At 35.4% G+C, this 72,089-nt stretch overlaps 1 protein-coding gene across 2 annotated transcripts; it reads left to right on the plus strand.

Moving 5' to 3' along the window:
- Positions 1-23,039: 23,039 nt before the first annotated feature.
- On the plus strand, positions 23,040-58,066 carry CHIC1 (cysteine rich hydrophobic domain 1; the record flags this gene model as incomplete). Of its 2 annotated transcripts, XM_079727113.1 has the most annotated exons (6): positions 23,040-23,332; positions 34,121-34,175; positions 39,982-40,137; positions 56,106-56,162; positions 56,418-56,477; positions 58,016-58,066. In XM_079727113.1, the coding sequence occupies 6 exons, from the start codon at positions 23,040-23,042 to the stop codon at positions 58,064-58,066; spliced, it is 672 nt and encodes a 223-aa protein (XP_079583239.1). The 2 variants fall into 2 exon arrangements, with proteins under 2 accessions (XP_079583239.1, XP_079583240.1); XM_079727114.1 differs by lacking the exon at positions 56,418-56,477.
- Positions 58,067-72,089: the final 14,023 nt, after the last annotated feature.

A 72,089-nucleotide genomic window follows, 5' to 3' on the forward strand; every position in this document is an offset into this window, starting at 1 on the left:
GAATTTTTGTATTTGACCCCAGAAAAACAGGCAACAAAAGTGAAAATAGACAAGTGAGATTGCATCAAACTAAAAACTTCTACACAACACTGGAAATAATCAACAGAGTAAAGTAAAATGTATAAGGAACTCAACTCCATAACAAAATAACAACAACAACAATAATAATAACCCAATTTTAAAATGGGTAAAGGACCTGAATAGACATTTGCCAATTGCCAATGTTCCTCCAGTTATTGATTTCTGGTTTCAGATCATTATAGTTGGAAAAGATACCTGATATGATTTCAATCTTCTTAAGTTTGTTGACTTGTTTTGTGGTCTAACATATGATCTACTGCAAAATGTGCACATTTTAGAAGAGTGTATATTATACCGATATTGGGCAGAATGTTCTATCCAAGAAGCTCAGAGAATACCAAGCAGGACAAATGCCAAGCAAACAAACAAAAACATCCATAGAAACATATCATATTCAAACTAGTGAAGACAAAGCAAGAGAAAATCTTGAAGGCAGCCAGACCAAAAAAACAAAAACAGACCAAAAAAAAAAAACCTATAGAACATAAGAATTCCAGCAGAATTCTCATCAGAAATCCTGCAAACAAGAAGAAAATGGAGTGGCATCTTTAAATTACTGAAAGAAAGAAACTGTCAATGCAGAATTCTTTATAAAGTTTTTAAAAATCTTTCAAAAGTGAAAAGAAACACTTCTTAGACAAATAAAAACTGAATAAATTTATTGCCAACATACCTACACTACAAAAATATATTTTTTTAAGTTTTTCAAGCAGAAGGAATATGATATGTCAAAATTTTCCACCTATGAAAAGAAGTGGAAGCACAGGAAATAGAATAAATGAAGGTAAAATACTTTATTACTTTTAATTACTCTAAGTATAACTGACTATAATGCAAAAATATTAACGATGTATTAGATACTTATAGCTTATGTAAAGTGAAATATATGACAACAATCGTACAAGGGAGAGAAGGAGGAACTGGAAATATATTCTTAAAATGTCTTCACACTACACATGAAGCAGTGCAATATTATTCAAAGGTGCACTTAGATTATTTCAAATGCATATTGTAAACCCAAGGTAGAACACTAAAACATTTTTACAAAGAGATATAAATAATAAATAAAAGAGATAAAATGGAAAAATAAAAATGCTCAATTAAAGTAGAGAAAGCAGATAAAGAGGGGGAAATGGATAAGAAATGCATTAAACAGGCTGTGACAACAGCATGGTGGCAGAGTGAGATGCTCTCTTTGTCTCCACCTTCCAATATGCAACCAGTAAAACATCCACAACTCAACAAAGGTGCCTCTGTCCACCAACACAACAGGATGCCAAAGAGTTCCACACATCTGTATGTCTAAAGGTGGATGGACTAGAATACATAGAGGAGACAGAAATGAAGGAACAGTAGAGGTGGTGCCTGAGATCCTGGCCCTCAGCCATGGCAGCCCAGAGCCCAGAGAACCCCATAGAAGCAGGGGAGGCAGAGCACATGACTCCAGTACTCACATCCACAAGTAACTAGGCAGCAGTAGCAGCAGGCCCTGTAACTCCATCTCTTCAGGCAGGGAGGTGACCATGATTCTGGCCCTCTGCCCTTCACAGGTGGCACCTGTGAATCCAACAACACCCAACATGGTTAGAGGCACCTGTGACCCTGGTTGCCCCATGCAATGGTGGAGTCTGTGACTCAGGAGATCCTGAAAGCAGTGGAACTGCCTGTCATCCCATGGCCTCAGGGAACGACACCAGCAATGCCAGCAACAGCGAGGCACCAATAACCCTGGAGGCACGAGTAGCAATAACAAGGATACTTGGCAACACCTCTGACAGGGTAGAAAATGCCCACTATTAAATATAATCAGAGGCAGCGCAGGTTAAGAGAAACCAAAAACTTGTACTATATTGCCACCTACTGGAAAATAAAAGAAAGGTCTTTAATTTTTAACCTGATAAATTATTAGAATCAAGTTTTAACATAAATAAATAAAAGCTTTACATAATGAAGAAAGGTGTTTGATACTTCAAATGTCAGGCTAAGGAACAACTAACTCATCAGCACCATGAAGAACCACAGTAAGAATTATCACAAAAAGAAAATGACAATTCTCCAGAAACAAAAGATAAAGTCATGGAATACTGTAATCTAACTGATAGAGAATTTAAAATAGCTGTCATGAAGAGACTCAACAAGATATATGAAAATTCAGAAAGGCAATTTGATGATCTCAGGAATAAAATTAATGAACAGAATTAATGTCCTACCAAAGAGATTGAAATGTTGAAATAGAAACACACAGATATTCTGGAACTGAGTAACACAATAATCGAGAAGAAGAATGCATTAGAAAGCATTGGAAATAGAGCATACCATAAAGAAGAGAGCATTAGTCAGCTCGAAGTTACAAATCTTGAAATGATAACAGGTAGAAGAGGAAAGAGAATTAAGACCTTTTTGAAAAATGAAATCCTATGAGAACTACCTTTTGAGGAAGGGTAACATTATGGTAATGGGTATCCCAGAATAAGAAGAGAAGAAGGGAGCAGAGAGTTTAGTTAAAGAAATAATAGCTGAGAACTTCCCAAAGCTGGGGAAGGAAATGAATATACAAGTCCAAGAAGCTAAGAAAACACCTAATTGACTCAACACATAAAGATATTCTTGAAGACACATTATATTAAAACTGTCAAAATCCACAACAAAGAAAGAATTTTAAAAGCAGCCAGAGAAAAAAGAGATGGGAACCTACAAAGGAACCCCTGTTGGGCTATCAGCAGATTTCTGACCAGAAATGTTACAGGCCAGGAGGGAGTGGAAGGACATTCTCAAAATACTGAAAGATAAAACGTGTCAGCCAAGAATACTCTATTCGGAAAAGTCATCATTGAGATATGAAGGAGAAATAAAGGCATTCCCAGAACAACAAAAGCTGAGCGAGTTCATCCACACTAGACCTGCCTTACAAGAAATGTTGAAAGGAGCTATTCTACCAGAGACAAAAAGGCAAAAGTACATAAAACTTGTAGTAAGGTGATAAGTATACAGACAGAGTCAGGAAATTGCAACTCTACATCAGAATAGGTTTTTAGACCGGGGAGATCAAGATGGTGGAGTAAGAGGACATGGAGCTCACATTCCCCCATGAACACATCAAAAATATGTATACATGTGGAACAACACTCATGGAAAACTAACTGGAAACTGGCAGAAGGACTCTTGTGCAACCAAGGTTGTAAGAAAGATACACACATAATCAGGTAGGAAGAAAAGAAGAGCGATTGGGTTGGGACCTGTGCCCCAGGTAGGGGACTAAGAGGAAAAGGGATATCACAAGGGTGGACACTTTCCCTGGGGAGTGAGCAGATCAAGCCACAGTCTGGGCATCCCAGTTCTGGGGTCTTACACATAAGAGACAAGCCCCTTAGCTACTTGGAGAACCACTGAAATGGATAGAAGGGATGGAGAAGCCTACACTGAACTCATGAGGAATGAGAGAGTATTGGCTTACGCCCAGGCAGGGCAGAGAGAGGTCTGACTCACTGGCTGCCACCTAGACATGCAGCCCAACCTGAACTGAGCAAACGCCCCAGCACTGCTCACCCCATGCCACAACTTGGCACTGGATCTAGGGCATCCAGAACCTGGGAGAGGTTTATCTACCAAATAAAGAATTCAAAACATTGGTAATAAAAATGCTAAATAAAATAGGGAAAATAATTGATCTAAACACAGATCAATTTTATAAGGAACTAGAAAATATAAAGAAGACTCAATCAAAAATAGATAATTCAATATCTGAGATTTAAAAAAACACTCTAAAAGCAATAAATAGCAGACTAAATGACACAGAAGAACGCATAAGTGATCTGGAAGATAGAAAAATGGAAATCACCCAATCCGAACAACAGACAGAAAGACAAATGGAAAAAAAGGAAAGTAACATAAAGATCTATGGGATAACATTAAACATGTCAACGGTCACATTACAGGGGTTACAGAGGGAGAAGAAAGAGAGAAGGGGATTGAAAATGCATTTGAAGAAATTATAGCAGAAAACATCCCAAACCTAAAGAAGTAAACAGATCTCCAGGTACAGGTAGAACAGAGGGTCCCAAGCAAGATGAACACAAACAGACCCACACACACCAAGACATATAATCAAAACGGCAAAAGTTAAAAATAAATGAATAGAAAATTCTAAAGGCAGAAAGAGAAAAACAAAGAGTCATATACAAGGGAGCCCCCATAATGCTATCAGTTGATTTCTCTGCACAAAGTTTGCAGGTCAGAAGACAGTGGAATGATGTATTCAAAGTGCTGAAAGGGGAAAATCAGCATTCAAGGATAATTTACCCAGCACGATTATCATTTAGAATAGGAAAGAGAAAGAAACTCTCAGACAAGCAAAACCTAAAAGAATTCATCAGTACTAAATCTACCCTAAAATATATGTTGAAGGGTCTTGTCTAAATGAAAAAGAAGTGAGAAACTACAGCAAAGAGAAAATCCCAATAGGAAACGCAAATATATAGTAAGAAATGAAAATCACTTAAATAAGACAGCACATAGATTAAAAGACAAAAAAAATTGTAAAGCAACTAAAACAATTGGGTTGGCCAAAAAGTTCATTTGGTTAGTAAATACATTGTTCAATAAAGTTCTTAGTGAAAATGAAAAATGTGTCTTTTATTTTTACTTAAAACCGAATGAACTTTTTGGCCAAACCAATACAATAAATAGTAAAATAATAAGCAGAAAGATATAAAATATGACATCAAAAACAAAAATGTGGGGGAAGGGAGTAAAAAATGTAGACCTTTTGGAGTGTGTTTGAACTTAAATGACTATCAGTTTAAATCAAGTAGATATAACTAAAATAATAGCAGGGGACTTTAACACCCCACTTACATCAATGGACAGATCATACTGACAGAAAATCAAGAAAGCAATCGTGGTCTTAAATGACACAATAGACCAGTTGGACAAATAGATATCTCCAAGAGATTATATCCAAAAATAGAAGAATACAAATTGTTTTCAACTACACATGGAACTTTCTCCAGGATAGATCCCATACTAGACCACAAAACAAGCCACAACAAATTTAAGAGGATAAAAATTATGTCAAGCATTTTTTCTGACCACAATGACATGAAACAGGAAATCAATTACAGAAAGAAAAATGGGAAAAGAACAAACACATGAAGACTAAACAACATACTATTGAAAAATCAATGGGGCAATCATGAAATCAAAGAGGAATTCAGAAAATACCTAGAGACAAATGAAAATAGAAACACAGCTTTCCAAAATCTATGGGATGCAGCAAAAGCATTTCTTAGAGGGACGTTCATAGTGATACAGGCCTACCTCAAGAAACAAGAAAAATCTCAAGTAAACAACCTAACTTACCACCTAAAAGAATCAGAAAAAGAACAAACAATGCCCAAACTAGCAGAAGGAAGGAAATAATAAAGATTGGAGAGGAAATAAATAAAATAGAGATTTAAAAAAACAATAGAAAAGATCAAGGAAACCAAGAGCTGTTTATTGAAAAGATAAACAAAATTGATAAACCGTTAGCTAGGCTCATGAAGAAGAAAAATGAGAGGATCCAAAATAAACAAAATAAGAAAAGAAAGAGGAGAAATACCAACTGGTATCACAAAGATACAAAATAAACATGAGAATACTGTATATGCATATACTGTATATGCAAGAATAAAGTTATATGCAAACAAATTGGACAACCTAAAAGAAATGGACAAACTTCTAGAAATATACAGCCTGCTCAGACTGAATCAAGAGGAAACAATTTCGGGCTTCCCTGGTGGCGCACTGGTTGAGAGTCCGCCTGTCGATGCAGGGGACACGGGTTCATGCCCTGGTCTGGGAAGATTGCACGTGCTGTGGAGCGGCTGGGTCCGTGAGCCATGGCCGCTGAGCCCACACATCCGGAGCCTGTGCTCTGCAACAGGAGAGGCCACAACAGTGAGAGGCCCGCATACTGCAAAAAAAAAAAAAGAGGAAACAATTTCAATAAACTGATCACTGGAAGTGAAACTGAATTTTTAATGAAAACACACCCAGCAAACAGAATTCCAAGACTGGATGGCATCACATGAAATTCTACTGAACATATAAAGAATACCTATCCTTCTCAAACTATCCCAAAACCTGAAGAGTAGGGAAAACTCCCAAATTCATTCTATTAGGGCACCACAACCCTAATACCAAAACCAGACAAAGACACTATAGAAAAAGAAAATTACAGGCCAGTATCTTTGATGAATATATATGGAAAAATCTTCAATAAAATATTAGCAAACTGAATCCAAAAATATATAAAAAGGATTATACACTATGATCAACTTGGATTTGTTCCAGTGTCACAGGATGGTGCAACATTCACAAATCAATCAATGTGATATACCACATTAACAAAAGAAAAGATAAAAATCACTTTATTATCTCAATAGATGCAGAAAAATCTTGTGACAAAATTCAACATCCATTCATGATAAAAACTCTCGTCAAAGTGGGTATAGAGGGGACATACCTCTACATAATAAACGCCATGTATGACAAACCCACAGTGAGCATCATACTCAATGGTGAAAAGCTGAAAGCCTGCCTGCCCAATTCAGTAACAAGACAAGGATGCCCACTTTTGTCACTTCAATTTAACATAGTATTGAAAATGCAAGTCACAGAAATGAGACAAGTAAAAGAAATAAAAGGTATCCAAATTGTTAGGGAAGTGGTAAAACTGTCACTATTTGCAGATGACATGATACTTTATATAGAGAACACTAAAGTCTCCACCCAAAACTATTAGACCTGTTAAATGAATTCAGCAAGTTTGCTGAATTAATATACAGAAATCTGTTGGATTTCTATACACTAATAATGAAATATCAGAAAAGGAAGTAAAAACATTCCCATTTAAAATCGCATCAAAAAAATAGATAGATAAAATACCTAGGAATAACCCAAGGAGGTGAAAGACCTATACCCTGAAAACTATAAAACACTGATGAATGAAATTGCAGATGACACAAAAAATTGAAAGATATCCCCTGCTCTCGTATTGAATTAATATTGTTAAAATGGTTATACTACCCAAAGCAATCTACATATATAATGCAATTACTATTAAAATGCCCATGACATTTTTCACAGAACTAGAACAAATAATTCTAAAGTTCATATGGAACTACAAAAGACCCTGAATTGCCAAAGCAATCTCGAGCAAAAAGAACAAAGCTGCATGTAAAACCCTCCCAAGACTTTAGATTATACTACAAAGCTACAGTAATCACAACAGCATGGTACTGGCACAAAAGTAGTCACATAGCCCTATGGAACAGAATAGAGAGCCCAGAAATAAATTCATGCACCTATGGTCAATTAATCTATAACAAAGGAGGTAAGAATATACAATGCAGAAAAGACAGCCCCTTCAACAAGTGATGCTGAGAAAGGGGGACAGCTACATGAAAAACAATGAGATTAGAAAATTCCCTCACACCATATAAAAACTCAAAATGGTTTAAAGACCTGAATATAAGAACGGAAACCATAAAACTCATAGAAGAGAACATAAGCAGAACACATGTTGACATATACCAATATTTTCTGGATAAGTTTCCTAAGGCAAAAGAAATAAAAGAGAAAATAAACAAATGGAACCCAATAAACTTTAAAGCTTTTGCACAGCAAAGGGAATCATCGATAAAAACAAAAGACAACCTATGGAATGGAGAAAATATTATAAATGATGTGACCGATGAGAGGTTAATATCCTAGATACACAAACAACACATACAACCCAATATCAAAAAAAAAAAAAATCAACACATGGGCAGAAGACCTCAATAGACATTTTTCCAAAGAAGACATACAGATGGCCAATGGGCACATGAAAAGATGCTCAACACCATTAATCATTAGAGAAATGCAAATTAAAACCACAATGAGATATCACCTCACACCTGTCAGAATGGCTATCATCAAAAAGAACACAGATAACAAATGTTGGTGAGGATGTAGAGAAAAGGGAACCCCCATACACTGTTGGTAAGAATGTAAATTGGTGCAGTCACTGTGGAAAACAGTATGGAGGTTTCTCAAAAGCCTAAAAATAGTACTGCCATATGACCCAGCAATTCCCCGCCTGGGTATATATATCTAAAAAAACAAAAACACTAATTCAAACACATACATGTTCCCCAATATTCACAGCAGCATTATTTACAATAGCAAAGATATGGAAGCAACATTAATGTCCATCAACAGATGAACAGATAAAGAAAATGTGATATATATATATATATATACACACACACACACAACGGACTACTGCTCAGCCATAAAAAAAGAATGAAATTTTGCCATTTGCAACAACATGGATGGACTTGAAGGGTATTATGCTAAGTGAAATAAGTCAGACAGAGAAAGACAAATACTGTATGATATCACTTATATGTGGAATCTAAAAAATAAAACAAACTAGTGAATATAATAAGAAAGAAACAGACTCACAGATATAAGGAACAATTAATGGTTACCAGTGGGGAAAGGGAAGGGGGGTACAAGATAAGGGTACTGGGTTAAGAGGTGCAAACTACTATGTATTAAATAAATAAGCTACAAGGATGTTTTGTACAGCATAGGGAATATAGTACATTTTATAATAACTATAAATGGAGTATAACCTTTAAATATTGTGAATCACCATGCTGCATAGTGGAAATTTATATAATATTGTACATCAGGTATACCTTAATAATTTTTTTAAATGAAAACGTAGGGAAGAATCTCTTCAACATTGGTGTTGTCAATGATTTTTTAGATTTGATACCAAAAGAACAAACAACAAAAGAAAATATCAACAAGTGTGAGTACATCAAACTTAAAAACTTCAGGACTCCCTTTCAATCCCACCATATACAGATTACCTTCTTTGGATGAAGACCAGACTTTAGTGTGGCTGTTGGTGGGTCATTTCACTTGCCCCACGATCTCTTTCATTCCACATTATTGTACAATATCCACTTTTCATTGCCCATCATGAATTTTTTAAAAATGGAATGTTTTCGTTACGTTTCAGTAGAGAATCGCATGTGGAAATATGGTCAAGAAGGGTTTTTTCATTTGACTTATGTGGAAACCAGACATCAAAGCAATGAACATAACCAAGGTGGTGCAAATGATTTTCAGTGCTTGATTTGGATATTTAGATTATGTTGGCTATCTCCCCCGTGGTATAATGTTGATTGTTTTCAGTTAATGTCTCGATTTGATCACTATCAACTTCAACTGGTCTATCTGACCATCATCCAGTGAGAAATCTCCAGCACGAAACTTTGCAAACCACTTTTTAAAAAATTAATTAATTAATTTTTGGCTGCGTTGGTTCTTCATTGCTGTGGGCAGGCTTTCTCTGTTTGTGTCGAGCAGGAGCTACTCTTCCTTGCGGTGCACGGGCTTCTCATTGCAGTGGCTTCTCTTGTTTTGGAGCACGGGCTCTAGGTGTGCGAGCTTCAGTAGTTGTGGCATGCGTGCTCAGTAGTTGTGGCTCATGGGCTCTAGCGCAGGCTTAGTAGTTGTGGTGCACGGGCTTAGTTGCTCCGCAGCATGTGGGATCCTCCCAGACCAGGGCTCGAACCCATGTTCCCTGCATTGGTAGGTGGATTCTTAACCACTGTGCCACCAGGGAAGTCTCCACAAACCACTTTTGATGTGTTTGACCAGTCACAGCACCTTCTCCATACACTGCACAAATCTCTTCTGTGTGTGTTTCAGTTTCATTTTTACCTTTCTTGAAATAATAAAGCATAATATGCTGAAAATAAACTTAAAAACTTTGCACCACATAAAAGAATCAACAAAATGAAAAACACGGAATAAGAAAAAAATATTTGCAAAGCATGTATTGAATAAGGGGTTAATATCCAAAATTTATAAAGAACTCATACAACTCAATCTAATTAAAAATGGACAGAGGAACTACATAGAAATTCTTCTAAAGAATCCAACAGGTATGTCTAACAGGCCAAGAAGTACATGAAAAGGTACTCAACATTACTATTGATCAGGGAAATACAAAATCAAAGCCACAATGAGATATCACCTCTCACCAGTAAGAATGGCAGTTATCAAGAAGGCAAGAGATAACAAGTGTTGGTGAGGATGTGGAGAAAAGGGAACCCTTGTACACTGTTGGTAGGATTGTAAACTGGTTCAGCCACTATGGAGAACAGTAAGGAGGTTCTGAAAAAAAATTAAAACTAGTACTACCGTATGATCCAGCAAGCCCACATCTAGGTATATATTCAAAGGAAATGAAAACAAGTTATTGAAAAGATATATGCACTCCCAGGTCTTTTGTAGCATTATTCAAAATAGCCAAGATATGAAAACAACCTAAGTGTCCATCAGTGATTGAATGGATAAAGAAGATTTGGTGTACATATACAAATACTATTCAGCTTTGAGAAAAAAGGAAATTCTGCCTTTTGCAACAACACAGATGGAGCTTGAATACATTTTCCTGAGATCAGTCAAACAGAGAAAAACAAATACTGTATGATATCTCTTATATGTGGAATCTAAAAAAAAAAAACTGAACTCAAAAGAATAGAGAGTGGAATAATGATTACCAGGAGCTGGGGAGTCAGAATTGGAGAGATGTTGTTTAAGTGTACATACTTGAAAGTAGTAAATAAGTAAATCTTGGAGATCTAATATACTATACAGTGATTACAGACAACAAAACTGTATGATAAACATTAAACTTACTAAGAGAGTACATCTTAATTGTTTCTACCCCTAGAAGAAATGATAATTATGTGGCACGACAGAGGTGTTACCTAATGTTACAATGGCAATATTATTGCAATATAAATTTATGAAGTCAATATGTTGTATACCTTAAACTTACACAATGTTTTATGTCAATGATATCTCAATAAAAATGTTAATTAGAAAAATAAAAGAATGGAAAAAATATGATGCAAACAGTAACAATAAGAGAGTTGGAGTTTCTATATCAATACAAAAAATAAACTAACATTTTTACTTGAGATATAAAGGGATATTATATAATTATTAAGGATCAATTTAAAACAGAGTATGTAAACATAGTTACACCTAACAGAGGAGCCCCATACTACATGAAGCAAAACCTAACAAAAATGAATAAGAAGTGGAAAATTTAACAATAATATTTGGAGACTTCAGTGACCCACCTCTAAGTAATGAACAGCAAAATGAGACAGAAAATCAAGGAGGATATAGAAGACATGAACAGCACTATAATGTAGACCTAACCGACATTTTTAGAACAATCCAATCAACAAGAGCATAATATACATGGAACTTTCTCAAAAATAAATGATATGATAGGCCATGAAACAAGTCTCAGTAAATTTAAAAGGATTGATATCACACAATTTGTGTTCTCAAACAACACTGGAATTAAATTAGAAATCAAAAACAGACAAAAATTTTGGAAATCCTCAAATATATGGAAATGAAACAACACACTTCATAATAACAAATGGGTCAAATAAAAATCATCAGGGAAAGTAGAAAATATTTTGAGCTGGATGCAAACAAAAACACAACACAGAAAAATTTATCAGATACAGCTAATGCAGTCCCTAGAAGGAAATTTGTAGGAGTAAATATCTATAATGTACATGTATAGAAGGATCTCAAATCAATCATCTATGTTTCTGTCTTAATAAATTATAAGAAAAGAGCAAATTAAGCCCAAAGAAATCAGAAGGAAATAATAAAAAATTACTACACAAATCAATGGAATGAATAATAGAAAAAAATAGTTTAAAATCAGTGAAATCAACAGTTGGTTCTGTGAAAACATAAACAAAATTGAAAAACCTGCAGCTAGACTGACCAAGAAAAATGAGAGGGAACATAAAAATTACTAAAGTCATAATGAATGAGGAGATATCACTACTAATATTACAGAAATTAAAAGGATTAAATAGAATGCTCTGGAAAATTTTAGGCCAACAAAGTAGACAACTTATATGAAATGGATAAATTCCTAGAAAGGCAAAAAGTACTGAAACTGACTTAAGCAGAAATATAAAATCTGAATAGATCTGTAACAAAGAGATTGAATTAGTAATTAAAAACTACCCATAAAAAGAAAGCCTAGGCCTGGTGAATTCCTTCAAACATTTAAAGAAGAAAAATAAATATTCTTCACAAATTCTCCCAGAAAATAGAGGAAAAGGGAAAAATCCCCAAATGATTCTAAGAGGCTATCATTACCATAATACCAAATCCAAACCAATATCACAAGGAAAGAAATAGAGACCAATATCCCTCATGAATATAAATGCAAAAACTTAAATATTAAGAAACTGAATCCACCCACATATATAAGTGATTATACACTAAGACCAATGGGAATTATCCCAGGAATGAAAGGTTGGTTTAAGAACTGAAAATCAGGGAATTCCCTGTTGGTCCAGTGGTTAGGACTCTGTGCTTCCACTGCAGGGAGCACGGGTTCAATCCCTGGTCAGGGAACTAAGATTCCACATGACACAAGACATGGAAAAAAAAACTGAACTGAAAATCATATCATGTAATAAAACATATAAGAGAATAATGAACAAAAACTCCATGATCATTTCAATTGACATGGCATTTGACAAAAACCAAAGACCCATTCCTGATTTAAAAAAAAAACACAACAATCTAGGAATAGAAGGAAACTTGCTCAACTAAATAAGGACATTTACAAAAGAAAAAAAAACTACAGCTAACATCATGGTGAAAGACTGAACCATTTTTTTCTGAGATTGGGAACAAGTCAACGAATTCTGCTCTCAACCCTTCTGTTCAATATTGTACTGTAAATTCAAGGCCATGTAATCAGGCAGGAAAGGGAGGGAGGGAGGGAGGGAGGAAGGAAGGAAGGGAAGGAGGAGAGAGAGAAGGAGGAGGAGGAGGAGGAAGAGAAGAAGAAGGAGAGAAGAAAGAAAGGGAAGGAAAAGAAAAGGAGCAGGTAAAACTATGCTTATTTACAGATTACATGAATTTATATGTAGAAATCCTAAGGTTTTCACACACACAGATACACACACACATCTATTAGAACTAGTGAATGTGTTCAGTAAGGTCACAGGCTACACATCAATATACAAAAATAAGTTGTATTACCATAAACTAATCAATTAACAATTCCATTCAAAACAGTATCAAAAAGAACAAAATGATTTAGCAATAAATTTAACAAAAGAATTACAAATTTTTTACACTGAAAGCTACAAAACATTATTGAAGGAAATTAAGGATCTAAATAAATGAAGAGGTATGTTCATGGATCAGAAGAGTTAATATTGTTAAGTTGGTAATATTCCCAAATTCATATACAGATTCAATGTGATTCCTATCAAAATACCAGCTGTTTTTTCTAGAAGAAATTGATGAGACAATCCAAAATTTTTGTAGAAATGTGATGACTCGGGGGGGCAAAATAGTATTGAAAAAGAGCAAATTTGGTGGACTTACATGCTCCAATTTTAAAACTTACTACAAAACTATAGTATTCAAGATGGTGTGGTACTGGCATAAAGACAGACATATAGATCAACTGAATAGAATTAAGGGTCCAGGAATAAACCCACACATTTATGGCTAAGTCATTTTCAACAAAGGTATCCAGGTAATTCAACAGAAAAATGATAGTATTCAGCAAATGGTTCTGGGACAATTCAATAGCCATATGCAAAAATATGAATTTAAACCATTACTACATACCATACACAAAAATGAACTCAAAATGGATAACAGACATTAAAAATGTTTAGAAGTAAACAAAGAGCAATTTTTTGACATTATGTTAGACAAAAATTTCTTAGATATATCATCAAAGGCACAAGTGATAAAATAAAAATTGATTAATTGTAGTTCATCCAGATTGAAAACTTTTTCATTTCAAAAGACACCATTAACAACATGAAAAGGCAAGCCACAGGCTGGGAGAAAATATCTGTACACCATATATCTGATAAATAACTTTTATCTGGAATATAGAAAAGGCACCTTATAACTCAATAATAAGTAAACAAATAACCAAATTCTTAAAAGGGCAAAAAGCCATACACAAATGTTCATAGAAATTTTACTTATAACAGTTAAAATCTGGGGCAAAAACCAGATGTCTTTCAGTAGGTGAATAGCCGAACAAACTGTGGTACATATGTACTGTGGAATATTACACAGCGATAAAAAGGAATGAACCACTGATACACCCAATAATCTAGATGATTCTCGGAAGTATACTGAGTGAAAAAGGCCAATCCCCAAAGGTTACATACTGTATGATACAATTTACATAATATTCTTGAAATTATAACAATTATAGGTGGTAGACAATTTAATGGTTGTGAGGAGGGTGGTGGTGGTAATGAAAGAATAACAAGAGGGATCCCTGTGGTGATGTAACTCTTCTCTATCTTGACTATGGTGGTTATACAAACCTACATCTGTGATATAACTGTATAGAACTAAACACACATACACAAATGAGTACATGTATGACTGGAAACCTAAGTAAGATGGGTAGATTGTATCAATGTCAGTTTCATGGTTGTGTTAGGGTACTATAGTTATGGAAGATGTTATCATTCAGGGATACTGAGTAAAGGGTTCAATGGGACTTCTCTGTATTATTTTTTACAACTATATATGAATCTCCAATTACCTTAAAATAAAGCTTAATTTTTAAAATGGAGCAAAATATTTGAATAGACATTTTATCAAAGAAGGTATACAAGCACATGGACAACAAGCACATGAAAAGATGCTCAACATCATTAGTCATTAGGGAAATGCAAAGTAAAACTACAATGTAATAGCACTTCATACCCGCAAGAATAGCTATAATCAAAAAGATAGACAATAACAAATGCTGGAGAGGTTGTGTAGCAAATGGACTCCTCATACATTGCTAGTGGGAATGTAAACTGATAGAGAAACATTGGAAAACAGTTTGGCAGTTTTCTTAAATTCAACACAGTCTTACCATATGTCTCAGCAATTCCACTCATAGGTACCTAACCTAGAGAAATTAAAACATATGTTCACACAAAGACTTGTATGTGAATTTTCATAGCAGCATTTTCATAATATCTAAAAAGTAGAAGCAAACCAAATGTCATCATTTGGTGAATGGATAAACAAAATGTCATATATCCTTATAATGGCATGCTATTCATCAATTAAAAGGAATGAAGTACTCATACAAGACACAATATGGCTGAACCTCAAAAACATTATGGTATGCGAAAGAAGCTAGACACAAAAGAGCACATGTTGTACAATCTAATTTATTTGAAATGTCCAGAAAAGAAATCTTAGAGACAGAAAGTAGATTAATTATTTCCTGGGGCTATGGGTAAAGAGTGGTGAATAACTGAAAATGGGACAGTGATTTCTTTTGAATGTGACAGAAACGTTCCAAAATTAGTTTGTGGTGATAGCTGCACAACACTGTAAATTCACTAAAATCACTGAATCATATGTTTAAATAAATAGATATCTAAATAGAGAGAAAGAAAGGAAAGAAAGACAGAAAGGAAGGGAGGAAGTAGGGATGGAGGGAGGGAGGAGGGAGGAAGGAAGCTATCTTTTAAAAGTTGCAATTCTTAGGGGTCCCAGAAGAAGAACAGAAAAAGAAAGGGACTCAGAAAATATTTGAAGAGATGATAGTTGAAAACTTCCCTAATATGGGAAATGAAATAGTTAACCAAGCCGAGGAAGCACAGAGAGTCCCATACAGGATAAATACAAGGAGAAACATGCCAAGACAAATATTAATCAAACTATCAATAATACAAAGAAAATAATACAAAGAAAACATACTAAAAGCAGCAAGGGGAAAACAAAAAATAACACACAAGGGAATCCCCATAAAGTTAACAGCTGAACGTTCAGCAGAAACTCTGCAAGCCAGAGGGACTGGCAGGACATATTTAAAGTGATGAAGGAGAAAAACCTACAAACAAGATTACTCTACCCAGCAAGGATCTCATTCAGATTTGATGGAGAAATTAAAACCTTTAGAGACAAGCAAAAGCTGAGAGTTCAGCACCACCAAACCAGCTTTACAACAAATGCTAAAGGAACTTCTCCAGGCAAGAAACACAACAGAAGGAAAATACCTACAATAACAAACCCAAAATAATTAAGAAAATGGGAATAGGAACATACATATCGATAATTACCTTAAATATAAATGGACTAAATCCTCCCACCAAAAGACACAGATTGGCTTAATGGATACAAAAACAAGACCCATATATATGCTGTCTACAAGAGACCCACTTCAGACCTAGAGACACATACAGATTGAAAGTAAGGGGATGGAAAAAGATATTCCATGCAAATGGAAATCAAAAGAAAGCTGGAGTAGCAATTCTCATATCAGACAAAATAGACTTTAAAACAAAGACTATTAGAAGAGACAAAGAAAGACACTACATAATGATAAAGGGATCAATCCAAGAAGAAGATATAACAATTGTAAATATTTATGCACCCAACATAGGAGCACCTCAATACAAAAGGCAAATTCTAACAACCATGAAAGGGGAAATGGACAGTAACAAAATCATAGTAGGAGACTTTAACACCACACTTTCACCAATGGACAGATCATTCAAAATGAAAATAAATAAGGAAACACAAACTATAAATGATACATAAAAGAAGATGAACTTAATTGATATGTATAGGACATTCCATACAAAAACAACAGAACATATATTTTTCTCAAGTGCTCATAGAACATTCTCCAGGATAGATGATATCTTGGGTCACAAATCAAGCCTTGGTAAATTTAAGAAAATTGAAATTGTATCAAGTATCTTTTCCGACCACAATGCTATGAGACTAGATATGAATTACAGGAAAAGATCTGTAAAAAATACAAACACATGGAGGCTAAACAATACACTACTTAATAACGAAGTGATCACTGAAGAAATCAAAGACGAAATTTAAAAATACCTAGAAACAAATGACAATGGAGACACGAAACAAATGACAATGGAGACACGACGACCCAAAACCTATGGGATGCAGCAAAAGCAGTTATAAGAGGGAAGATTATATCAGTATAATCCTACCTTAAGAAACAGGAAACATTTGGAATAAACAACCTAACCTTGCACCTAAAGCAATTAGAGAAAGAAGAACAAAAAAACCCCAAAGTTAGAAGAAGGAAAGAAATCATAAAGATCAGATCAGAAATAAATGAAAAAGAAATGAAGGAAACAATAGCAAAGATCAATAAAACTAAAAGCTGGTTCTTTCAGAAAATAAACAAAACTGATAAGCCATTAGTCAGAATCATCAAGAAAAAAAGGGAGAAGACTCAAATCAATAGAACTAGAAATGAAAAAGGAGAAGTAACAACTGACACTGCAGAAATACAAAAGATCATGAGAGATTACTGCAAGCAACTCTATGCCAATAAAATGGGCAACCTGTAAGAAATGGACAAATTCTTAGAAATGCACAACCTGCCAAGAGTGAATCAGGAAGAAAGAGAAAATATGAACAAACCAATCACAAGCACTGAAATTCAAACTGTGATTAAAAATCTTCCAACAAACAAAAGCCCAGGACCAGATGGCTTCACAGACGAATTCTATCAAACATTTAGAGAAGAGCTAACACCCATCCTTCTCAAACTCTTCCAAAATATAGGAGAGGGAGGAACACTCCCAAACTCATTCTATGAGGCCACCATCACCCTGATACCAAAACCAGACAAGGATGTCACAAAGAAAGAAAACTACAGGCCAATATCACTGATGAACATAGATGCAAAAATCCTCAACAAAATACTAGCATACAGAATCCAACAGCACATTAAAAGGATGATAGACCATGATCAAGTGGGGTTTATTCCAGGAATGTAAGGATTCTTCAATATATGCAAGTCAATCAACGTGATACACCATATTAACAAATTGAAGGAGAAAAACCATATGATCATCTCAATAGATGCAGAGAAAGCTTTCGACAAATTTAACACCCATTTATGATAAAAACCCTGCAGAAAGTAGGCATAGAGGGAACTTTCCTCAACATAATAAAGGCCATATATGACAAACCCACAGCCAACATTGTCCTCAATGGTGAAAAAGTGAAGCATTTCCACTAAGATCAGGAACAAGACAAGTTTGCCCACTCTCACCACTCTTATTCAACATAGATTTGGAAGTTTTAGCCACAGCAATCAGAGGAGAAAAGGAAATAAAAGGAATCCAAATCGGAAAAGAAGAAGTAAAGCTGTCACTGTTTGCAGATGACATGATAATATACATAGAGAATCCTAAAGATGCTACCAGAAAACTACTAGAGCTAATCAATGAATTTGGTAAAGTAGCAGGATACAAAATTAATGAACAGTAATCTCTGGCATTCCTAAACACTAATGATGAAAAATCTGAAAGTGAAATTAAGAAAACACTCACATTTACCATTGTATCAAAAAGAGTAAATATCTAGGAATAAACCTACCTAAGGAGACAAAAGACCTGTATGCAGAAAATTATAAGACACTGATGAAAGAAATTAGAGATGATACAAATAGATGGAGAGATATACCATGTTCTTGGATTGGAAGAATCAACATTGTGAAAATAACTCTACTACCCAAAGCAATCTACAGATTCAATGCAATCCCTATCAAACTACCACTGGCATTTTTCACAGAACTAGGACAAAAAATTTCACAATTTGTATGGAAACACAAAAGACCCCGAATAGCAAAAGCAATCTTGAGAATGAAAAATGGAGCTGGAGGAATCAGGCTCCCTGACTTCAGACTATACTACAAAGCTACAGTAATCAAGACAGTATGGTACTGGCACAAAAACAGAAATATAGGTCAATGGAAGAGGATAGAAAGCCCAGAGATAAACCCACCCACATATGGTCACGTTACCTTTGGTAAAGGGGGCAGGAATGTACAGTGGAGAAAGGACAGCCTCTTCAATACGTGTTGCTGGGAAAACTGGACAGGTACATGTAAACGTATGAAATTAGAACACTCCCTAACACCATACACAAAAATAGCTCAAAATCGATTAAAGACCTAAATGTAAGGCCAGAAACTATCAAACTCTTAGAGGAAAACATAGGCAGAACTCTCTATGACATAAATCACAGCAAGATCCTTTTGGACCCACCTCCTAGAGAAATGGAAATAAAAACAAAGATAAACAAATGGGACCTAATGAAACTTCAAAGCTTTTGCACAGCAAAGGAAACCATAAACAAGACCAAAAGACAACCCTCAGAATGGGAGAATATATTTGCAAATGAAGCAACCAACAGAGGATTAATCTCCAAAGTTTACAAGCAGCTTATGCAGCTCAATAACAAAAAAAACAAAGAACCCAATCCAAAAATGGGCAGAAGACCTAAATAGGCATTTCTCCAAAGAAGATATACAGATTGCCAACAAACACCTGAAAGAATGCTCAACATCATTAATCATTAGAGAAATGCAAATCAAAACTACATTGAGATATCATCTCACACTTGTCAGAATTGCCATCATCAAAAAACTAGATAAATGCTGGACAGGGTGTGGAGAAAAGAGAACAGTCTTGCACTGCTGGTGGGAATGTGAATTGGTACAGCCACTATGGAGAACAGTATGGAGGTTCCTTAAAAACTACAAATAGAACTACCATATGACCCAGCCATCCCACTACTGGGCATATACCCTGAGAAAACCATAATTCAAAAAGAGTCATGTACCGAAATGTTCATTGCAGCTCTATTTACAATAGCCAGAACATGGAAGCAACCTAAGTGTCCACCATCAGATGAATGGATAAAGAAGATGTGGCACATATATACAATGGTATATTACTCAGCCATAAAATGAAACGAAATTGAGTTATTTATAGTGAGCTGGATGGACCCAGCGTCTGTCATACAGAGTGAAGTAAGTCAGAAAGAGAAAGACAAATACCGTATGCTAACACATATATATGGAATTTAAGGGGAAAAAATGTCATGAAGAACCTAGGGGTAAGACAGGAATAAAGACACAGACCTACTAGAGAATGGACTTGGGGATATGGAGAGGGGGAAGGGCAAGCTGTGACAAAGTGAGAGAGTGGCATGGACATATATACACTCCCAAACGTAAAATAGATAGCTAGTGGGAAGCAGCCGCATAGCACAGGGAGATCAGCTCGTTGGTTTGTGACCACCTAGAGGGGTGGGATAGGGAGGGAGGGAGGGAGGGAGACGCAAGAGGGAAGAGATATGGGAACATATGTATATGTATAACTGATTCACTTTGTTATGAAGCAGAAACTAACACACCATTGTAAAGCAATTATACTCCAAGAAAAAAAAAGTTGCAATTCTTTTCAGCTGTTTTAAGGTTGAAATTTCACCCCCTCAAATGGTTAAACCTGTGACCTTTTGCCTCATATGGGAGAATTACCTCCATGCCCTGCTTAGCACATCAGACAGAAAGTTACACGGTGTGCTTTCTTCTTCATTCACTCCTAGCTTTACTATCCTTGATGGTTGCTAAAGTATCATTTAAAAATCATGTTGTCTCTTGAGTTGCTGACAAATTATGTTTTTCTCAGATTGCCCAATTCCAAATTCTCCTATAGTTTTGGAAAACAAATTACCTTCGGAATCATACATACTTTTTCAGCCCACTGTATATGCATGAAAGCAGATAGGCAGACTTGACTATACTTGCGAGTTTCTCCATGCATAGCACTTCTCTTAACTGTTTCATCCTTTTTACATCTAAGTATCAGGGGCCTCTTTCCATTTTGACCATGGAATTTCACCCTCCCTCTCCTTCCCTCCCATCTCCCACAACCATCATTTCTTCCTTTTACCATAGTTCCAATATCTCATTTACACTTATCACAAGTCCACTCCTTATACTCTCCCTTCAAATATCCCTACCTAGACTAATCCTGAGTGGTGAACTACCACTTAAGCAGTAATCAGCACAATACTTCCCTCTAGAGATTGACTTAGTGGAACTTTACGGATAATATAAGGTATTTGAAAAATTTTTAGTATTGCCTATGGCTTTTTTGCTTTTTGAAAGAGAAGAACTGGTGCAGAATATTGATTTGATCTTAAGTCTAAGGTATTTTGCTCTGATAAATGACATGACATTATTTATTAATGCCCAAGAAAAGACATACCAGAAGGCTATTATAAAATACTTTAAGGGTCTATCTTTAATTATAATTTCTGGCTAGTAGATAAAATTCTCTCTGCTATAAAAAACTAGATTTTGTTGCTCACTGATAGTGCTGCAACTTACTTTTGAAGTTCCTAAATAATCAAGCTTTTGAGTACAACAAAATTTTTTTCCATTTTAATAATGCAAACTCCTTGATAATGATGATGGTTTGATCAGTGCCTTTCACAGAACTAATTTCTTCCTCCCTCATACATCCTAAATGCTTTGTTTTTACTGCTATACTGTTATTATAATGCTCACCCTAAATTCAAGTGTGGCTAAATCTGTTTCCTGTCTCACCAACTAACTGGGATGCAGCTATAGTGTAGAAGAAAGAGCAGTGAAGCTAACATTAGAATACCTGGATTACAGTATTTGTTTTATTACTTAGCAGCTGTGTGAATTTATTGTCTTAATGATCCCTGAATTATGGCATGGATTTTTGTGCTGCTGCCAAGTATGAAATAGTTTGAGACATGGATTGGAAACTCAAAATATGTGATCTCTGTGACATTTTAGCGGGTGTGGGGAAGATAGAATATTTGAAATGGAAAATCTTGGACAGAAGGTCACCAGAGACCTTAATAAATTACTTAAAATTTCCGAGACTGCTTTGCCATCTATAAAATAGATAATGATGATGCTTACCTCACAGGATTGTTTAAGGGTTAATTGAGGTATTGTATGTGAAAGAGTCTAGCCCAGTGTCTGGAAAATGGATGATGTTAATTAATGTTTCCTAGGGTTGGAGTCCTCCCTCCACACCCTCCATTTCCCTCCCCCCCCCCCAAAATTCCAAAATTCAAACATCTTTCAAGATGCCCAAAAGGCACCACTCTACGAAGCCCTTCCAAACAACTTCACGTAGTATAGCCCTTTGGTTAAGAGTGCTAGGCTCCTGGAATAAAAAAAGACCCCCCAAGTTTAAAACCAGGACTGTCATTTAGTAACTCCATGACCTTGGGCAAATTACCTACCCTTTCTGCATCTAGGTTTCCCACCGGTAAAATGAGATTATCACAGTACATATCTCATAGGGTTGTGAAGTATTAAATGAGATATGCACATAGAGCACTTAGCACAGTCCCTGACACTTAGTAAGTCCTCCATAAGTATTGCCTAATAGAAGTAATAGAAAGTTTCCTCTTCAGTAAAATGTTAATAAAAATGCCTCCCAGGGTGTGGCAAAGTTCTGCTGTAAAAGTCTTTTAAACTGTAATGCTGAACAAACGTAAGGGATTGGTGTATACTTTAAGATATATGGGGCAAAGTTCTAACCTCACTTTTATAGAATATCCTTTCCCTGCACTGGAGGGAAGGGGTAATAATACCCATGATTAATTAATAGGAAATAAAACCAGAAGATACGTCCCCGGGAAACAAGCAGCAGAAGCCCAAACAGCAGTATTAAGAGCAGCACCCGCATACCGTACCTCGACAATTCCCAGTAGTTCACCTCTAACGCCCCCCTTCCCTTGGAGTCGCGCAAGCGTACACTGATTTTGCTCCTCTCTCCCTCATGCCCCCGCCTCCAACACCCTCCGCCCCCCCCACCCCACCCCACCCCCGTCTACCCCACCACGCAGGCGCATCTCCTTAAATCCTGTCCCTACCCCCCTCCTCTTTCTCTGCATTTCGTTCCCCCTCCTCTTCCAGCACCTCAGCAGGTTCAAACTCTTCTGCGTGAGGGTGGCGGTGATCGAGAGGTCACGTGATGAGCATCCTGCTGCCCAACATGGCGGAGTTCGACACGATCTCGGAACTGGAGGAGGAGGAAGAAGAAGCGGCAACGTCGTCGTCGTCGCCGTCGTCGTCGTCGTCGGTATCGGGGCCCGACGATGACGAGGAAGATGAGGAGGAGGAGGAAGAAGAAGAGGAGGAGGAGGAGGAAGAAGAAGAGGAGCAGGTGGAGGAGACGCCGCCCCCGCCTCGGGTAGTGAGCGAAGAGCATCTGCGGAGATATGCCCCCGACCCTGTATTGGTGCGGGGCGCCGGCCACATCACTGTGTAAGCGAGAGGGAGCCATGGGGTTTGAAAAGGCTGAGATTTGGCGACAGAGGAATAAGGCAATCGAGGGGCCTGTGGAGTGGGGGAGGGCTGACTGAGGCATATAGTTAGGAAAGGACACCTGGTCTAAATGGAGAAACTGAGGGAGACAGGTGTAAAGGACGTGAGGAGAAAGCAAATGTGATGCACCAGCACCGGGTAAAAAGTGAGTATAGTACAGGGAAGTTAGGGGGTTGGGAGCCAGAGGGATTGGAGTAGGGGTGAGTCTCCTTGCTTCTGTGTATGCTGGCGATGAACAGTCTTTAAACTGCAGGATGTACCAGCGGACTCTTTGCCGCCAAGATTGATGTCTGGTGGAACACGGTGACAGCTGTAACAAGTGACGAGACCTAGGCTTGGACTCTTCAAAACAGAAACATAATATATTTTGTGAATAACATTATAGAATATCCACCCATCCACGTATTCATCCATCCATTCTTCCTATCGAATCCCTTTGTAAATGAATTCAATAATCCTTTCCGTGTCTTGATCACTCCTCATTCTGACGTTCCTTAAATATCACACAATTAGAGGTTCAGGTTGAGAAGTAGCTATGAAACGTGGAAAGAGCAATGGATTGAGAGTGAGGGCTCTTGTATGTTAGTCCCAGCCTTGCTTCTTACTGGCCCTGTGACCTTGGTCAGGTTACTTCCCATTTCTGGGCCTTGATTTCTCCATTGGTAAAATGAGGGGTTTGGAGTAGATGGTTTTTAAAGCCTTTCAGCTCTGAGATAATTTAACATACCTGCAGGAGATTTTGTATTCCCAAATATTAAATATGCAAACATTAAATATATATGGAAATTAGTCCCCTAGGAGCTGAGAATGATTTTTTGAAAACTCATACAGAGTTTTTCTTTTAAATTGACATCTTGGATCATATTTGAGAAAATAAAAAGGGGGAGGGACCTCAGTGTAGTAGTTGTCAAAGCAGAAGAAAAATTTAATGGTTCTTTGGGCTTTGAAGAGTGCTTTCTTGTTTTTATGTGCTTGGACAGTAAATACTTGGAAGTTTGAATGTTGTGTCATGTTCATCCTCTTAATTATGCTATCATTTACTGAGTTTTCAAAATAGGACTATTTTTTCCTATCAAGTCATGCTGCCTGTAATTTTGATAATGACTCACCTACCCCTCTGACTTTCAGTTGAGTTCATATTATCTGAAATCATATATTATGCACCACCTCCCTCCATCATGTTAGCTTTTAATTTTAACATGCTGAGTATTTTAATTGTAATATACTTTTGTGATCTTTGCATGAAAAGTATTAAGGAAGATTTTGAAATTGTGGAAGAGTGTGGGGAGATTTTTAGACCTGCCTTTTGGTTAGGCAATTTTAACACAATTTTTCTTGGTCCAAGAATTTTGCAGATAGCCTACAATGTTCAGATGCCAGCTTACTGCGCTGTTTTATTTCCATTCCTTTCATCACTAGGGAAACAATTTATTACTCAAATTAATTATGATTCTGGTACCAAAGGTTACTTTCATGCAGATTATTTCATATGATCAAACAAAAAAGTTTTTTATTCCAGTCCATAATTTTATATTCCAGCATTCCTCGCCTTCATTTTTTTCTAAAATTCAGAAAACAAACAACAGGCAAGAAAACAGAATTTAAGTTCCCTGAAACTTATTTGTGGTTCCATTCTACTCCTCACACAACCATGGTGAAGTACTTAACTTATTTTCAATTAAAAGCAAAGCACTGACACTTGCCATGCCCAGGCCCTTATGATAGGTGTAATGTCCCTCTCAGCTTAAAAATTCTGGAGTAAGGAGTGTGAAATAATGGTGCTCATAGTAACTGCTGGTATTAATTGAAGCCAAAACCTGAAAAGCAGCAAACCAGTACTTGAATTGCTAACCAGTGTACATAGTTTGGAAAATTACTTAGTTGTATTGTACACATTCTCTGACCTAGAAAGCATGTTTGATGTTAAATGAGAAACTGGTCTTTCTATGATAGGAAAACCTTCCTTACAACAGGTAAAGTAAGATCCTTAGGAAATAGTTAATCTAATTCTGAGACTTGTAAAATATCAGCCTCTTTAATTTTTTTCTGGCATGGGAGTATTAGTTGCCCTAGCTGAATGAAATATTTCTTATTCTCTCCCATTCTTATTTTTTTCATTCTTCGTGCAGTCATCTGTTCTTTAGAGGATGTTGTTTTCTTTCAAAGTTTAAAATTTGAGAACTGTCACCTCAAATTCAGTATATCTTAAACCCAATTTATTTTCCCTCCCCAGATTGGCTGTGCATTCCAGTTGCACCATTTCTGACCCTGATACTGCCATTCCAGTCTTCCAGGGTAATATTTCAAGTCCTTGAGTCATTTTTAACTCTTCCTTCTCCTTGAATTGCCCTTTGCCAGTCTGTCCCAGAATTATGTCATCATGCCTTTTAAAAGGTCTATTAGATTATTCATTTTCTCCATTTCTACTGGCACCTCTCTAGTTTAGGTTGCCATCATCTCCTGCTTGAATTGCGGCCACAGTCTGCCACCTCTCCCCACCCCAATCCATCTGCATGCTTGTGCCAAACTAATTTTCGTAAAACACGGTTTAATCATGTTACTTTCCTGCTGAAACACCTGCACTGGATCTTAATTAGGTTTGAATTCCTGTGCTCTCTTCCTCCACCCTCAGAGATCATGGAGTCCCTCTGCTTGTTCAAAACTCACCCCTCCACTTATGCTTTCCATACCCTACTCTTCCAGCCTCCTCCCAGGCAGCCCCTCTCTATATAATATTACCTCACTTAGCCTCTCGATTGGCTCAGCCTGTAAACATATTCAGTCTCTCTAATTCTTTAAAAATAAAAGCCTTCCTAGACCTACGTTCCCCATTGGCTATTGTCTAATCTCTCTTCCTTCTGTCTCCAAATTTCTTAAGAGTAGCTACATTCACCATATCTGTTTCCTCTTCACCCTTCTGTAATCTGGATTCTGCCACCATGACTACAGACAAACTGGTATCATTAAGATCACCATGACCCTCCTGTTGCTAAATTAGTGGGCATCTTCAATTTCCTATCTTTCTGGTCCTCTCTGCTGCATATAATGACTCCCTCTTTCTCAGAGGCTTTTACTCCAGGGGTCATAAACACACTGGCCTTCAGAGGCGAGACGGGTCACAGAAAATAGTGCAGCATGAGTAATGATGGGGCCTTAGTTGAACTGGAAGGCATATGTTTTACCTAAAGGTATTCAAACTCTGATTTTTTAAAAAAAAACATTTTGCCAGCCAAACAAATCTAGGAATTCCTTGGCCACTTCACTCTTCCTGGTTCTCCTTATATTTTTCTGGTTATTCCTTAACTGCCTCATTCATGGGTTTCTCTTCCTTTCTTGCCCCTTGAATACTAGTGATCTCCAGGGTTTTGTTCTCAGCCCACTATTCTCATTCCCTGCTCTGTCTAGATGGTCTCATCTTGACTCTCATGGTTTCAATTATCTGATGTCTCCCAAATATGTATCAGTATCTCTATACCAGACTCTACTCTGACCCTTATCTGGACTTCCTCACCTAATGGCTCACTGACATCTTAAATTCAACATATTCAAAACAAAACTCATCCTCCCCGCCTCACACCCCCATCCCAACCCCTCAAACAATTCCTCCTATTTCTGAGTTCTCCAACTCAGTTAAATGTACCTCCTCCTATCCCATTATTCATCGGTTGTTCCTCTTTCCCACTCAATCTTCTCACAGCTAAGCAATCAGTGGGTATTAGTAATATATGACCTAAAACTTTCTTCCTTTCCTCCCTACCACCACTTCCCTGATTCAAGCCCCTTTCACCACCGTACTAGTCATCTTGTCTTCATCCTTGTCACCTCCAAATCTATCCCTCAGCCTGCTGCTCGATGGAGACACCTCTTTCCTGTTTAAGACTTCTGTGGTTTCCCCTTCATCCATAGGATCGAGTCTAAGCTCTATAACATGGAATATAGAACTGGACCCTGCCTATCTATCAGCCTAATTTCTTGACATTTCCCTTTACTGCTTGTATTTTCTTATTCACAGCATGCTGTTTCTTATCTCTTTGCCTCTGCTCAAGCTGGGGCCTTCATCTAGAATCCCAGTACCTACCACCCTTACCTCATAAGTCACCACCTCCTGCAAGTCTTCTCTGCCCTGAATAAATTGGAAGCAGAAATGGCAGGACAATCACTGGTTCCCTCTGAATTCTCAGTGCCTAACACAGTGCCTGCCCTGAAGTAGACACTCAGTAAAAGTGAGTTGAATAAATACTGGTTCACTTTAGTAAAAATATGCCCACCATAGTGTGTGCTGTATTATAGGCCCTCAACAAATACTAGTTAGTTGAATCATCCTCTGGAGAGTACTTGTGCTTCTGAGCATAGATACAATACTACCAGATTTGGGGTGGGGGGTATGGCATGTCCTTACCTCTGAAAGGTTTGTTGAGCAAGACTTTATGTGTCAGAATACCCCTGTGTACTTATATCATCTTTACACATTGGTTTTCTTGTTACTTATCAAGATATCATTTAATGTCTTATCAATCAATTATAATTTTTGAGAAGTCAAATGACCTAACCAGAATAATTGTAATTCCAAATCTGAGATGATGATGATGATCATAAATGGATATTTGGGTATCTTTTTTCAAATTAAAAGTTTTAAGAAGTGTCATTAAGGCAGATATATTTGATGTGTTACTCATTGCTGTATATATGCCCAGCACAAAGAACAGTAACTGCCATCTTCTATATGTCAGTATGCCAGTATGATGGGCACTACCATTTAAATATTGTATAACATACCTAAAATATTTTATTAAAAGATACAAGAATGCCTTTAATATATATATAAATGGCTAAATTAACTCCCACAGATTTGAGGTTTTAGAAATAGAAATAATGAAATGTCTCTTGTAAGTATTGTTTCAGAAATACTATACATTTGAGTGATGTAGCTTAGTGTCTATCATTTTTCATCTTGATATTTTTAGGATGAATATTTGGATCCACTGTATTGAATTATAAGGAAAATTACATCTCATGAGATTTTTTTTCTAATTTATAGGTGTTACCACACTCTTTATATTACTTAAAATATATAGATATTTATCCTTGATAATACAGCTGTATAGAAATTAGTAGAGATGAGAGGTTACCAATTCTCAGAAATATATAAAATTCTCATTAAAATTAAAAGAGCTGAAGTGATTATATACAGAATTGAAAAAAGATGGCCAAATTTGCCAAACAGTGCATTTCTGCAGAAAGTTAGAGAGCACTACAAATATTGAAACTTCTCTAATCAGTGAATGGAATGCCTTTTCTGTAAACAGCTGTCTTTGAGGAATTACAGTGAAGCATTGTTAATTTGTGTTTGTATAAGGTAAGTATTTTATAAGATTTTAGGCTTTGAGAATACTGAAGCTATGGTAACTTGTCATTTTACAGGGCAGCAAGACATGATTATTTCCATATGGAAGATTAAAGAAATTTAACTAATTTTTAAAATTTTCTTTTAATTGAAGGGCGTAGACTTTCCTTTTTCTTGGTATAGTAAATAGAGATCAGTGCACGTTCTTCAGAATCAGTGTTACTATAAGTGCATAGTTTTCTAGTGAAATGGTTTTTGTTGGCAGAATTTTACTACACTTTGATGTGTTTTCTTAAATAACCTGAACACATAAACTTAAATTTGAGCAAGGTTTTCAAAGGCTGATGTATAGTCATTTTCAAAATAATTAAAAACAGTAAGGGGTATAGGGAGGGAGAAAAGAGGGAAGAGCAACTATAGGACCCATCCGTCTTTACCTCAGTTTCCTTTACTCCAAAGAATTGTCCAAGAAATTAAAATTTGGGGCATTGGAGACACTTAACAAAATACAATCATTAAGAACCACCAGCTGGGTCAGCTTCAAACACATAATAGGCTCTATATTTAATGAAGCCGATAAAATGACAGTGTGAGCAGTTCCCAAGTGCCTTTGTCTAATGCTGAAGAACCCCACATCTTGACTCATGTCTGTCACTGATCAGTAATGGGTAGATGAGCTTGTCTAACCTCTGTGGACTCACAGTTCTTAACTTAATGGTTTACTTATGAAACAAAGCTGAGGTGTTCATTTAGCAGGAGCCATTTCAACATTTTACTAGTAGCTACTAAGTAAAATGTTGTGCCTAAGATTATTTAAGTACTCGTTTTAGGTGCTGAATATCTAATGGAGAAGTTAAGGAAAGAAATCCCTGGTAGGCAAGAACAGAATTGCTACTACCTTTTAGCCGAAATTATGAGAATATATTGGGCCTAGTTTGCTTATCTTTATACCTTTTGAAGTAGATAAATGTAGGCCATAATGGAGTGTTTTAAGAAGTAAAATGACACTTTCCTTACCATTTCTTTTTGTTTTTTTTAAATTTTTTGTCCACCCTGCATAGCTTGTGCAATCTTAGTTCCCCGACCAGGGATTGAACTTGGGCCCTTGGCAGTGAGAGTGCAGAGTGCTAACCACTGGACTGCCAGGGTATTCCCTCCTTACCATTTCTAATATACTTTTTATATTTTAGAAAAAGCAATCCATTTTTATATTAGAGAAGAAAATTTGTAATGTGAATTTAGCAAGCATTTTTTGAGAACCTGAGCACTGGGCTAAGCACTATGAAGAATACAGAAAAAACAAAGTACAGGTCTTGGTTTACAAAGCTAACAGGAAAATCTCCTTTAAGAAATTGGTGTGGATCAGCGAAGAATAAAAGAAAATATTTTATTAAATTTTGAATTGTGTAGTACAGATTAAAGTTGGCTATGAGTGTTCAGAGAAAGGGAAATCCATGAAGGCTTGCAGCAGGGGTTGACTTGAGTTTTGAGGACTGCATTGGATTTAAACTAGGGAGAGGAAGCAAGAGAAACCACATGAGCAAAGACAAGAGCCAACATAGCAGTGGCAATGGAAAGGAAGGAAATGATATGAGAATGATTTCAAAGGAACAAGTAACAGGACTTGGGACCACCTGGATATAAGCAAGGTGCAAAAACTAGGAGAGGGAAGGTCCAAAAAATGATACCAGGGTCTAGGTTAAAGAGAGTCAATGTGCCATTGATAGAGATGAGGAATTTGAAAGGGGGGAGCCAGTTTCCAATAAAAGGTAACTTTTAATTTTAGATGTGTTCACTTGAGGTGTATTATTTTGTAGCAAGATATCCAAATGGAAATTGTTACTTTTGTTGTTGTTTTTTTAAATTTATTTTATTGAAGGATAGTTATTTACAATGTTGTGTTAACTTCTTCTGTACAGCAAAGTGATTCATTTATATATATGTATATATTCTTTTCCATATTCTTTTCCATTATGGTTTATCACAGGATATTGAATATAATTCCCTGTGCTATACAGTAGGACCTTGTTGTTAATCCAATCTATATATGCTAGTTTACATCTGCTAACCCCAAACTCCCACTCCATCCCTCCCTCACCCACCCTCCCCCTTGGCAGCCACAAGTCTGTTCTCTATGTCTGTGAGTCTGTTTCTGTTTCATAGATAAATTCATTTGTGTCATATTTTAGATTCCACATATAAGTGATATCATATGGCATTTCTCTTTCTCTTTCTGACTTACTTCACTTTGTATAATAATCTCTAGGTCCATCCATGTTGCTGCAAATCGCATTATTTCCAAACGGAAATTTTTAGTATGCAATTAGAGATGAGGGACTAGAGCAAGTTGGGAAATATAGAACTAGAGATATAGATTTGATGGTCATCAGCATAGAAGTGATTATCAAGTCTATTAAAAATAGATGAACTGTTGTAATTCCTTTAGAAAGAGGAGCAGATGACTAAAAGCTAAACTTTGGGAAAAGACAAGAGTGTTAGGAGAGAGTGAATGAATCGGAGAATGTTAGGAAGGAGTGGTGAACAGCATCACAGGCTGCAAAGTCAGGGGGGAAAGTTCTGAGAAGAGGACATTGAGTTTGGCAATAAATAAGATTAACTTGTCTTTCTAAATAAATTTACCGAAAAAAGGATTATTTTCAGTAAAGTAACAGCATCAAAAGAGAAATTTCAGAAGGTTAGGGACTTCCCTGGTGGTCCAGTGGTTAAGACTCCGCACTCCCAACACAGGGGCACGGGTTCGATCCCTGGTGGGGGAACTAAGATCCCACATGCCACACGGCACAGCCAAAAAAAAAAAAAGCCAGCATGTTCATTCAAAAGGTTAAAAAAGGAAGGGATAATATTAAGGAAATGGAAACAGTGACAACGAAAGTTCACTTGTCTGGTGATAAATGCAAAGAGAATAGCAAAGCTAAAATTTTTTTAAATAATAGAAATATTCCATGCATTTTGAGGAATACATCTGTCTATATCTTCTATGTATTTGATATGTAGTAAAAGAATGGCAACTGGGAAAAGCTATAATGGCAGCAGTCTCTAATGGAGGCAGGAACATATTATTAACATTGTATCTAAAAGGCAAAAGGGAATTCCCTGGTGGTCCAGTGGTTAGGACTCAGTGCTTCCACTGCAGGGGACACGGGTTTGATCCCTGGTCAGGGAACTAAAATCCCACATGCTGCGCTGCATGGCCAAAAATAAATAAATAAATAGGATTTTTTATTTTATTTTATTTTTTTTTTTGCGGTGCTCAGGCCTCTCACTGTTGTGGCCTCGCCCATTGCGGAGCACAGGCTCCGGACGTGCAGGCTCAACGGCCATGGCTCACGGGCCCAGCCGCTCCACAGCATGTGGGATCTTCCTGGACCGGGGCACGAACCCATGTCCCCTGCATTGTCAGGTGGACTCCCAACCACTGCGTCACCAGGGAAGCCCTAATTTTAAAAAATAGAAGACAAGCTATAAGAATGGAAATAGAGCTCTGCTTTCAAATGTATCATGTCTACCTTCTATAAATGAAACCTGTATCTATTTCTTTGTTATGCAATAAGAATTAACTGTGGAATAATGAATTCAATTACATCTTCTTGACTAGTGATAAGGTCACTATTTAGCTAAATATGATTTGAATAAAATATGTTTCTTGCTCTATTAAATATTTGTCATGTTACTGATTGCTTAGTTAGTACATAATTACAAATATATATTTAATACTAGAGTATCAGTTTCTCAAACAGCACCTGAAAGTTGCCATAAAAATTCATATACAAGAGTACCATTTTATGTTTAAGTTTGGCTATACTCCTCTATGTATAGATTTAAGGGGAATGTTATGAGAATGTTATTATAAAAGTGTTATGCTCTCGTTATATGTTGTACTGACACCTAGAGAAGTAATGAAGTTTTTAATGAAGTTAAGGTCCTTTTATAATTGCTAATTAATTTTCTCAACTATTTTAAAATATAGAATTTGTTGTTTTAAAATACATTTTAAACATGCAAGGTAAAATATATTTATGTACAGATATGTACCTTGCTGCTAGCTGCTAAATATAGTCTTTTTGCACAAAAAGAGCGCAAGGATTGGCTTGTGTCCTTGAAGAAGAGCTATTAGCATAAATGATACAAGGAGACTATGATTCTCACAGAGAGTTTTAATAGGACATTGGATTCTTAAGCTGTCTTTAAAGTGACCCTAAGACCAAAGTGCAATAAATCAGTAGAATCAAACAGGACATACAGTAGCTTATTATTCAACAAACTTTTATTAAGCACCTACTAGATTCCATTGTGCTACTAAGCATAGTGGAAGATAGCAAAGTAAATAAGCCATAGTTTCTGTTCTCAAGGAGCTTAATAGAGGACAGAAAGAATTTAGGGATTAGCATTTGAATTTTGGTTGCCTCCTCTTACAATGTGACTTTGGGCAAGTCATTTGATTACTTTTTGAAAAAAATTTTTCTGAATGTCAGCTTCCTTCTCTGTAAAACAGAGATAACAATACCTCTCTTGAAGGGTTGTGAATTTTAGAGGTAATGTATTTACCTAACACAGTGTCTAACCCATGGTAAGTAGATAGTTACTGGTAACTGTTACTATTATTGTCTACCTCAAAAGGAGTTCTTATTAAACGTTAGTGTTTTTTGCTTACACTAACATAAACTTGTAGTCACTCTGATATATCATCTAACATGCAGGAAGTGACCTTTGTTATTCCTACTGAAATCAATCACCAAGTAGGTGAAGGAAGGCTTATAAAAAATCATTTTGACTTAGTACAGATTTCAATGAGTGTACTTGAAGAAAGTCAGAGCTTTTGAGTCTGGGATCTGTTTTCTCAAAATTGGTTGAACATATACGTAAAAGTCATTCATAAGGATCAACCTTTGAGTATCTGAATAGTAACTGATCATAAGTTGTCAAGCTCTATAGTTCCAAATGTTACATTAGTTTTTATTAGGAATTTTCATATATCCACAGAAGTAGAAAGAATAGTATAATCCACTCCCACATACAACCCATCAGCCAGTTCCAACAGTTATGAATTAAAATGGGTTTTAACAGAAATGTTTCAATCAAAAGTTGTGATATTTCCAGCTCTGTGTCAGTGTTTCTCTATTATTTTTTAATCTCATATCATGGTTCTAGTTAGAATCCTACTTTAACATTGGCTCCTTAAGTTTCTTTTACTATTAATTTGGATTAAGAGTCAAAGATTTATTTTCTATAAATATCAAATTATTTTTAGGACATGCTTTTAGGTCACAACATCAAAAGAAAAATGCATGGCTTTGTAACTTTTTTTAAGGGAAAGAGTTAAATATGCTGGGTAGAATATATTTTATTCTGTCTTTGTTTTTAAGGTTTGGCTTGAGCAACAAGTTTGATACTGAATTTCCCTCAGTTCTAACAGGGAAGGTAAGTGAGAGTTTGCATTGAACTTTTCAATTCTAAAAGCATTGTTTTATGGCTTATTTAGTGTTATGACAAGTGCTTTGACTCACTGTAATGAAGTCTGATAATAAGAGGTCAGGGTAATTGGAGGCTATGTCATTAGTGACTGAAAGCTGTCTCCATGACTACTAGCATATGACCAGCTATTTTGTTCATGTCCATTAATGCCAGCCATTATTTACTTACCTGTTCAGTTTTTCCAGTTTTGCCTTTTTTCTCAGCACTGGTAGCTATAATTGTTTTCATTTAGGTCAGTAATTTCCAATGATTTTAGAGTTAACGAAGTTATCAGTGTTCAACTTTGTATCACTCTATGAATTTTAAAGTGTCCTGTGATGTGATTTGTTATACATCAAAAAATCAAATTTTTGGTTGGACATTTTGCTGTCTTTTAGACAGCTTGAGCTTCTACAATTGGATTCACTGCAATAAGTTGTTATTACCTTTTTGTTTCCTGATTCCTCTACACCCAGTAGTATCTTCTAGCATTGAGGCTCAATATTCAAAGACTTCCTAGGATTCAAAACTGTTTGGAAAATCCTCTTACAACAGTAATGCTAACTGCTAAACCCAAAGGAAAAGGTTCTGACTAAGGCAAAAAGAATATATAAAACTCCTAGTGTATTGTCAGGTACTTACTAGCTTCACAATGTAAGTTTGTGGTTGTTATTGATAATTCTTTTTTTTTTTTTTTTTTTTTTTTTTGTCGTACGCGGGCCTCTCACTGTTGTGGCCTCTCCCGTTGCGGAGCACAGGCTCCGGACGCACAGGCCCGGCGGCCATGGCTCACGGGCCCAGCCGCTCTGAGGCATGTAGGATCTTCCCGGGCCGGTGCACGAACCTGCGCCCCCTGCTTCGGCAGGCAGACTCTCAACCACTGCGCCACCAGGGAAGCCCTTATTGATAATTCTTCATCAGTATATCCCAGTTTCACCCTGATTGATTTTCCAATTTTCTCTACTCACCAGCTTTCAATTTTAATTGCTTTTGCTACTTTAACCTTCTTCATCTGAGTAATCGCTTGTTCTCGGTCCCAGCAATAATTTGTTCTCTTTGACTGTTGACTTTTTCTGTCTCTCCTGATGTATAATGTCAAATCATTCCATATAGTACTAAACAAACAGTGATAGTCCCTAGGTAAGTGAACATTAGAAAATATGTGGCCATTTATCTGATAAGGATACAAAGAGCCCTTTGGTTTGAGATTTTGGCCTCACTCTCTAGTATGTTCTACCTTCCTATCCCGATCATTTAGAATTATTCACCAATTTAAACAGCAGTTCAGATTTAGATTTGTTTTATATGAATTAATCAGAAATGTTTTTTCCAAGGGAAAAAAATAGCTATGGAAAAAAATCTCTTGAATAGTAATTTGTCTGTGGAAAGATGGCAAATTCAATATTAAAATTAAAGAGAATGTAAATTAAAGCATCTCCAGTGGAAAACTTGTTCTTTATGTTTCCCTTGATGCTGCTACATGTGTTGTCTGGGCAGTTACATCCAGCTTTATTATTGGTTTAGTTTAAAAAAAGTTTGAATTACAAATCCAATTAACTCTAGAAAATGAATAATCAAAAAATATGTCAGAGAATAGAGTTCCCAGGTGTAAGAATTATCCATCTTTGAAATTGGCCACTTTTATGTGCTCGAGGAATCTTCAGAATATTTCTTTACACCTCTTCATTTCTTTCCAAGCCTTCTAAAACTAGAAATTCCACCAGCACAAAAGATAGTCGTTTTTTAAACTAGGGAAGTAGGAATATTAAGCTGCCTTTGGTATGCATTCACACAACCTAAATGATCTGGATATGAACTGTTCTTAAAGATATCCATTCTTTTCAGGTGACCGTTTTCGTAACACATAATGATTGGATATTTATTCTAGTATGCATTATTTAAATGCACAAAATTTCTCATATATTGAATGAGGCATAAATGATACAGTGATGTTTTTCCTAGTTTAGTGTTTGGTGATGAAAAAACACTAAAAGGAATTCTGAAAGTCTGATTTGTTTCGAAGTCACATGATGACTTTATTTTCTCTTTATTTATTTTCTCTTTAATGAGATGATTTTTCTCCGGTAGGCACTATTTCATTTGTATAGGTTATTTTGGATTATCAAAATGCATCTTTGATAACTGTGGGGTCTTGAGAGGCAAAAAAGAATTTGCATGTTTCAGAAAAAAACTAAAAGATAAAAAAGGTTTGAATTTCAGACTTAGCAGCAGTGTAAGTATATTTCAAAATGAATAAATGCAGTAGGTAAAATAGAAAAATAAATCTGCATTTTACAAAACCAGTATTCCAGCATGAGTGGAATTCTATATAGCATTTATGCCTAAACTAAACAAAATTGTGGAGTGAATTCTGAAAACCTCAAAAGCCATTTTGTTAAGCTCTGTGGCTCAGTATTAATTTTGTGCTTCTTATGTGTTAATGCTTTTAATATAAATGAAAAGATAATCTTTTATATTAAGTTAAGGAAAGATTGTTTCCTCCTTTCACTGAAGATAAGTCCTCCTGTCGTGATAGGACATATCAAACAGGTGTATACATACAGATTCTGGTGACCAGAAAATGAAAGAACCACAGAACTTCAGAAAAGAAATAAAAGCTTCCGACCCTCAGCTTGCAACAATTAAATGGTGTTACAGGGAGATTAGTGTGCAGTGTCGGGAACCATAAACCATAAAATCCACCTTTACTATTGCGATCCAGTATGACAAGTGATTGATTGGGTTGTGTTCCCCATGATTGAAGGAGGCAAATCAGTCCTGCTGGGTTTTGCTTAGATTTTCTTCTGTTTGCAAAGTCTCTTGCATCCTGTTATAAAATATTATGACCCTTTCCCCCACCTTTATGAGCTTTCTTTTTTCTTTCTAAGAAAGTCAAAAGGAATTAAATGTTTCTTTACAACCTGCCATTCAGCTACAAAGTAAAGGGCTTCCATCTAACCTTCATTACTAGAAATACTCAGTTATATGGAAGTAAATGAGTAAAATGTTATTAACTCTGATTCCACACAGTTAACTAAACATTTCTTTCACATTGTTTAAAATCGGGAGTTAACCAATTCTCATTTCCTATGCCTTTGTCTCTGTTTTATGACTTTTACTGTTATTCAAATACAGATTTTTTTTTCAAAGACAAATCTGGCTTCCTTTTAAAGTCAAAATGAAGATTTCAGTTTATTCTTTGAAATTCTAGTAAAAGTTTTCTTTGCAATATGTTTCTGTTATGACTTCAAAAAATTTGAATTCTCATTTTTAGTAACTTGACTGTTTTAGTTTTTAATTTGTCCATAGTAAGAGAGTACTAACTGTGAATATTGTGTTAAAAGTGGAAAGTATTGGTGGAGAAGAAGGAAAATTGCCACATTTTAGAAATGCTTTTTTTAATTCATTTCCAGAAGCATGTAATGAAAGATAAATCTTATAACAAATTTTATATACCTTGGCATATAATTTACTTCATTCACAGTGTTTTAAACAAAAATCAAATTTTACATTTTGGATTGATTCATTTCTGACTTCAGCCTTATTCTTTACTTTTTCTCGTCTGTGCTTACATGCTTTTAAATAAAAGTTTTAAATAAAAATTTTACTTTTTAAACATAAATTTAAATTCTAATTACAAGCACTTAAATTTGTAAATGGACAGATTTAATAATTTTATGAGTTTATATCAAAATTTGCCATATTTAAAAAATGTATTAGTGTTTCTGGATACACAGTTTAAAGAAAATTGATAATAATGTTATATTACAGATTACAGCTAAATATATAAATATATTTTCCTTATTTTAACTTCCATTTGCTTGCTCAGTGGCTCACTAGGAAAAAAGAAGTTGAATATCACTGTTTGAGAGGTAAATTTTAAGATAGCAACTTAGTACCTTGATTTTAAAAAGAACGTCTTTTAAGAATTGAGAAGCATTAAATTTGCATTCAAAATGTAGCAGTTTATCCTTTTGTTTATAATAGACTGTGTAACAAAGCTGTGCAGTATTAAGTTACCTGATCCAAACCTTCAGGTGATACTCCATGCAAAAAAGAGCTTTGCTTTGCTTTCTCCAAATCTAGTCAGATACTATTCACTGACTTCCTTTCTCAAAGCATTCTAGTTAGGAGGTCCTTTCTAAGGTATAATTTCCATTCCCTGTGAGGTATGTAATTGAAAAATTATTTACTTCATTTTATAGATGGGAGACTAAAACTCACAAAAATTAAATGAACTTACCTAGGATTTTTTTATAACTAATAAGAAACTAGAATCTAGATCTTTAGTTGTTGTCTTAATGTGCTTAGCCTGTTGGTGTTTTCTATTTTCAGTTATAAGCCATGGTTCTCTGAATTTATTTTCATATTTACTCCAGATATTTAGTCATTTATTTGGAATTCTTTTCACTCAGTGATTGTCTTTAGGTCATATTGGAGAATGAAATCAGTTTAGTTTCCTCCTGTAAATACAGTTCTGAGCCTTACAATTTCACAACTTGTTAACATATTAGGAAGAAAATCTAATTTATAGATTAACATTATTGGGTGGCGTGAACAATTTTAATAAAGCTAGTATAATTATTTAATGTTTAAATCATGATGGTACTGAATTCTGTGGTCATGTTTCTTTCTAACATCTGCTAATAGGTATGTATTGTAGTATTGATTCTAAGACATGTTTATTAAAAGACAAAAATGTAATAAATTGATTCCTCTAATACAATTTTTACCTGGAAGAGTTATAAAGCTCTGTATTTTTGATACCAAACATGCTAGTGGGGTTTTTAATTTACAGCAGCTTATTTTTCCTAACAATTTCATAATTTTTGCTTGTACAACCAGATGGCAGAATTTTTTTCCCATAGATTTTACAGTGTGACAGCTTTCTAAATGAAAGGGAATCATTTTTGTGATCCAGAAATGTGATTTCACTGAAAGCAAACTATTTTTAGTATACGTTTGAATTGTATAACCTTCAAGCAGAGTTTCTTGTATAAATCTAATTATGCCTGTCATGCTCTTGCCTTTGAACTGACTTTGTCATTGTTTACAGAGAGGCACAAGCAGCCACTTCCAGGAATGGAGGTAGTAATTAAAAATATTAAATTTGTGTATTTAAGGATCTCTGAACTTCTAAAATTTATAGCAGCTATGAGTCCATTTTATGCTAATATTAAGACTGTTTTTTGAATGTGATCACTCCTCACTGTCTTTTGCTAGCATAGCTTTTCCCTACAAACAATGGCAAGTGTTAAAATTGTTATCTTGCAAATTTGCCAGGGAGAAAACGTTTGAGTGTTGCCTTTTTAAAGATAATCCAGAAATATTGCCGAGGTCTAAATTTAATTCTATTTACTCTGGTAGTATTTAGGTTTTATTGTTGCATTATGCTTCTAGTCTTACTCAACCTTTAGTCTGAGTGACTGGAGACTATATATAATATTGCTTTAATAATGAGAATATTTGTAAGAAAACTGCTTGACAGGTATCCTTTACCACCAATGTTACTGTTGTCATTTTATTGTTGGTAATTTCAAAAGATTGTTTTCGAACATGAGAATAAGTTCTGTAAACATGAAATTATATTGTTTTGCTTTCTAATGTCATCCAGGAGTATATAATACATATTTATAGGGAAAGATAGGGAGGAAATATATTTAGACGTGTAATTCCTTAAAGTACTTGTAATAAGACAAACATTTTCTTTAGATTTAGAGATAAATAGTAGAAAGCTGCCCACAGACTCTTAAAGATTGCGCCCTTGTTGTAGGTGGCCCCAGAAGAATTTAAGACCAGCATTGGCCGTGTGAATGCATGTTTGAAAAAGGCTCTCCCAGTCAATGTGAAATGGCTGCTGTGTGGTTGTCTCTGCTGCTGTTGCACACTGGGTTGCAGCCTGTGGCCCGTTATTTGTCTCAACAAAAGAGTGAGTAACCATTTTATTGTGTAATAATAATGGGCTAACGTTTATTGAACACTTGCTGTGTGCCAAGTACTTTACAGAATTTATTAAATTCTCATAACAATGCTGTCCTCATTCTAGATATAAAGAAACTAGGGGTCAGAGAGATTAAGTCATTTGTCCAACCTTTATCAATGCTTTATCACTTAATATGGGTTCCAATCATTATTTTAAATAAGTGCAAAGTAAGTGGAGTACTTAAGTAAATATAAATGTGACTGGGATACTTATTCTTTTTACAAAACCTGAAGCTATGATTTAAAGTATTTCCAAGCCACAGGTATATGGGAGAGTTTCTTCTGATCTGAAGAAAGGCAGAAGTGAGAGTAATCTACGAAGTTGGTAGGGGAAATCCTTGTTAGTTTTGAACATGTCGAAATAACATTCTGACATGACATTACCAGTTATGTCATGGATTTAAGACTACTACATTTATCTCGTCTTCTTTAAAATTTTATTTTGATCTTTAGAATGATTTTTTCCCCCAGTGGGAAGATATTTTTTAACTTTTTAATTGAAGCCAATGAGGAAAATTAATTCATTTTACCTACAGTTGTTTTGCCTGTACCACATTGATGATTTAATTTAAACTTCTAAATAATAATTAGCCTACTGAACCATATTCAACATCACAGCACCTTGTGGGGGTATAATTAGTGATGCAGTTGTTTCATAAACCAAAAAGATTCCCAACAAGTACTCATTACATTTTCCTCTCCATCTTTCTCTTGTCCTCCTTAATGTCTACTTCGAAAAAACAAATAATAAAATACTGCCACCCCTATAACTTTTTGAATGGAAAATTAGACATTTTATTAATTCTCTTGGTCACTACCAGTAGATCAGAGCTTTATTTTAAATAGAGCTTAGTTTATTGTTTGTCAAAGCATGAACAATGTTCTCAAATGGCTTTCTATAAGTTAAAAAAATGACAGCATAAATTTATTTCTTTAATTGTAATATCTTTTAAAAGTTACAAATCAATAACTCCTACCCATCCTCATTATTTTTAAAGCCTCAATATGAATTAATTATGGGATTTTTTCATCACACAAATATAGCCAATTTCAATTACTTAAGAAGAGAGTTTTTGGTTTTAATATTATCCAGGATCCTTTTTTCTGATGACCTGTTTATGTATTTGCCTCTTTATTAATACCTCCGCCACAAGGCCTGAAATAGAAACAATTTATTCAGTCATGTATTTTACTATGATCACTACTGATATGAAATTAATACTGATGCTGTGATTTCTCCCCATCTCCCACTACTTTGGTTAGGAATTCATGTTGAAATTGAGGCATCAGTGTATTCTTAGATCATTAATCTGTCAGTTTTAAAAAGTTTATTTAGTACAGATATGCAAACAGTTGTCCTGTGGGCTAAATCCAGCCCACTCTGTTTTTTAAACATTTAAATCAGTTGCCAGCGTTTAAAAATTAGAATATTTAAAGTAAAATTTGAAACAGCCAGCGTCTCTTGTAAAATCTAAAGCTCTGACAGTATTGGACCCATATGCCTATATTTCAGCAACTGGCCTTTGCTGAGTGGTGGCTCCTTCCTTTAAATAGGACACGTGGTCTCTGGTTCACCATAGAACTACGCAGCATTAACATTATCTGCCTTGCTCTGTACACTTTATAGTTATGGCCATTGATTTTGTACATACTATGTTAACACACTGGACAATGAAGCACCAAGCACATGCTGGTAACCTTGTACAAGACACTGGCCTTTCTGGAGCCTCAATTTCCTCACCTATAAAATCCAGATAATATTAGTTACTTTTATGGTGGTTGTGATGATGAAGAGATTTAAGGCCCCTCACTGCTACTGCTTTTTTTGTCCACATGGAGAAATAAAAAATAAAATACAACTATTTAAAAATGGCTCTAGCCATTTCTAATGGGGTATCTAGCTTCATAGAAGTCACGTCTGTGTTTATCCACAAAATAAAATGGAAATAATATGATTATTCTGCCCTGTGTCACAAGGTTGCTGTATAAATGAATGATTGTAAAATGTTTCCAAGAAAATAACTTCTTTGTAAACAGTCTGCCTTGTGAACTTTTTTTTTCCCCTGTATATGTCATGGACATTTTTTTCCAGCAAATTAGTTGAAAGAAAAGAAATACAGACCAGAATGCCCTGAGCTGCTCCTAGTCTCTCTTGGCTCTGGTAGGATTCTAAGCTTACATGACATATGAAATCAAGGTCATTGTTTACCCATTCTTACATTTACCACTGTGATATTACAGTCAATTTTCAGGCCTAATCCTGCCACCATCCTTAAATTTGATATTACTTTTAACATTTACCTTTTTTGCTATAATATTTGCTAAACTGAGAGGGATGTTCAGAGGGAAGGGACTGTTATCTCAGTCTTACAACATGAACATTTTGTTGTTTTCCTTATGATTTCCAATTTCATTCCACTGTTACTGGAGAAGATACTTTGTATGGTTTTAATCTTTTTTTATTTATTGAGGCTTGTTTAGTCACATAACATATGGCCTATCCTGGAGAATACTCCATGTATACTTGAGAAGAAATTTGTATTATATTGTTGTGGGGTGGAGGGTTCTGTATATGTCTGTTAGATCTAGTTGGTTGACAGTGTTGTTCAAGTCCTGCCTTTCTTTACTGCTCTGCAAAGTTGATCTATCCATTATTGAAAGTGGAGTATTGAAGTCCTGTTATTGTAGAAAGAAATATCTATTTCTCCCTTCAGATTTGTCAGTTTTTGCCTCATGTATTTTGCAGGTCTGTTGTTAGTTGTGTATATATTTATAATTGTCATTTCTTCTTGAAAGATTTATATTTTCATCAATATATATTGTTATGGAATTAATGTTTGTATTCCCTCAAAAGTCATATGTTGCAGCCCTCCTCTCTAATATGATGGTATTTGGGGGTGGTTGGTATTTTGGCCTTTGGGAGGTACTTAGGTTTAGATGAAGTCATGAGGGTGGGGTCCTCATGGTGGAATTAGCGCCCTTATAAGAAAAAAATAGAGAGCTTGCTCTCTATCTCTCTACCATGTGAGCAACAAGGAAGTTGTCTATAAGGAACTTATAGACAACAATAAGTTGTTCTTCTATAAGGAAAAGGGCTCCCACCAGAACCCAAGCAACCATGCTGACACTCTGATCTAAGACTTCCCATACTCCAGAACTGTTGTTTAAGCCACCTAGAATATGGTCTTTTGTCATAGTAGCCTGAGCATATTAAGACATATACTGTCCATCTTTTTCTCTTGTAACATTTTTTTTTAATTAAAATCTATTTTGTCTGATATCGTCTATCGCAGCTCTTTTACTGGTTACTATTTACATGGAAAATCTTTTTCTGTCCTCTCACTTTCAACCTACTTGTGTCTTTGAATCTAAACTGAGTCTCATGTAGACTCATGGATTGTATTTTTTTGTTTGTTTGTTTTTTTGTTTTTTTGTTACCATGTTAAGATTTTTTTTCTTTTTTTTTATTGGGATGTAGTTGTTTTACAATGTTGTGTTAGTTTCTACTGTATAGCAAAGTGAAGTAGATAGAGTTCCCTGTGCTATACAGCAGGTTCTCATTAGTTATCTATTTTATACATATTAATGTATATATGTCAGTCCCAATCTCCCAGTTCATCCCACCCCCCCTTCCCCCCCTTGGTGTCCATACGTTTGTTCTCTACATCTGTGACTGTATTTCTGCCTTGCAAACTGATTCATCTGCACCATTTTTCTAGATTCCATATATATGTGGTAGCATACGGTATTTGTTTTTCTCTTTCTGACTTACTTCACTCTGTATGACACTCTCTAAGTCCATCCATGTCTCTACAAATGACCCAATTTCATTCCTTTTTATGGCTGAGTAATATTCCATTGTATGTATGTACCACATCTTCTTTACCCATTCCTCTGTTGATGGACATTTAGGTTGCTTCCATGACCTGGCTACTGTAAATAGTGCTGCAGTGAGCATTGCAGTGCATGTGTCTTTTTGAATTATGGTTTTCTCTGGGTATATGCCCAGTAGTGGGATTGCTGGGTCATATGGTAATTCTATTTTTAGTTTTTGAAGGAACCTCCATACTGTTGTCCATAGTGGCTGTATCAATTTACATTCCCACCAACAGTGCAAGAGGGTTCCCTTTTTTCCACATCCTCTCCAGCATTTATTGTTTGTAGATTTTCTGATGATGCCCATTCTCACTGGTGTGAGGTGATACCTCATTGTAGTTTTGATTTGCATTTCTCTAATAATTAGTGATGTTGAGCATCTTTTCATATGCCTCTTGGCCATCTGTATGTCTTCTTTGGAGAAATGTCTGTTTAGGTCTTCTGCCCATTTTTTGATTTGATTGTTTTTTGATGTTGAACTGCATGAGCTGTTTGTATATTTTGGAGATTAATCCTTTGTCCATAGGTTGGTTTGCAACTATTTTCTCCCATTCTGAGGGTTGTCTTTTTGTCTTGTTCATGGTTTCCTTTGCTATGCAAAAACTTTTAAGTTTCATTAGGTCCCATTTGTTTATTTCTGTTTTTATTTCCATTACTCTAGGAGGTGGGTCAAAAAAGGTCTTGCTGTGATTTATGTCAAAGAGTGTTCTTCCTATGTTTGCCTCTAAAGAGTTTTATAGTGTCCAGGTCTTACATTTAGGTCTTTAAATGGATCGTGTTTTTAAATCCATTCTGCAAATCTCTCCTTTTAATTGAGAGTTTAATCTATTTGCATTTAAAGTGATTGATGATAATATATTAGTTTGCCAGGGCTGCCTTAATTAAGTACTACAGACTAGGTGGTTTAGCCAACAGAAATGTATTTTCTCACAGTTCTAGAGGCTGTAAGTCTGAGGTCAAGGTGTTGGGAAAGTTGATGTTTTTTTTTCTGAGGCTTCTCCCATTGGCTTGTAGATGGCCGTTTTTCTCCCTGGGTCTTCACCTGGGCTTCCCTCCATACATGTCTGTGTCCTAATCTCTTCTTATTAGGACACCAGTCATACTGGATTAGGACATACTCTAATCATCTCATTTTAGCTTAATTGCCACTTTAAAAACCATATCTCCAAATAAGGTCACATTCTCAGGTACTGGTGGTTGTGACACTTGAATATATGAATTTTGGGAGAACATAATTCAGTCTGTAACAGATAAGGGAGGACTTTTGCCATTTTGTCTTTTGTCATTTCTGATAATGGAGCTGGAAAACAACTCCATTACTTCCCTATTTTATATTTAATTCATTTTTGTAGTGCACCACATGCCTTCTCATTTCTTTTGTATATATTTTTAGCTATTTTCTTAGTTGTTACCCTTGGGATTATAATTAATATCTTAAGCTTGTAACACACTAGTTTGAATTAATAATACCACATTAACTTCAGTAATATACAGATTCTGCTCCTGTGCATCTACATGCCACCCCATATATGTTTTATCACAAATTACATCTTATATATTGTGTGTCCATTAACATAGATTTAAAATTATCATTTTATACATTTGTCTTTTAGATCATATAGGAAGAAAATAGAAGTTCCAAAACAAAAACAGAACAATGTTGGCTTTTATATTTATTTATGCAGTTACTTTTACTAGTGTTCTTTACTTTATCATGTTGCTTGAGTTATTGTCCAGTGTTCTTTCATTTCAGCCTGAAGGACTCTTTTCAGCATTTCTTACAGGCAATTCTAATAGCAGGGAACTCCCTCAGTGCTTACCTGGGAATGACTTAATTTCTCCTTTTTTTGAAAGGATAGTTTTGCCAAGTATAGAAATCTTGGATGACAGGTTTTTTTTTTCTTTTTAGCACTTTAAATATGTCATCCTACTGCTTCTGAACCTCATGGTTGTTGATATCAAATTGGCTGTTAATCCTATTGAGTATCTCTTTGTACATAACAAGTTGCTTCTCTGTTGTGGCTTTCAAGAGTTTTCTTCTTGTTTTTGGCTTTCAAAGGTTTGAATATAGTTTCTCTCAGTATGGGTCTCTTTGAGTTTATCCTACTTGGAGTTCATTGAGCTTCTCAGTTTATCTTTTCCTGTGTGTGGACTCAAAATAATACCTGATGTACCTTGGTTTCAGCCTGAAGAACTTCCCATAATATTCCTTATATGGTAGGTCTGCAGGGAATGGATCCTCTCAGTTTTTATCTAAGAGTATCTTCATTTCATCTTTACTTTTTATATATAATAGTTTAATTAATAGCCTATTTTTTGAACAATTTTAGGTTTACAGAAAAAAATTGAGAAAAAAAGAGTTGCCATATATCTCCCTCAGTCAACCCCCAATTTTCCCTATTATTAACATCTTGCTCTATTGAAGTACAGTTGTTAAAACTGATGAGCCAATATTGACACATTTATTATTAGCTGAAGTCCTTAGTTTACATTAGAGCTCACTCTTTATGTTGTACATTCTGTGGGTTTTGGCAAATGTATAATGACATGTATCCATCATGTATACCAATCTATCATCATATATACCAATATACTTTGTATCCTGCAACCTTTCTATAATTGCTTACTTTTTCAAGGAGTTCTGTTGATTTTTCAGGATTTTCTACATAGACACTCACGTCATCTATGAAGTAAGATAATTTTGTTTCTTCTTTCTCAGTATATACACCTTTTATTTTCTTTTTCTTGTCTTATTGCATTATCTAGGACTTCCAGAATGATGTTGAAAAGCAATGGTGAGAGGGAATATCCTTGCCTTGTTCCTGATCTTAGTGGGAAACTTTGAGTTTCTCACCGACAAGTATGATGTTAGCTGTAGGTTTTTTGTAAGATGTTCTTTATCAACTTAAAGAAGTTCTTCTATTCCTAGTTTGCCAAGAGTTTTTATCATGAATGAGTGTTGGATTTTGTCAGATGTTTTTTCTGCATCTATTGATATGATTATGTGACTTTTCTTCTTTAGCCTGTTGATGTGATGGCTTACATATTAATTGATTTTTGAATGATGAACCAGATTTGCATACCTATGATAAACCCTACTTATTGTAGTATATACATTGTTGTATTTCTTTGCTAATGTTTTATACAGATTTTTGCATCTATGTTCACGAAAAATATTGATCTGCAGTTTTCTTTTCATATAATACCTATGTCTGGTTCTGGTGTTAGGGTAATACTGGCCTCATAGAATGAATTAGGAAATACCCCTCTGCTTCTGTTTCTGGAATAGATTGTAGAGAACTGGTATAATATCTTCCTTAAATGTTTGAACCTATCTGGTCATGATACTTTCTACTTGGGGAGGTTATTAATTATTGACTCAATTTCTTTAATAGATATAGGCCTATCCAGATTGTCTATTTCTCCTTGTGTGGGTTTTAGTAGACTGTGTCTTTCACATAATCAGTCCTTTTCATCTAGCTTATCAAATTCATGGGCATAGAGTTGTTAATAATATTCCTGTATTATCCTTTTAATGTCCATAGCATCAGTAGTGATAACCCCTATTTCATTTCTGAAACTTTGTAACATTTTTGTCTCCTCTCTTTTTTTCTTAGTTAACCTGACTGGAGGTGTATTAATTTTACTGATTTTTTCAAAGAACCAGTTATTTATTTTGTTGATTTTCTCTATTGATGTCCTATTATCAGTTTCATTGATTTCTACTCTAATTTTTATTATTTCTTTTCTTCTTACTTTAGATTTAATTTGCTCTTTTTTTCCCTAAAGTGCAAGCATATATGATTGATTTAAGGTATTTCTTCTTTCCTACTATATGCATTCAATGCTACTGGTTTTACTCTATCCCACAAATTTTGATAAGTTTTGCTTTCATTTACATTTAGTTCAAAATATTTTTAAAGTTCTCTTGAGATTTCTTCTTGAGCCATGTGTTATTATAGAAGTGTGCTGTTTAATCTCAAAGTGTTTGGGGGATTTTCTAGCTGTCTTTCTGTTGTTGATTTCTGGTTTAATTCCATTGTGGTCTGAGAGCATACATTGTATGATTTCTGTTCTTTGAAATTTGTTAAGATGTGTTTTATGACCCAGAATGTGGTCTGTCTTGGTATATGTTCCACATCAACTTGAGGATAAACTGTCATTTGCTGTTGTAAGATGAAGTCGTTTGTAGATGTCAATTATATCCAGTAGATCAGTGGTGCTGTTGAGTTCACCTGTGTCTTTACCAACTTTCTGCCTCCTTGATCTATTTCTGATAGAGGGCTGTTGAGGCCGCCAACTATATAGTCAGCTCCTCTATTTCTCCTTGAAGTTCTGTCAGTTTTTGCCTCACATAGTTTGATGCTCTTTTGTTAGGCATATACACATTAAGAATTGTTATGTCTTGGAAAATTGACCCTTTATCATTATGTAATACCTCTCTTTATGTCTGATAATTTTCCTTACTCTGAAGTCTGCTTTGTCTAAAATTACTAAAGTGACTCCAGCTTTCCTTTGATTAGTGTTACTATGGTATATCTTTCTCCATTCTTTTACTTTTAGTCTGTGTATGTCTTTATATTTAAATTGGGTTTCCTGTAGACAGCATGTAGTTTTCTTATTTTTTGATCCATTTTGACAATCTGTTTTTTAATTGATGTATTTATACCTTTGATGTTTAAAGTAATTATTGATATAATTTTATTAATATTTACCATGTTACTGTTTTCTATTCATTACTCTTGTTCTTTGTTCCTATGTTTATCTTCCAGTCTTTTTCTGTCTTCTCTGGTTTTAATTAAGTATTTTTATATGACACCATTTTTTATCTTCCCTTAGTATGTCAATAATCCTACTTTTTAATATTTTTAGTGGTTTCCCACTAAAGAGAGTTTGCAATATATATACATACACAACTAATCCAGATCCACTTTCAAATAACACAGTACCACTTCCCAGGTAGAATAATTACGTTATTACAGAATATTTTCAATTCCTACCCCCATCCCTTCCTTATAACATTGTTGCCATTCATATTACTTATCCATAAGCTGTAATCATGGAATACATTATTTTTATTAACAAACTGTTACCTGTTAGATCAGTTGAGAATAGAAGAAATAAAAGATTTTATTTTGCCTTCATTTATTCCTTCTCTAACACTCTTCCTTTATATAGATCCAGGTTTCTTATCTGTAGCATTTTACTTCTTTCTAAAGAACTTATTTTAACATTTCTTGCAAGGTGGGTCTACGGGTGACAAATTCCCTCAATTTTTCATCTAAGAAAGTCTTTATTTCTCCTTCATCTTTGAAGGACAATTTTGCTGGGTACAGATGGAATTCCAGGTTGGTAGTACTTTTAACATTTTAAATATTTCATTCCATTCTTTTCTTGGCTTGCATAGTTTCTACGGAGATGTCTGATACAACTTTTATCCTTGCTCCTTTATATGTAAGGTACTTTTCCCCTCTGGCTTCTTTCAAGATTTTTCCTTGATCTTCTGCAGTTTGAATATGAGATAACTAGGTGTAGATTTGTGGGTATTTATCCAGTTTTGTATTCTCTGAGCTTTTTCAATCTATGAGTTTGATGCCTTTCATTAATTTTGGGGGATTCTGTTGTCATTATTGCTTTAAATATTTCCTCGGCTCCTTTCTCTCTTTACCTTCTGATATTTCTATTATGGGTCTATTGCCCCTTTTGTAATTGTCCCATAGTTCTTGGATATTCTGTTCTTTTTTCTTTTTTTTTTTTCTTTTAGTTTTGGAAGTTTCTACTGATATATCTTCAGTTTTCATTGATGGTTTCCTCAGCCATGTCCAGTCATTGATGAACCCATCAAAGGCATTCTTCATTTCTATTATGATATTTTGGCTTTCTACCATTTCCTTTTGATATTTTTCTTACAGTTTCTATTTCTCTGCTAACATTATCCATCTATTCTTTCATGTCCACTTTTTTCAAAGAGCAAGTAGTATATTTATCATAGTTTATTTATATTCCCAGTCTGATCATTTCTACATCTCTGCCATTTCTGAGTCTGGTTCTGATGCTTGCTCTGCCTTTTCAAACTTGTTTTGTTTTTTAGTATGACTTCTAATTTTTGTTTGAAAACTACACATGATGCACTAGTGAAAGGAACTGAGGTAAATAGGCCTTTAAAGTGAGATTTTATTTTCATTTGGCTGTGTTTACTATTTGCTATAGCTGTTGGAAATTGAAGGCTAAACGTTCCTTGGCGTCCTTGATTTTGTCTGGCCTATTTTCCTTGGATTTCCCTATAGACTTCTTAGATATCATCTGAGATGCACAGTTCTTTCAGTTGTATTCCTCATATTATAAAACAGAAGCCTTATTGATGTAGTGGCAAGGTGCTGGGGGACTAGAAGTGTTCTATAGTGTTGTGATTAGGCTTAAGGTTTTTATTGAGCCTGTGTTCCTGGGCTGTACCCTACACAAGTGCTTCTCAATATTGTTTTGTTTTGTTTTCCCCTTTACATGGGACAGGAAAGCTAGAGGGTGCTAGAATTGTGTATTCCCCTTCTCCAAGATTGGTTGGGCTCTGGTAATACGCCAGTAGGTTAGGCTCTGGTACAATAGTTTCTCTTGAGAGCAGGCTTTGTTAAGAAGAACAGAACGTTCTGGGCATATTTAAACGTGACTCTTCTTCCCTTTCTCCTGCCAGAAGATGAGGGGATTTTTCTGCAATCACTGTGAGAACTTGATAGGGCTTCTGGTAATAAAAGTCATAAAAGTGTGGGAGTCTCTGCCAAGACTGGACCCCTTTGGAATTTTGAACTCTCAAACTTGTCCCACTGAGCTTCCAACAGTTCATCAGTTTAAGTTCAGGTATTGCTATTCTAGTCCTAGTTCCCACAAAGTTTTCCTCTCCTGCATTTCTACTCTGGTAAATTGTATGCAAGGTTTCCAGTTTCTCTAGATCCTCACCAACATTCATTATTTTCCATTTTATTGATAATAGCCACCCTAATGAGTGTGAAGTGATATCTCACTGTGGTTTTGATTTGTATTTCTCTAATGACTAGTGGTGTTGAGCATTTTTACATTTGCTTATTGGCCCTTTGTATATTAGGTTAGGGTATTTGTATATTACTTTGCCCATTTTGTAACTAGCTTATTTGTTTATTTATTGTTGAGTTGTGGGTGTTTTATATACATTCTCGTTATTAATTCCTTATCAGATATGTGTTTTGCAAATATTTTCTGCCATCCTCGAGATTTTCTTCACACTCTATTGACAGTGTCATTTGATGCATAAAATATGTTAATTTTGATGAAGTTCAATTAAACTATCTCCCCTTTTTGCCTGGGCTTTCATTGTCATATCTAAGAAATAACTGCAAAATCCAGTGTCATGAAGACTGTCTCCTATGTTTTCTTCTAAGACTTTTATGGTCGTCACTCCTATGTTTAGTTCTTTAATCCATTTTGAGTTAATTTTTGCATATGGCATAACTTTAGGATCCAACTTAATTCTTTTGCATATGGATATCCAGTTTTCCTTGGAATATTTATTGAAAAGTCCATTTTTCCCATTGAATGGTTGGTACTCTTGTCAAAAATCTGTTGTGGATATTCGAGGGTTTATTTCTGGGCTCTCTGTTCTATTCCATTGGTCTATATGTCTTTATGCAAGTACCATATTCTTTTTGGTTATTGTTGCTTTGTAGTAAGTTTTGAAATCAGGAAATGTGAGTCCTTCCTATTTGTTTCTCATTTTCAAGATTTTTTTGGCTAATAGGAGTCTCTTGGGATTCCATATGAATTTTAAGATGGATTTTTCTATTTCTATAGAAAAAGTCACTGCGATTCTGATAAGGATTGCATTGAATCTGTGATCATTTTGGATGATATTGTCATCTTAACAATATTAAGTCTTCCAATCCATGAACACAGGATTCTTTGCATTTATTTAGGTCTTTAATTTCTTGTAGCATCATTTTGTAACTTTATGTGTACAAGTCTTTTGCCTCCTTGCTTAAATTTTTTAAGTATTTTATTCTTTTTGAAACTATTGGAAATGTAATTGTTTTCTTAATTTCTCTTTTGAATTGTTTGCTGTTCTTGTATAGAAATGCAACTGAATTTTGCATGTTGATTTCATATCCTGAAACGTTCCTGAATTTGTTCATCAACTCTAACAGGATTTTTTATGGATTCTTTAAGGTTTTCTGCACATAAGATAATGTCACCTGCAAAGAGAGATAATTTTACTTCTTCCTTTTTATTTGGATGCCTTTTATTTCTTTTCTTGCTTAATTGCTCTGTCTAGAATTTCCAGTAATATGTTGAATAGAAGTGGCAAGCATGGGCATCATTGCCTTCTTTCTGTCTTAGAGGAAAAGCTTTCAGTCTTTCACCATTTAGTATGATGTTAGTTGTGGATTTTCTTAACCTAAAACCAGGGAGACTGGGGTCTGCTAATGTTCCCCATCTATCTAATCAACCCAGAATATATCTGCCCTAGGAAGCTGGGAAGGTAAGAACTGCCACTCAGTAGTCAAACCAACTATAACAGCTCTCCCACGATATAGATGTGTGCCAGAAAGGGGGGCTGCACTCTTCACCAACTGTGCTGCCTATTTTGCAGAAGTTGTAGGTAGGGAAATGGGTGCTGCCCTGCTGCCACCACCCACTTGATATAGGCCTTCTATAACACAGAGCTGTGGAAAATGGGATCTGCCTATTTTCACCATCTGTCAAAACTACCCAGAAGAGCTGTTCCACTCTAGGTATCTGGGAGATATGGGAACTGCCTGACGCTCAGCTCCCAAGCTTGCTTAAACAGTTCTTCCACAAGGCAGAGCTGTGGATATGAGTATAGTGCCTAGCTCCAATTCCAAGGTTTCCCACTGTTCTTACTTATTTTCAATAGATTTTGTTGAATGAATACTTCTCAGTCTGTTGTAAACCCTTTGATCAATCTCTAGAACATTTGAATGATTGTACTTACTAATACTGATGAATTTAATAGTTGTCTCTCCAGGGAAGAGACTTCCATAAGGTCCTCACAGTGGCATTTTGGATGGGTTCTTACTATCTTGATGGTATCTTTGACACACAAAAACTTTTAATTTGATTAAGTCAAACTTATCTCTTAAAATTTTCTTGCTTGTGCCTTTTACATCATATCTAAGAGGGCTTTGCCTAACTCAATATTACAGAGGTGTACTCCTGTGCTTTCTTCTAGTTGTTTTAAAGTTTAATTTCTTATTATTCAGTCTTTGATCCATTTTGAGTTAGTTTTTGTGCATGGTGTGAGATAGGGGTCCAAATTTATCATTTTTCTTTTGGATATCCAATTTTCCCATCACCATATGTTGTAAAAGCTATTACATGAGCCTTATAATTCATGAATACATATGGGATATTTTCCATTTATTTACCTCTTCTTTAATTTATTTTAGCAATGACCAGGGATCAAACCCGTACCTCCGGCAGTGGAAGCACAGAGTCCTAACCACTGGACCACCAAGGAATTCCCTTTAGCAGTGTTTTTTAATTTTCAGTTTACACATCTTATACTTCTCTTGTTAAATTTATTCCTAAATATTTTATTCTTAAGTCTATTGTGAATAGGAATAAATTAGGAGGATGGGATTAACATATAAAAAGAAAATATCTATTGTGAATGGAAATGATCTTTTACTTTCATTTTCAGATTGTTACTTGTTTGTACATAGAAATAAAATTTATTTTTATATGTTGAACCTTGTATTACTTTTCTATCTAGTGTAACAAATTTCCACAAACTTAATGGCTTAAAACAATACTCTTTTATTTCACAGTCAGAAGTCTGGGTACAGTGTGGCTGGGTCAATTGGGTTCTCTTATTAGGATCTCACAAGGCCAAAATCAAGGTGCTGGCAGGGCTGCATTCCTTTCTGGAGATTCTGGGAAAGAATTTACTCCCAAGCTCATTCAGGTTTTGGCAAAAATCATTTCTTCCTTAGACTTTCTATGTGACCTTTCCGTCTTCAAGCCAACAATGGTGGTTTGAGTACTTCTTGTGTTTCAAACCCCTCTGACTATTCTTCCATCAGCCAGAAAAAAATTCTCTGCTTTTAAGGGCTCATGGGATTACACTGGGTCTGCCAAAATAATCTAAAATAATCTCCCTATTTTAAAGCCAAATGACTAGTAACTTTAATTATATCAGCAATGTCCCTTTTGCAATGTAATGTAACATTCACAGGTGTAACTCCAGGAGGTGAAGATCATGGGGCCCAGAATTCTACCTACCACAGTCTTGTTTCTTGCAAATTTGCTGAACTTATTTATTAGTTCTAGTAGTGCTTTAGTGGATTCCTTAGAGTTTTCTCTATATAAGATCATGTCATCTGCAAATGGAGATGGTTTCACTTTTCCTTTTCCAATTTGGATGCCATTTATTTATTATTTTGTCTAATTGCCCTGGCTATAACATCTAGGACAATGTTGAATAAAAGTATTGGGAGGAGACATCCTTGTCTTGTTCCAAATCTTAGGAAGAAAATATTTTGCCTCTCTCCATTTAGTGTGATGTTAGCTGTAGGTTTTTCATAGATGCCCTTTATTAGGTTGTGGAAGTTCCCTTTTATTCCTAGTTTTTTTTAGGATTTTTCTCATGAATGAGTACTGTATTTTGTCCATTGCCTTTTCTAAATTTATGAAGATGATCATGTGGTTTTTGTTCTTTATTCTATTAATATAGTATATTACATCATTTTGCTTTTGTGTTCCTAGGATAAATTCCACTTGGTCATGATATAATGATTGCTAGTGTTTTGTTGAGAATGTTGCATTTATATTCATAGTATTATTTCTTCTTTAACTGTTTGGTAGAATTCATCATTGAAGCCATCCGGGCCTGGGGTTTTCTTTGTGGAAAGATTTATAACTACTCATTCAATTTCCTTATTTGTTACCCATCTGATTTTGTTTAGAGAGATTGTATCAAGTACAGTGGCCCAGTAGTATACTTTAACTGGCATTGTTGCTGATCTGGCCCACTGTAGATGAGCTGAATACAATTGTCATTTTTAACTCATATGGTTGAACAGTTAGAATAGTTTCTTATGTTGGTGCTTTGGAAATCATGTCAGACATAGTCTGGTTGTAAATCATTTAATTTTAACCAGTAGTTTTAAAATTTAACAATGCCTACTGGCCTTTTCTTATCAGAAACCTTATAAACCCTTTCTTAAAAATCAAAAATGCCTAACAATCTTTAATTTTAATGTTTTTGAAGATTTTGCAAACTTTTCTTACACCTTGCAAAATATATGCACTCCAGATGGAGAAACTTGTCCTCTGTCCTCCCGTTTACTACAGGGCTGCTTCTGTTGTTTATATTTTTTCCTCTAAACACAAGTTCTCCTACTGGCTGTTTTTATATTTCTTTTCAGTGGAAATTCTGATATATGTTGGCTTCTTTTATTCAACCTGTAGACATTGACTAACTGCTATTTGCCAGGTGTTGTGCTAAGAGCTCTGATAGGAAATTTTTCTATGAGTAATCAGATTAGCTTGGCATATTACATGTATATTAAAAAAGTAACCCTGTGAAAAGGTATATGAAAATCTAGATTTAGGTTCATAAATGGACTACTAGGAGTACTGGTAATGTTTTTTTGGGTTTTTTTTTTTTTTTGCGGTATGCGGGCCTCTCACCGTTGCGGCCTCTCCCGTTGTGGAGCACAGGCTCCGGACACGCAGGCTCAGCAGCCATGGCTCACAGGCCTAGCCGCTCCATGGCATGTGGGATCCTCCTGGACCAGGGCACGAACCCATGTCCCCTGCATCAGCAGGCGGACTCTCAGCCACTGCCCCACCAGGGAAGCCCCTGGTAATGTTTTTATAATAGTCCAGTGAATGGACTCACAACACAGAGTAATTTGTACATATTTCATTTTGAAAAGAAAAACAAGAGGAGAGAATAATGGGATCTTACAAGTAAGCAGAAGAATATAGATACACATAGTTTACAAAGCTCTTCAATTCATCTTGTAACAAAGTCTTGATTCTTTCTCTTAGACCAGAAGATCAATTCAGAAGTTGTTAGAGTGGGAAAATAACAGATTATATCACAAGGTAAGAAAGTTTAAGCAAGTAAGTGTCCCATTCATACTTCCATTAATAAATTGAAAAAATGGGAATTTTTCAGGCCACAAAAGCATGGATTAGAGAACTAATACTCAATTTTTAATATATACCCTTTACAAAGTATTTTTAAATGCAATGTTTTGTATCTTATTCCTGGATTGTTGTTTGGCGATTTATTCAAATGTGTAGGTAATAATTAGTGTAAATTGCTATCAAAATTCTTAACAAACTTTACTTTCTTAGCTTGCTTTGCACTGGAAGTTGACTAAAAGGAAATGTGAAACTAGCAATATGATGGAGTATGTAAGTATGCAGTTGCCTTTAATTACATGTTTGGATTCCATCCTGAATGTTACATTGTACTATATTTATCATTTGTCAAATCTTCTTTCTACCTTTTTTCTCCTCAGCTTGAACTTTTGTCATTTGGAACATAGAGGTTTCCTTTCACCTTTTTTAGATTTGTAGCCAACATAAAATATCTTGAAAGCTGACAATTATTTAGATCTTAGAAAAATCTTAGCTAGTATGCTCAGATGAAAACATTGAATAACCTTAATCTTTTGTGTGTGTGTGTGTGTGTGTTACGCGGGCCTCTCAGTGTTGTGGCCCCTCCCATTGCGGAGCATGGCTCCGGACGCGCAGGCTCAGCGGCCATGGCTCACGGGCCCAGCCGCTCCGCGGCACGTGGGATCCTCCCGGACCGGGGCACGAACCCATGTCCTCTGCATCGGCAGGCGGACTCCCAACCACTGCACCACCAGGGAAGCCCCCCTTAATCTTCTTTTTAACATGGGTGGAAACCATCACATACGGTGATGGGCACAGCTGCTGCTGAACAAAATATTTCTAAATGTAATCTTGTCAAAACTTACATAAAATAGGAATTGACTTCTGAATTCTGGATTCCTTTCCCTGGCTCTTTTTTCTTAGCTGATATTTAACTTTCAGTGAAGAAACTATAGATCCTATTTTTTTTCACTAAAAGCTATGCAATCTTAGTCATAAAGCATAAATCCACATATAACCAAAGTGACAAATTCAGCATCATTAACATTCAAAAGAATATGAAATTTTTCCAAGCTTTAAATGCATGTAGTATTTACATGTACAAGCTTTTATATACATATAGTATATATTTAATAATAAACATTCCATTTCTATTTCATAAATAAGGATTATTATGTATCTTTCTCTACTTCGAATAGTTTTGGGGAAACTGTGCAAATGACCACAAATCTAAAATTCTCTATAGGTAAAATCTTATATAAACTATTGTAAGTTTATATAAATTTATAAACATCTTAAGTTTTTGTTATTATATTTCCAAACCTGTTTTAAATTAAAATGTTTTAATCCATTTGAACACTTTATTATTTTTTACGAGAAACTTCTAAAAGATAGTAATACTCAACCGATATTAGCTGCTTTAATTGGAAAATAGAGGGACGTAATATATATAAAGGTATTTCTTCTAATCCATGTAACAAAATTTTAATCCCTTCGACTTTGCTAAAAAAGAAAGGGGATGATTGAGGGAAGATGGGAAAAACATTAAAATGTAATAGGGTTTGCTTTTCTGCACCTAAACAGTTACTGTAAATCAGGTGATAAAAGCTATTAGCTACAGTAAGTAATTATGTTTTCCAGTTTAATTGCCAGTCTAATGATAATATGTGGTAAGTTCCTTTTGTAACTGTTTTCTATATTTCACTTGCTTTATAGTACAGGATCAAAATATAGGCCTGTGAAAAATGATTATAGACTCTCTGGGTTATATATAATTTATAGTAAATGAAAATTATTTTGTCAATATATTCTTGTTTATTTTTATTTTACAGGTAATACTAATAGAATTCTTACCAAAATATCCCATATTCCGACCTGACTGAGGGATTTTATTCAGTCACTTCTGTATTACCTGTCATTTCCTACCCTTAGTGCCTTGTAGATGATTTTGGAATGAAGATGGTCTCCTTTGCTGTGTTCAACTTATTCTTCATAATGGTAGAATATTCTCCTCACACTTTCATTTGTGTTGGTTTAAGAAGAAATTTTGCACATCTTTTTTGTTGTTAAATGAGGCTTGTGTTTTGCACTGTCAATTTTTAAATAAATACACACACACACATACATATATGTATATATATATATATATATATTGCCACTAAAAATAAACATCAGTGCTGGTGTTTAAAAAACAAAAACATGTTCTGAGCATGCTGCCTTATAATTTTCATACTCACTGTTTCAAAATATGCATCATTTTTCTAGGCTACTTAATGCTCTGTAATCCCTTACTGGACATACATAAATAAGCTTTTGGTAGCTTCTAGAAATGGTTTCACTCTTACCTGCTTTTAAAGGACATGTAATTAATAACACTGGTTTTGTCCTGCACTTTGCTAAATTATCACTTACGTTAGTGGATAAAATATTTAAACTCCTTAAGACTTGTAAATATTGTCTCTTTGTGTAATGTAAAATGTGATATGCCATGGTTTACAGAATGTAATGTTACTCTTAATGTATTGCCAACGATTCTGTGTAGATTTTAATATGAAGTTTGCAAGCATCCTTTTGAATGTAGAGACTGTTAACATGCTGTTTTATGGCAAAGCCATAATAAGTATGTTAAAAATTTCAGGTGTGGGCAGGGTTGCCCTTTGTAATGAGTGGATTAAAATTGAAATCATTGTCTGAGATCTGCATTGCACCTGAAACCAAGAACCTTATTTTTTCCATTTAATTCAGTAAATCCCATTTTGTCCTCTACCCCCACCCCCAAAAGAATTCATTTGACATCTGACACATTTCATAGCCTCAGTCTCCTCATTTATTTCCCTTTATGTATCCTTTCCTTCATTTGGAAATACACACAACTATGACCTTTAAGGAATATTTCAAGATTTCAGACATCTTAGGAGGTGTCTAGACCCCCCATGAAAGCCACTGCTAACCCCTTTCTGGAGTTATGATAATCTACTTTGAGAAAGAGAGAGAGCTAATTGAAAAGCTGTACCTAAAGTGGCTGATTCATAATTGATTAAATACTCTTAATCCTCTTTTTGAGGATCCTTTGTAAACATTTGGATATTATTAGTGAGGAAAGATAAGTATTTAGACAAAGCTATTTTAGTTTATAAATTAGCCACACGTTGCCTTTTCATTGGTATGTGCATATTTCTCTATTTCTCTTCTCATTATTATGAGAGCACCACACTCTAATTCTTCTAGATTTGAATTTTTAACATAATGAAAGCTTTACATTGCATTAATTCAACTTCAAATTTGTGCCTGTATATAGGCATTATTTGTAATTCTTAGTGCTAAAAATAAAAGTATCTGGGACTGAATATTTTATTTATCATCTTAGTCTTAATTGCTTTTAGTAAACTTTTTAAGGCAAACATTCATCCCAGTAAAGAGAACAATCATTTCTTCATACAAGGTCAAGCCTTTTAAAGCCACTTTTAAAATTTGTGCCTAATTTGAAATCCACAGTCCTAGACCAGTAAAAGAAGAGGGGGGAAAAAAGATACTATTTGATATGTGACTGTAATTTTTTGCGCAAACACTTTTCCACCTCCCTCTGTAGAACCCCGTTATTACCCCCGTGCCACCCAGAATCTCTAACTTTTAATATATTGTGTGTGCCTGCAAAAATCATTTGTCTGTCTGCTGCAAAATTGAAGGTGTATTTTTATAGACAAAGTGGAAACCTCTGAAAATGCATACCAAATGTCTTGTTTTCTAGATAAGGTCAGGGAAAAATTGTATCTATGGTTTATGTTCCAGCTAGTATCATCAGGTTTATGCTTCAAACTGTGACAGTTTAATACCAAAATTGATTTCTAGCATAGTACAGAATTTCTAATTATCACTGATAGAATAATTAATTTTAAGTGTCAACCCTTATAATCTCATTTTTTCCTGTAAACTTAGAATTTGGCCATATGATGGTCATAGTAACTTTTTCTGCCATGTATAAATCACACTTGTTTTGCTCAAAGAATAGCAGGAAGTAGTGAATTGTTTCCATAAAACAAATAATGAGACAGGAATAGAGTGCATCTGGAGGTGACAGAGTATATAATTCAAGTTACAGTAGTATTTATCATAAAAAGCATTTACCAGCATGTGTAAACTTAATTTTAAAACCTCCTCTAGGTACTTCCCTGGCGGTCCAGTGGTTAAGAGTTCATCTTTCAATACAGGGGGTGTGGGTTCGATCCCTGGTTGCAGAGCTAAGATGCCACATGCCTCGCAGCCAAAAACCTAAAACATAAAACATAAGCAATATTGTAATAAATTCAGTGAAGATTTTAAAAAATAGTCCACATCAAAAAAATCTTTAAAAAAAATAAAACCTACTCTAATAGCTCTTAAATTTATTATCTTACTGTTCATTATGCTGGTCAACTCATTTTCTTGAACTACTCAGAAAATACACAATTTTCTTTTTTTCTTTCTTCTATGACTGCTTTTTCAAACTCTTTTCCTTTGGAGGGGACTGATTAGCAGTTGAGTATTGTGGAGTCCTTTAAGGGATTTGTTTTCATTTCAGTGGTATTGGCAGCAGTGAATGCTAAAATGACAGAGTACACTGTGGACATTAACTTCTCCCCCACTGACCTTTTTTTCTTACATCCTCAGGATACAACATGTCAAGTTAATAAAGTATTTTTGTGACAGTTGTTTTTAGATTGAAGAAACTAATTTTGAATTTCTTTGTTACATAATATTTCTTTATGAAACCTGCATAGATGTTTCCAGAGAAAATAACATGTACCTTACAAAGCTTTGAGGTTACAAGTTAAAACTGTTCCTTCTCTGACTTTCCATTATGCATCTCCACCTCCATAAATTGTGTATAAAATGAAATAAGCTTTAACATTTTTCAGCTACTTTTTGTTCCCTTCTACCTGCTATGTTAATTTAGGAAAGAGACCATTGTAGTTAAATGTTAGAAGTAGATGGAGAAGTGCCTTGTCTTCTTTGAATAAAGATAACATTTTATGCTGAAGGAAGCAGAATGAATGAATTGGTAAATCATTATATTTACAGCCATCCTTTTCAGCTAAGTGTAAGAATATTTTGGTAGTACATTATATTTCTTCTATTTATTATTTAAAGCTTGTTTCCTTGGTTTCCCCCAATCATGAGATATATTAGTGAGAAAATATTACAGAACAGGACTGTCAGTCACTTACATAACTAGTATAATTCTGATGCTAGTAAACATGTAATTTAACATGGTTCTGGAAAAACAATGGTCTTTGAAGCTCTACCAAAACCTACTTAAGTATTTAACACACATGAAATTCATATTATTATGACCTATAAACACTAATGTCTGATCAGCTAATCAAACTGTGTTACTGTTCAGCACTCTACCATTTTAATGAAATTTATTCTTGTTTTCTCATAATTTGAGTGAAGTTCCATGACATTTGTAAGCCTTCAAACAAATGGGGATTTTTTTAATGTAAGAGAGCTTTAAAAAAATCATTAGAATTTTGTTTACAAATAAATTGCCACTTAAAAAATCAAACCCCACTACTTAAACATAAAGCCTCCAAATAGTATTTTATTAGAATTGACTATATTGACCTGAGGGGATATACAAATTGTATACACCCATTTAATTGGAGCAGCTTCACATAGTGGAAATACTTTCTGCTAATTTGATAAGATGCTCAAATTCATTGAAATTAGGTCCTCTTATGCCTATAAAATTCTGCTTTAATCCATTTTGCAACAATTGTCAAGTTGTTTGGGTTACTTTAAATGGTGAACTATTGGAAAATTTACCACAAAAAATGAATAGATTTTATTAATAATACCTGTTCATGTAATATGTGGACTAAATATAAGGAGATTCATATATATATATGTATGTATATGTATACATCTCCATATCTTGCCCCCAGTTTCTCTTTCCTGATTCTGAGCCAGCCTTTTCATGTTTATGATGGCAACCTGAGAATATGTTCCATTTTCTGTGGACTTTGTCAGATTCATACTATATGAGGAAATGATCTAATGGGCTCCAGGCAAGTCACTTACATTACATGTCAGTCTCTTCATCTGTAAAATCATGGGATTGAACCTAGAGCTGGACAGAAAATTAGAGGTCACCTGACATTCTGTGATTCTAGGAATCCTAGGGAATGTTTACAGGATCTCAGAATGATTTTTCACAAATCTACTACCCTTGGTGGAAACTCTCAGTGCCCTGCACACAGTAAACGTTTGATTTGCCAACTGGATCCTAGCTGATGTGTGTTCATATCACACAGACTCAACCTGATGCCTGCTAGACCTCAGCCCCTCCATGGTGATATGAATGATTGCAGTTTCCATAGGAACTGAGGAATGAGGTCTATGGGCTTTACCTACATGAAATCTGACTATATGCAGTTGGTACCTGGGCAAGAATTATGGCTGTGACAACAATGGAGATATGATAGGACCCACTTTGACATTAATGTGAAAAAGAGTTTCATATCCTATCCAATATCTGCTTCAGTGTCTTATTTAGTTCCATATCTTCAAAAACATCTGTTGGAACAAATTGGTAATATTAGATAGAAAGGAAAGTGGTATAGAAGTCAAACCCAAGTCACTTCTGGTTTAATTTGTAGCTCTGCTGCTTAATTCCTCTGTACCTCATGTCCTCATTGTGGAAGTGGGGAAAATAATCTGGACCTACCTCACAGGGGAATTGAGGATTTTTTCATATATTAATGTGCTTTTGAAATTGACTGAAGGATATATTGTACATCATAATTTGGTGATTTCTAAATAGAGTCCTTTAAATCTATGTTGTTATGTTTTCTTTCTCAGTCACACCTTACAGAATGAGTATTACAGTTAATCTATTTTTTGGTAGTAATTTTTGTTATTAATCCCTTATGTGTTAACATGGGTAGCTGTGTTATATTAATACTTGATTTAGGGAGGAAAAGCACGTGGATATAAACCAATGGTTCTCAACTTGGGGCAGATGAAAATAGCAGTGGGGTCGTTCTTGAACCTTTTTCAGTATTTCAAAAAGTTATACTACAAACCATACATTTACCCAAAATATTCCTACTGCACAAGCCAACTAAGACATTGAATTACACACATTTGCTTATATTTCTTTGATTCTAACACTGGTTATCATACACTGATCAGAAACTGTGAATGGCGGTTATGCTTTTGATTAACTTTTTAAATGAGAAAGCCTATTGTTACATGCAATTTAATAAATAAAATACTTGAAAATATGGGGAAGGAATAATAAAGAGATCCTTATGGTAAAAATGTTGGGAGCCACTTTTATAAAGGAACCAAGATTATTTGACCTCTACAGGTTGCTTACCTAGTCCCTAAATAATGAAATGCTAGAGTGTGTGTGTGTGTTTTGGCTAGATTGGGCTATATAACTTCAGGTTAGAATTTGTCTTCACTTTTTTCTGTTTCAGGATGATATAACTGAGCTAATTTATCTGGGTGTGTATGTGTAAATCATACATACACACACATATAGGATCACAGATGTGGAAAGTGTTATAATGTCATGTTCTAGCATTGGAGTAAATATCAATATCTGAGTCTCAAAGTAGTTCTGTTTATAAAGTCAACATGAGTCAAGGCAATAATTTCTCAAATGTTCCTTTTATTCCTGCTTATTTTGTTTGCTTTGATCTTTGCTTAAGTTTTTAATTTTTCATTTTTATAGTAAGCAAATAGTGTAAAATTGATTTAATACCTGGACTTTGAAACAAGTTACAAATGTTTGAAGTTATATAATCTACAAGCTAGTTTGCCATCCTTGGACTAGCCACGTACAAATATGAGTCTCAGCTACAAAAACAGGAAATCCTGGTAGCTAGAAGGTGGGCATTGATAGAAATATTTGTTTGAAAAGCCTAGGATTTCTACTTTTTGGCAGAGGATTCCTGTTGGGACAGTTTTACCAAAAAAGGATAAAAATGAATATGTCCATTTAAGCCGAGAACTTTCATGCATCTTGTATTGTTATATAGCCTGTGGAATGAATCATTTTTCTCCCTTGAGTTCGGGAGTGACTCCCCTGGAAGAACTCAACCTATATACAGCTGTGCCAAAATGAAGGATACCTGCCTCTCTGAAACTTTCACTGCTGCTTCTGTCGTTGTTCACTTGTCAGATATTAAATTTTATTATCTCAGGATGCAAAATTACAATAAAGTGCAAATCTGTATTAATGAATTGTGTGTTCTTTGGTGCATCTTCCTTTCTTCTTTCCATTTCCTGCTTTCATCATTATAAAGTACTTAAGGATTCCTTTTAAAATGTTTGTTTTGCATATTGCCCCTTCCCACATTTGCTAGTGTTATGTCTAACCCTGTAAGCAATTCATGCTATCTGTTGGCTTTGGGGGCCTTTGTTGTGCCCAGTGTTTGGCATTTGGCTAAGTAGGAATTTGTTTCTAAACAACTTTGCATTCACCCTGCATGCCTACTTGTGAACTATAAAAATAAAAGTACAAGTGGAGTTCCACCTTACCAAGCATAATGTTTTAGTGCAAGAAATGTTGAAATGTGAAGCTACTTGGTGCAAAAGTTTTGACTCTTGTTAGCAGACTATATAAGACACTCAAGTGTTAACATTCTACTTGAGTTATTATTACTCAAGGTGATTAACATGCAGTAATATTATATTTTTTAAAAACTTATCCCAAACTTTTACAAATTTAGCAAAACAGCAAATGTAATATAATAAGAAAAACTGTTTGATGTTTCCCAGTATCTTTGGTAATTGTACTGAATATTTCAAAAATACTTTAAATTTCAAAATGTTAAAGCAGAGATGACACACTTAAACCTACAGAGAAGTTTCATGTTTTGTTTTAAAATTCTTTTTTGAAACTTTACTATGTGGATGGATAAAAATCTATACTTTTCATTGATAACTTCTTGGATGTGGAGTACGATATGCTATGTAGGAAATACTTTTACATCGCATTTAATATTATTGAGGGCAGAAGCCACATGCCTTTAAATCTGTCATTAAATAACATTTACCACTTTATGGGATGCTTCACTTACCTAAATGTAGGAAATTCTCTGGGAGATAGAGAATTCTTCAGTTGTAATTACCATAAATCTGAGTTGTAATCCCTGTTCTATCATCTGAGTGACCTCTAGCAAAAATCAGGACCCTCAGTGAGCCTGAGTTTACCCATCATCTCCAAGGTAAGAGGTTTGGTTAGATCAAGGTTTTCAAACTAAGCTATAACCAGTCCTCAGACACACGTGTCTTTTTGACCTGCAGAATTTTTTTTCACACATTTTGAATTAGTTGCCAGCATTTAAGAGACTTCACGTAGAAATCCAGATTTCTGGCTTCCCTTGAGAAATTCCACATGTGAACAATCAGCAAGAGCTGAGTAGCAACCTGCCCCTTTTTGATGGAGCATTTATTTTCTTACTTTTTTTGTGGGGGGGTGGGGTGCGGGGGGAAATGATTGATAAACTTGACCACGTAGAGTTGAAGCAAAATTGATATTTACACATGCCACAAACAAAGACAATGCCAACAAATGGGTGTGGAGAATATTTGTGGAAATACATGTGTAATAAGAATATTGACATCAGCATTACTCATTATAATAACAGAACATTTGGAAAATATAGCCATTAAGAGGTACCAGGTAAGTAAATTTCTGTACATTCACACAATGCAATGCTATCAATTTGTGTTTTGGTTTCTTTTTTTCCATTATAGGTTATTACAAGATATTGAATATAGTTCCCTGTGCTATACAGTAGGACCTTGGTGTTTTTCTATTTTATATATATTGTGTGTATATCTGTTAATCCCAAACTCCTAATTTATCCCTCCACCCCTTTCCCCTCTGGTAACCATAAGTTTGTTTCTATGTCTGTGAGTCTGTTTCTGTTTTATAAGTAAGTTCACTTATATATTTTTTTTAGATTCCACATATAAGTGATATATTTGTCTGACTTCACTTAGTATGGTAATCTCTAGGTCCATCCATGTTGCTGCAAATGGCATTATTTCATTCTTTTTATGGCCAATATTCCACTGTATATATATATATATACACCACATCTTTATCCATTCATCTGTCGATGGACACTTAAATTTCTTCCATGTCTTGGCTATTGTAAATAGTGCTGCAATGAACACTGGGGTGCATGTTTCTTTTCGAATTAGAGTTTTCTCTGGATATATCCCCAGGAGTGGGATTGATGGATCATATGGTAAGTCTATATTTTGTTTTTTTAAGGAACCTCCATACTGTTTTCCATAGTGGCTGCACCAATTTACATTCCTGCCAACAGTGTAGGAGGGTTCCCTTTTCTCCACACCCTCTCCAGCATCTATTCTTTTTGATGATGGCCATTCTGACTGGTGTGAGGTTTGAGCATTTATTTTCTGTTTTTCCAATGTCATTACTATTCCCTCTTGTCTCCCTGAAACTCAGCTTATTTTGTTTGTCTTATGGTATAGTCAGAAAGGAAGCAATATATTTCTCGATCCCATATCTCTTTCAGAATTATGGAAAAAATACAGACCATGATAGCTACGTGTATTATTTTTTAATATTTGGTGGGATGGGGGATGGAGAGAGTGCCTTTTTGTGGAAAGGAAGTGTTTTCTTACAAATGACCTATGCGGTTGAAAACTGTCGCCTGCCATATCAGTAAACAACGGATGTTGCAGCCATCAAACCAGCAACCACTGCAGCCACCCCCAACTGTGCACCCTGAGGGGATTCAAGATGGAGAAAAGCAGGATACTGCTTATCAAAAGAATGATTTCAATGAGCCCAGACTCTTGCATCTACCCATATAGAAAAACGCTAAATTCATTAACTTGAGATGTTCGGCTTTCTTTAACTAATCTTTTGATGTTCTGACTACCTGGTTTTTATTGCAAAGCTCCTATATATCCTGGCTCCTCCCTTACCTCTTCAGATCAGTCCCTCAGAGCTCTCTGAGAGGCTGTCATCTGGGTTTAAGACCTCAGTTTTGTCCACCAAATGAAACATAATTCTCAACTTTTAGGTTGTGCATTTTTTTCCGTTGACACCTACTGCATTCATTGATGTTACCTGGTGATGATGGACACTTGATTTAATGATTCCATAAACTAGACAATCTGTAAAGCCTCATTTAATTCTGACATTCTGAGTGTCCATGAGGTGATTTTGTAACATTGGTATATTTCAAATTATTTGCCTTTTAAGGTCTGTATATGATGATGAATTGCTGGTGTTAATAAAACTGGTCACACTTCCAAGTACAATAGTGGCATCAAAGACCCCATCTAGTGAAACAGCCACAAGCAGGGAGGACCAACGTGTTATTTTAGAACTGATCTTTCCTTCATAACTTTCAACAAAATTTGGTCATCCATCCAAAGCAGCACCTGCTTTGTTATCTCACAAGAGTAATATTGCCCAAGGTGATAACACCATGTTAAGGACTCTAGGTAGGAATCTATAAAACCTGTCCTATGTATTGTTATTTAGATAGGACTCCTGATTGTTTTTTTCTCACGCTATGTTGAACCAAAATTATATTATTTTTTTTTGAAAAACATTTCAAAAGTAAGTTAGACTCAATATGTTTAGATAATGCAACCAGAACTGTCAGTTTATGATTTAATAAGGATCTGTATTAGGGTCTGATGGATGGGGCTTCCCTGGTGGCTCAGTGGTTGAGAGTCCGCCTGCCGATGCAGGGGACGCGGGTTCGTGCCCCGGTCTGGGAAGATCCCACATGCCGCGGAGCGGCTGGGCCTGTGAGCCATGGCCGCTGAGCCTGCGTGTCCGGAGCCTGTGCTCCACAACGGGAGAGGCCACAACAGTGAGAGGCCCGCATACCGCAAGAAAAAAAAAACTAAAAAAAAAAAAAAAATACTTGCTTCCACTAGAAAATATATGAAATAGAAGTATGAAGAATAAAATTAAAATCTCCCATAATTTTACCATATGCTACCATTTTAACATCTTTAAATTGCATAGCACTTTTATATGTGTGTATAGTGCATTTATTACAATTTTAATTATATTGTATATTGTATGCTGCTTTTACACTTTCATATTTTCCCATGTCAATACATAATCTTTGAAACTAACAGCAGAACAATGTTTGAATATGCCATAATTTAGTCATTTAACTTTGGTATTTAGTCTGTTTTCAGTGTTTTGCTATTATAAATAATGACTTCATCAGCATCTTCATACATAAATCTTTACCAGAATCTGATCATTTCCTTTGGATATATTTTTACAAATTGATTATTGGGTGAAAGGGTTGAAGTCTTTATAGCTCTTGGTATACATTTCAAAATTGTTTTAGGAGAGGCATGAGAGATATGACACACAGAAACTGAGTATTTCTGTCTTACTCTGGATAGATGGGGAGAATTAAGAGCAGGAATTAATATAGACACACTACTTATTAATACACACACACTTAGAGGTGCTAATTGAGGTGGGGTACTGGCGAAAATTGGAAGGATCAAACTCGCATCCCCAGCAGCTACAAATAGAACAGAGGATCCTTGTTCCTCCAATCGAGGGCACGTGGAACACCATCCTCAGCCCTGCAGAGCTGTCCCTAAAAGTCAGTGCTAGTGGCCTTGTCCCTTGAAGGAAGCCACCAGCTCTCAAATTCTATGATTTACAGACCTCTGATAGCTCAATGAAAAGCATCAGCAAATACAATTTGTGACAGTCTAAAATTATCTCCCCTCCCTTCTTTCAGCAGTCAGATGGGAAAGCAAGCTGCCTAATTCCATCTCAAACATCGACAACAGGCTTCGATCGCCATGTTTGCCTACTGTTTCCTTTGACAGCTTTTTAAATTTGACTTTATGAAAGAGACTTTAGTCACAAATTATTCGCCATATTCTGTGTTCCTATAGCCTTCTCATTCCCTTGAAATTGCTGCCTCTTACCGCTTTACCAATTGTAGGAAGGCTGTCATGATTCAGAGAAAGAAGCATTGGATTTATATTATATTTATTGTAGACCTGGCCTTATGCTTCCTGCCTGCCATTTCCGTCTAGACAATCTTGGGAAAGTAGTTTAACTCTTTTAGCCTTGGTGTGACAGGAATAATTACACCTAAGATAATTGTTAGGACTAACAATTATGCGAAAGAGCTGGGAAGATATCAAATCACAATATTTTTGTTTCTAGTGAAGAGTAATTTCACCATCTATGCCTTCTGATCGGTACGTTAATCCAATTCTTTCATCAGGATTGTCTACACTGCTTATATTAAATATGTTGACCATTCAAAACTCCACCAAGGTAATGGGCCTTAGTTCTTTTTACTTAGGGGCTCTCCTCAGGTTCTTTGGCCATTCTTTGTACACCTGTAATGTGCATGACCCCTGCCATGTCTACACAGCATGTGATCTCTACCTTGTGGGAGCTAACTTCTAAGGTGGCACACTTCGTTATTTCATTCTTTCATTTATTCAGTCAGTATTTAGTAAGCATTTAATATGTGCCAGGTTCAGCATTAAGCATTCTTCCTACACTGTTTTGTTTAAGTCTATGTTCTTAACCACTATGCTATTCTGACATCATATACTGCTTATGAGTATACACATGTACACATTTCTATATTTTATATATATGCACAATAAAGTAGATTAAATAGCGAAAACATTATTCCTGAGATCAACTTTGCATTCTACTTTTGTTGTGTGATTTTTTTAATGTTTTAAGCAGTTTGGAGTAGAACTGAGTCACTGGGTAGGAGGCAGAGGGCAGGAGTGAAGCCAATCAACAAGCAGAACTCTGAGATAGCTGGGAATCCAGTCTTTATTTCTCTTGTCTGGGAAATACTTATGGTTTGGCAAGGGGTTTCACAGATGAAAAGTGGGCAGGAATACAGATGCTCAGAGTGGCATAGATGATGATCAGAATGATAGGCAGAGGGAAATCAAAGGAAACCTTGAAATGCTTTCAATGATTAATGAATTTTCAATGAACTAAGATAGGATGTACACAATGGGGGCCAGACAGCAAGAGTGATGAATTACAAACAAGGGCTGTTAATCTTGGGTGCTGGAGAAATTTTCAGTGACCCATTTTCTTCTGGCTGAAGGGGAAAATTCAAATATATGAACCTTTCAACTAGATTCTCTTAATATCCATATTTGAAGGGAAACCTACCTACAGTCTGAGCCCCAATTTCCATGATATCTTTAATATCAGTAAAAGAGCTTAATGAGTAATAAATTATAACATTATATTATAAAATCTTTAATTTTATTTGTCTTTCTGTTTGCTTTTATCTCTGTCTCAACTTTGGCTTCTATTCATCTCTGTCTCAACATTTTTTTTTTTTTTTGCTCAAAGTGCTGGAAACAGTCAACAAATAAATCTGTGCTAGCAAAGGAGAATGGGAATTCTCCTGGTACCTCCCTTAGTTATCTATTTTATACATACTATCAATAGTGTATATATGTCAATCCCAATCTCCTGATTCCTCCCATCCCCCCTTTCCCCCTTGGTATCCATACATTTGTTCTCTACATTTTTGTCTCTATTTCTGCTTTGCAAATAAGATCATCTGTACCACTTTTCTAAATTCCACATATATGCATTAATATACGATATTTGGTTTTCTCTTTCTGACTTATTTCACTCTGCATGACAGTCTCTAGGTCCATCCACATCTCTACAAATGACCCAATTCCGTTCCTTTTTATGGCTGAGTAATATTCCATTGTATATATGTACCACATCTTCTTTATCCATCCTTCTGTTGATGGACATTTAGGTTGCTTCCATGTCCTGGCTACTGTAAATAGTGCTGCAATAAACACTGGGGTGCATGTGTCTTTTTGAATTATGGTTTTCTCTGAGTAAGTGGCCTGGAGTGGGATTGCTGGGTCATATGATAGTTCTATTTTTAGTTTTTTAAGGAAGCTCCATACTGTTTTCCATACTGGCTACACCAATTTACATTCTCACAACAGTGTACCAAGTTTCCCTTTTCTCCACACCTCTATGAGGTGTCCCAAAATCTGCTAAATAGTCTATCATTTTTCATTCTTCATATGCCTCCAGCCATAAAGAGAAAGGCTGATAAGGTTGGTGAATGGCACGTCTCTATCAACTGCAAAGATCCTTTTTCTTTACCTCTAATATTATAAGTTCTGACCCTGAATGTGAAAAAACTTGACATCACTACACATAGTATGATTTGAGAACGATTGCAGGGTGCATTATCCATAAACATCCCTCTAGCTTACCTGCCACAGTGCCTAAAGTTTATACTATTAATCATTCTTCTAGGTTAGGGCACTCTTGCCAGAAGGTCAATTATATAGCAAGGAATAGAGGGTGAGCTATTAACACACCTGCTGTCACTTGGGAAAGCAGCAGACAGAGCTCTGAAGAACTGAGCTCAGGGTAAAGACATATTAATAAATTATGGGTGGGGGAGCCCAGAATATAGGATAATCTCCCAGTGAGAGCCCCTGGGTACAGTAATGCTAAAGACTAGATTTTCCTTTTTCAAAATGGCAGTCAGATTCTTGTCATGCATATATTTGATAAATTTAAGAAATATATTTATAAGCAATATATAATTAAAAGAGCACTGGGTTGGGAGACAGAAGATCTGAGTTCTATTAGTAGTCCAGAGTGGTCTGGGAGAGAACCCCTTTTTCCTTTCTATTTCCTGTATGTCAAATGTGAAAATTAAATTAGACGATATCATAGATCATAATGGGTGCTAAATCTTTGATTCCCATAGTGGGTCAGTTCAATTGCCTTGATGTCTAGTGTAGATATGGCATAAACTAATGCTTTCATTACTCCTTATTTACACTGTGGCTGGTAATGTTAAAAGAACCAAGAACTCCTTGGCCTAGTAAGAACCC

Source organism: Hyperoodon ampullatus (genome assembly GCF_949752795.1).
Source record: "Hyperoodon ampullatus genome assembly, chromosome: X".
Taxonomy (NCBI): Eukaryota; Metazoa; Chordata; class Mammalia; order Artiodactyla; family Ziphiidae; genus Hyperoodon; species Hyperoodon ampullatus.